The sequence below is a fragment of the Gymnodraco acuticeps genome, unplaced genomic scaffold, assembly GCF_902827175.1.
Source record: "Gymnodraco acuticeps unplaced genomic scaffold, fGymAcu1.1, whole genome shotgun sequence".
Lineage (NCBI taxonomy): Eukaryota > Metazoa > Chordata > Actinopteri > Perciformes > Bathydraconidae > Gymnodraco > Gymnodraco acuticeps.
The window spans coordinates 3,357,009-3,429,097 of NW_022990966.1; the positions used below are offsets into that span (position 1 = coordinate 3,357,009).

At 39.8% G+C, this 72,089-nt stretch overlaps 2 protein-coding genes across 3 annotated transcripts; both read left to right on the top strand.

Moving 5' to 3' along the window:
- The first annotated feature begins 1,534 nt into the window (after positions 1-1,534).
- LOC117558938 (neuroblast differentiation-associated protein AHNAK-like) lies at positions 1,535-27,312 on the top strand. The gene is made up of 7 exons (XM_034235504.1): positions 1,535-1,663; positions 9,413-9,462; positions 10,647-10,757; positions 11,612-11,725; positions 11,820-11,970; positions 12,249-12,409; positions 12,498-27,312. Exons 1-7 carry the CDS (start codon positions 1,606-1,608, stop codon positions 26,412-26,414), a joined length of 14,562 nt encoding a protein of 4,853 aa, XP_034091395.1. The 5' UTR covers positions 1,535-1,605; the 3' UTR covers positions 26,415-27,312.
- A 1,328-nt stretch (positions 27,313-28,640) lies between these two features.
- si:dkeyp-72h1.1 (uncharacterized protein LOC799956 homolog) lies at positions 28,641-36,705 on the top strand. 2 transcript variants are annotated; one of them, XM_034235248.1, is made up of 5 exons: positions 28,675-28,719; positions 28,777-28,933; positions 32,353-32,431; positions 33,362-33,536; positions 35,413-36,705. In XM_034235248.1, the coding sequence occupies exons 3-5, from the start codon at positions 32,354-32,356 to the stop codon at positions 35,472-35,474; spliced, it is 315 nt and encodes a 104-aa protein (XP_034091139.1). In that variant the 5' UTR covers positions 28,675-28,719; positions 28,777-28,933; position 32,353; the 3' UTR covers positions 35,475-36,705. The 2 variants fall into 2 exon arrangements, with proteins under 2 accessions (XP_034091138.1, XP_034091139.1); XM_034235247.1 differs by having other exon boundaries at positions 28,641-28,933.
- The last annotated feature ends 35,384 nt before the right edge of the window (positions 36,706-72,089 follow it).

The window sequence follows — 72,089 nt, forward strand, 5'->3', positions numbered from 1 at the left end:
ACGTCTGAGTAGATTTGATATTCAAACTCAGATGTGTGCTAAAATGTTAAAGGGATGTCATCCTGCACCTGGGCAGATATACACTATGCATGAGTAACCTCCTCCTGAGGGACTTGCTTTTGCTTTGGTCAGCAAGCGTGTCCTAATTGATTTTTAGAAAGCTCTTAACCTGTGTCTTCTCCTTCGTGACCATCTGGCCTTCATGATGTTACTGATGTAAGGGCTGTTTCAAGGAAAGACCGAATGAGCTTCTTGTTCCAGGATTTCAGGTCAAGAAGGCCTGTGTTAAAGGTATAATACACAGAAAAATGAACCTATGAACTGTTTTAAAATGTTGAAAAAAAACTAAGATTATGGTTATTTCTTCTTTTAGTCCAAAACCAAATGTTTTTTTAGTTTCCGATTAGTCAAATCATCACAACTGAGAGTATGACATTAAGTAATGTTTTTTCTGTCATTTTTGCCCTGACAATTTCTTAAAAGATTAACCAATTGCCAAACTAGATTACTGCCTTGTGGTTATTTGCCTTCGTCAACCAGTCAAGATCTTTCCAAAAGGTCATCACTTCATCATTTGTGGGAAATTGAAGTGATTATCAAATGAATGCTTGTGGTTTGGCCAAAATTGTGTTTTGTGAAGTCACTGTGAGCTTAATTTTTGACCGTCTAATTCTAATCAGTTCCTCCTTGACCAAGTGGACATTTGTGCCAAATTGTTATACGTTTCGTCCGGGCGTTTTTTGAGATATTCCGTTTTCTAAAAAAATTTTTTTACATATGTTTGGTGGGAGCAGACAACAACATGTATTTTTCAAACTGCATGCATTACAGTGTATGTCATTAAGCTTTCCAGGGACCAGGTTCAAGAAGTGCTTTTACATTTTTATTTCTTCTACTGTTTGTCCTGTGTGACCAAACTTTATCATCTCTGAGGCTGAACTCATGTGGCATGGGCTGTTTTAGTTTGATTACCCTACGTTTGTTCTCACACTTTCCCAGCTAAAATCTCCATCCTTTTGCCTTCCTGCCCACAATAAGGGGTTTTAAACTAAGTGTACACAGCGTCAAATTGAGTTATGTCTCCATGTCAATAAACTGTACCCCCCCCGCAAACACTGGAGCCAGAAGCTGACATCCTGATTGTCCTTGTCCGATTAGGCCGATCAATGACACTGAACAGAGGAGAGAGGGGGAAGAGGAATTTAGAGGAAGAGGAGGAGGAGAAGGAGAACTAAGGGATGTGTTTGTGTGAGTTAAGGAGGAGGCGGGGGGGGGCAGCTCCTCCCATTATTAAGTTATCGTGCTGCGCTGGAGGTCCATGTTTACGGGGCAGCAGTGGGAGTTTCCTTCACTTAGTGGACAGCACTGAGCTCGGAGAAGGCAGCGCTCTCTTTTCCTCTCTCTTCGGTTATTTCTGCAACTCATCCCTCGCTGCACAACACAGGCTGACACAGGACGACTAGAGGGGGGGGAGAAGCAGAAAGAGCAACAGAAGCAGCACCTGCATCGCCCTCCACCACCTCCACCCTCCCTCCCTCCTTCCCTTCAGCCTGCACGTCCCAGGACTTCATCTCTGCTGCCGGCGTTTCCACCACCGCTGCCATCATGTGCGACTGTTTCCACCTGGCCCTTCCTAACTGGCACGCCGCCTCTTCAGGGACGGGTGGGCATCACACACTCTCTTTTCCCCCTCTATCTCCCTTTCTATGACTTTATCTTTGCTGTTTTCCCTCTGAGAAACTCACTGATTCAGCTGCAGCAGCAGGATAGATTATGTGTGTGTTTTAGTGCAGCGGAGAGACAGTGAGTGAGTGTGAGGCGTCTGGTGCTGATGCTGAGTTGTGTTGCTGACCTGCAGTGGAGCGCTGGGTGTGTCTGCAGTGTGTGTGTGGGGGGGGGGGGGGGGGGGTGTTTGAAGATGTCATCATCGACGCTGTCAGGCTGCTCTGCTCTTCTTCTACTGTTTCCCTCATGCTGTGTGTTTTGAAGCAGAGGCTGAAAGGCAGAAAGAAAGACTGGGTTACTGTGGCAGTTCAGCAAAGCAGAAACATATTGATAGAGGGAAACTTCAAGGGGGTAAACATGAAAAAAGGCTACTGAAATGTGTCGTAAATATTCCCCCAAAAAAGCCCCAGAGATGAAAGCTTTAAAGCTGCAGCCTTCAAGAGGGAAGAGTTATTACCGGTTACCTTGCATCACTTTTAGCCCATGCTAAAAGCTCTAAAAGAAATACATTTCTCTTGATACACACCCCATTATGGATTTTTCTAGATTATAAATGCAGGGTTTACATTATGCAGTGTAGATAAACCATATCTGATCAAGAGTGTGGGCATAGTTACGTAAAACTGAATCTATTCGAGCCATAGATTAGCGATTATGCTTGCAATCATGAAATTCTGCTGGGGAAAAAATGCGTTATGATTGATCATGATGAATGTTTGAACTGCAAATCTGTGAAGAAGTGATTTTGTCACGCAATTTGCATTGCAGACATTGGTTTTTAATCATTTGGCTGGAAAAAGTGATGTATTTTTAATGTATGCTTGTTTATTGGGGGTTTTCCAATCCATGATCAATTTCTAAATAATTGATTTTTCAAACCAACTTCAAAGGCTTTGATAGGGTAGATTCTGACCTAGTATGAGTAAATACAAAAATAAAATGATCCAAAGAAATTGCTGAATCACGAACACGACATACGTATAAGATAATATATTGTCAGCACAGTTAGAAGAAAAAAAATCACTCATTGTTTTAGGGGAATTTAAAATGTGTCTTATTTAACAGCCTAGTTCAAATACTTAATATTATATTTTGATAAATAAGTTGACATCATAATTCATATTATTGTTGGATGTTGTAAAAAAGGAGGTGAATATATGCTGTCTGGTTTAATGTTGATTTGGAAATAATACTGGCTGTGATTCCATCTTCCATCTTTCCGTTTCCCACAATTATCCTCAGTTACCTCTGCTGCTGCATATAATTAAATCTGCCTGAAGAGAGGTTGGTGTTGCTGTGAAAGGCTTCAGGCGACGCTCAAGGTCAGAGAGAAGGAAGGAGAGAGAGAAGGAGGGAGAGGTTAGGAAGTGAGCCAGACAGAGAGGCTGACGATCTGCTCAGCAGTGGAGCCTGAATCAGATGATCCTGATGCATTACGAACCATCAGCCTCAGTTGGAAAATCCTGCTCTCGGATCGATATCACACCACTTGAGACCAGCTTCAGGGAAAATAGTCAATATGAGATTAGTTTTAACCTGCTAGGAGCGTCAGGTGGACGTTGCTTTATTTGTATTGCATTTTGACTTATTTACAGTGGACCATTTGAGGTTGCAGGAAGGATGTTGACACTAACACACATCTTCAATGTTTTTGTATATGATACATTTCCATCTTGATTTACTTTTTGTCAGGGAGGACCAGCAACATCTTTTAGATCATTATAAGACACTTAAACACGGACTAGAGGAACATTGTGTTACTTAGAATAAATTCTCAAAGTGAATTAAATGGAAACAAATACAGTTCATCCAGAGTCTATTTAGAACACTGTAGTGGTTGTCAGTAAACAACTTTGGCAGTAATCAGTTCAAAAATGTACATTTGATAAAAGAAGAAAATCAACGTTATATATCTGTCGAACCCTTCAAATCTACAAAATAACACACAGGAAAATATGAATACATCTGAGTCACTTGGGGCTTCAGGCATTCCAGGCTAAACAAACACATTGCAGCCCAGGTGCTGACCTGAAATAATATTGTATTATATATTATATCTGTGTTTTTGTTGTACAGTATTTGCATGTCGTATAGCAATACAGGCAGATTAAGATACAAATTCCAGAGCTGAGATTAAATTTGCTGTGAGTTTGCAGTAGATAAATAGATTGAAAGCATGCGCTTTTACAGTCTCATGTCCGTATAATCCATGAGGAAAATCTAATTTTAGTTCTTATTATAATTTGGATCCAAATAAACAGTGAAAGGACCTTGTGTCCGTCTGTTTAACAAAAAAAAGAAGAGAAGATACTGAATCCAAGAGTACAAATAATGAGCTGTAATACGTTATTATTAGTTTAGTGAAGAGAAGAGCTTCAGGGAGCCTCCAGGTGCATTCAAACAGGAAGCACGAGGTTACGTAAGAGATTAGCTGAGGACTAATACATACAGTCAGGATTCTCATTTGAATAAGAATTCTAGCATTGCAGTGTGTGGATTTGAATCGATGCCTTGGAAAGCCTGTATACGAGAGGACCACTCTCACAGCACTGAGTTAGGGAAGATGAGTCTGTCAGTGTTGTTTGCAGTCTAAGTCGTTTTAAAGCTTTATCTTCGTCACATCCGCACTGAGGGACGGACCACTCCCAGATCCAGAGCTGCAGTTGCACCCAAATATGATTCATGCAGGATCTGCACCACAAAGGACTTCAGCATCTACTGCTTGTACTTATATATCTGCAGAATGTCATCATTCAAGTCAAATTAAAAAGGCAGGCAGTGGCTTTGTATCAGAATATTTACAATGTAAAATCACTCAAATAAATAAACAGGTAAACTTTGTGATTTAATTTCGATATTTTCAGGCAGCAGTGAGGGTTGTTATCGGGCCATCTGTAGCACCCACATGACAAATATTTGAGAAAGGAGTTTCTACATGTGCACTGCCACTAGTTAGGGCAACAATACAGGGACATCCGCCTGAATTAAGTTGTCAATAGCGTAAGAAATACATCTTCCAGTCAAGCAAAGCGGGGCCTGAATGGTTCACTAAGCTCCGTGCACACAGTGACACCGTGATTAGCTACTACAGCAGATGTGAACTTAACACTTGGCACATGACAGTTTTCAGCCGCTCTGATTAATTTAATGAAACTATCTAATTCAGTTGCTGTGAATAAACAATCCAAACAGGTTGTGTTCAAATAGAAAATGTAATTTGATACTTGTGGAAAACCTTTTTTATGTGATGGTTGGACATTTGTCATCAACTTTCCTGTCTCCTACTTCCTGTTTCAGGGCTAACTTTTCTACCTGTTGGATTTGAAAGAATAGCATTTAACATATTTGCAGGTTTTGTGAACTGCTGCCTAAAGTGATATGTGTACAGTAGGCAGTGGTGAATGAAGTATTCAGATTCTTTACTTAGGTAAAAGTAGCAATACCACACCGTAAATAAAAACAACCAGTTACTAGTAAAAGTCTTGCATTCATGGTACCATTTAATTAAAATGAGTACTGACGTATATCAGGAACATGTTCTCATAAGTATTTAAAGTAAAAGTACTCAATGCTAAATGTGATGGTTACACTATTATATATAATATCATTAGATAAAATACAAATAAATAAAGGAAAAGGCAGCAAATCACTTAATTTGTTAACAAAGGTTGTTAGGTTGTTTAAAGGTTGAGGTTTCTCCCATGTTTCCCCTTAAACTGTGGGTTTTCTCTGGAAGTTTTTCCTTGTACGATGTGAGGGTCTAAGGATAGAGGGTGTCGTTTTTCTCATACTGATATTCTGAACAATCTGTGCTGTTGTATTTGCTGTAAAGTGTCTCTACTGTAGGCTATTTTTATTATATGTACAGCACTTTGGTTCGACCAAAAATCGTTTATAAATGTGCTATATAAATAAAACTTGATTTGATTTGTTAAGCTGAAACGATGAAAGAATTCTGCTTTAAATATAAATTGGTAATCGGTTAATTTGAACTTTTGTCAACTTATTGTTCTAGCTGTACTTGTACTTAAAAGTAAGTAACTATAGCTGTCATATAAGGAAATAAAGTATTAAGTGGCATAAAAAGCAAATACTTGTAGCTAAAAGGAATACTTAAGTAAAGTAGGTGAGTAAATTATTTCTAGTTACTTTCACAAGACTGACAGCAGATATATGATGATAAGACTACTAAGATACAATTCACACTTGCAAACAAAACATTTTTTTGTCTCTTAAACTCTTAATTGTTTTCATTAAGTCAACAAAGCTACTGAGATAAGATAAAGTCTGCAACTTTGCTATGCACTCTAGGCTTTACTGTGCTAAATGCTAACATCACCTTGCTAACATTCTCACTTTTAGTGCATTAAATGTCCCTTGTTTCATCACCTTTAAATCATCTTAATCTTAAGTATTATGTGTCTTTCAGTAATATAATATATTATGTTCATCGTAGGTGAACAAATACAAAAAAAGCTTTTTAAGATGTTCTTCCTCTATATTGATCATTTCAGAAAATGGTAAGGGGTTGTGGTATTAATTAGTGAGAGATTCATGTGAATGTAACTTTATTTGAAGGAATGTGTGTTGCAAAGGCTGTGAACCAAAGTCAACATGAGGCACTTCATTCACTTTAGGAGTGACACAAGTTCAGGAAAAGTATGACTGCAACCCTAAAAGTGTCCCGCCTCTTTTGTCCATCTGACACTGTACAAATCACTTTAGCCACTTTGGCAGTCACACTCTCACACAGCAAAGTTTCAGGGCAGTTTGGATGTGTCGTTACTAACACCTCGCTTTATTCCTAGGAGTTAAACAAACAAAAGCAGCAGGTAAGTGAGGTCTTTGAATCCACATAAAGGGCTCTGAAATGTAGATTGTGAGATTTTCTTTGTGTGTGTAAGATATGAATGGTGATGAGACGGATGGCACAGGCAGCTGTAAAGATGTGATTATTATATTTCACAACACGTCTAGACTGTGGCGCGTTCAGTGTTTATAGTGAGAAACTACTTTTCTTGCAGATACATTTTCTCTGTTGATATTTCTGAGCCTAATGTCAGATCTATGCTTATTAATATGTATGTAATCAGTATTAAAGCTATGATGTCGTGTTAGCTTCATGAACTCTCTTGGATTGTTAACCTTGAAGCAGCAACACACCCTGAGACAGACATGGGAGGATTCTTTATACCATCAGTCTCTTGTGGTAACTGTCTTCTAATGCACTTTCTCCAGAAGCTCTTCACATGACATTCATTAAGGCACAGGGAGGGGTGTCAAAGGGGTAGTTAGTTGAGAAACTACACGTGGTATATTGCATGGTTGTTCAATAAGTGACATTAAAAAAAAAGTCTCTGGGTTTCAAATGAGAACTTCCTACCTTTTGCATCTATAACTATAACCAGATACATGTGTGTTTCCAAATGATTAAAGTTACTTCAGTTTAGTTTCTACTTAACTCTTCTTTTGATAAAGAACATACACATTGCTTAAAAACCACTCGCACTACTCGGGGAAGAAAAAACTGATTACACTCCAAATTTACATTAGTAAATCACTCAGATAAAAAATGTTTTCAACATCAATAATCTACCAATTTCCTCAAATACATTTGGGAAAATATGGGGACCTTTTTTCAAATGTGTTAAGAGGATAACGTTTTTTCCCCCCTTTTCCATCCCTGCTAGAGAGCAGGTACTTTCGTGGGAGAAAAAGGTTCCTATGTCTGATTGGCTGGGCGGATTGCAAACCACGCCCCGTAAAACTCCCAAAAAGTTTTGTGAAGCCGCCATTTTATTATCCTCGCATTAGCATTATTAGCATTAGCATTAGTCCAGCGCACAAACGCAGAGAGACTAACTTATGGCAACACAAAAGAAAACATGGGAGCGGTGGAGATGAGGAGGTGTCGGCGTTCTGGCGATTTACTCGGAAGGCTTCAGTAGAAGCTGCTGGGACTCCCAGCAGCTTCTACTGAAGCCAGTCCCTAACTCCGGGGACTTCGGGTGGCAGTATACGCCGTGAAGTTGTTTGCGGCCTGCCAGTAAACCCAAAGCAGAAGAAGAAGAAGTGACGTCAGCGGCTTCATTTGCCTAATCCTCCCCCAGGGACTTATTCCGGTGTGAAAGCGATCTGTACTTAGTTCATGAGAACTAAAGAGTTCTGATTAACCTAAAAATTGAACTACAAATCATCCAGCATTGCATTTATGGGTACCACTTTACAATAAGACTACCCTTATAAAGGGTTTACGAATAGTTTGTAATTCATTTATTAATTAGGTTGTGAACACTTTAATCATTAATAAGCTTTTATAAGACACAAGACCGGTTGCTTGCCAAATAGTGAGCCCACATTTATCTGTACTGCTAAATCTTATATTGGCTACCTAGCTTACTTTGTCTTCTTCATCAGCTAGCATCCTTGGTATCTGTTGTTCACTGAGTTGATTCTCGCTAAGTAGCCAATATAAGGCTTAGTCCTCTTGCCAAATAGTGAGCCTGTGTTGATGTATGAAAACTATGTTAGAACTGGTTTATAAATGGTTCTTAATGATTAATAAACTGTTTACAACCTAATTCATAGCCTAATTATAAACCCTTTATGAATCCTTTATAAGGGTAGTCTTATTGTAAAGTGGTGCCCATTTATGGGAGTTGATACTGTAGGATGTTGGTGCAAGTAATACTGATCTTGGGCGACTCATTCCTTTAACTTCTTGATTTGAGTTGAGCAGTTTAGTGCGTAAGTAAGACTAACAAAGACAGCATTGTTTGTTTTAAAACCTATCACCTGTCCACCACTAGAAAAGGACTTGGCTGTAGAAAGACCAAAAACATTTTATCTGCAATGAAAATGATTGGATTCTCCATGTGTAGTGCAACCACATTTTATCCAATACTAAATTGTACCGACGACATAACATTCGCCTCCTGATGATATTAATTAATCAACCAATGAGGATCTAAAACCACAGAAAATGTGGAAGAAAGAGCAACAGCGTTTACCTACAATCATCAAGCATTGATTTATGAAAACGTTTTCATTTGGGAATTTGCTTGTTTTTTCATCGCGAACATTTGAAAGACTAACAAACCTTCTTCATCCCTAAGTAGTATCCTGATGGAATTAACCTCACATTAAATTAATGAAGGATACAGTTCAAAATGGATTTAAATCAATTAGAGATCAGGTATCAGAGCGGGTAATTATAATAATAATCTGACTAACCATTTGGAGTCAGACTTTCCCTTTTCGGCAGCCATCAGGGCTGAGCTGAGTCTTATCTGTGGATCAATGTAGCGGATCACTTAACAGACAAAGGAGGCAGCGGGTCTCTGGGGGAATTATTGCCAGGAAGAAACTCAAAATAGTCTCATCATCGGCTCCAGTGTCTCTCTCTGTCTCTGAGCCTGGAAACAATTGTTAGGAGCCACAGGCTGGAAGTCTCGGCTTACTGCTTAAAAAAAGAAATGCAGATAAACAGCAGATAATTTACATTTGCTGCAGTTCCTGTATTGCTTTCATTCATTATTTTAACACAACTCTGATTGAGATAGCTTTGACAAAGTGAATTTTACGTACCATTACAATTTAATATATTAAAATCAAGTCATTTTCTATCATGTCAGATTTATTTTTGGTATTTATGTTTTGTCTATTCTCTGTGTTTTCTTATTAACAGGTGCTGGTCGGAGGCTAAGAGCACCAGAGCCTGGTACAGAGGACGATTCAGTGAGTGACTTATAAAGAATAAGGACTTTCTGATTATTTCTTCAAATTTGTTTTAGACAAGAAAACACCAGCATGTTCAAAACTGTAGCCTTTCAAATTGGGCACACCTTACATTTCTTGTACTACTTGATGAAAAGGCCTTTGTTCAAAACCATAAGTTGATAAGCTTAAAATACTTTGATAAGAAGAGAAATAGACATCCATGTTGGTTACTTATATAATTTAGCTGATAAGATAGTATGTATTGCCTGTCTTTTCAAATTAAACAATACAAAACCAACTATATGAATGCATGGAGGGTAGAGGACTACGGGTAATATGTGCACTATTTATCATCTTAATGAAACAATGGAATATTTAAGACGTTAGCATTTTGATGTTTGCAGGTTATTTTTCGAACATCACAAATGACATTGGTAGGGCTGTACTGAATATAGTTCAAAACTTCATTTCACTGCGGTCAAAAGACTGTTCACTCCACCACTTCTCACACACAGAGGACGCATGCAATGACGAGATAAATTGATTACCTTTATTTGATCAAATGAATCACTTTATTCAAATTAAACATTTTAAAGTATTTATTTTATTACATTTTTAAGGGTGATGACGTCATTATGTCTGGCGAAAGTCTATCAAAGGGTAATTTGAAAATTGAAGTTTTGCATGTAAAAAGAAATACATTTGGTACAGCTTAGTCATTAGTTTGCAAAATATCCTGACATGACCCGTTTTACCTGTAAGTGGTGCTAAGTTAAAATTCAAAGGATAACCAAAGTCATTGGGGTTAATGCTCTGGGGAACCATAATATGTAACAAATAATATGAAAACATTTATTTTTTAGATATTTTCCTCTGGTGTTGGTATCACAGACCGGCCAACACACATTGTGACAAGTTTTAAGAGCAGAACATCCAGTCAATGCTGCCTTTGGCAGAGCAAGGTGTTATCACACTTTTCCTGATGCAGTTTGCTCAACACCTTTGTGCTGCTGCAGGCTCAGTTATATGAATGCTATTACAAATGTTACATGGTGGTTAAAGAAGAGGAGATGCTTTTAGGCAGATTAAGTAAAATCTGACTAAACTGACTCATGTCATAATATCTCTTTGAAATGATTCAACTGTTTTGGGGATAAACCATGTGACTGTTTTTCGTGCTAACTGACCTTCTGTCCACGCAGACATGTGACGAGCCATCTCAGTTCACAGAGAGAGAGCGACCACGGCCTCAAGGGTCCTCCCCCGTCGAGGAGTATCCTGAAACGGAAAAATACACCGACAGTGACAAAGAGGTACAGATCATCGACACACAACCATTTATACAGAGACAGAAACTGCAGTAACGGGGAGAAACCAGGTCAAGAGAATACATCTGAGAACCTGTTACATGCACTGTAATAATAAATAAATAATAAAATGTAAATAAACAGCTGAAATAACTGGGCTTCCTCAACTGGGGAACATTAGTTTCTTTTTGAACATGGACCTTTTAGAAATCAGATTATTACAGAGAGCACACTATAACGTGTTTACTTAAATAGGTATTAACACACTTGGTCACTCAAAAGGCTATCTTTGATTCAACAGAGTACTTTGTTTCGGCCATCTACAAATGACGTTGGAAAAATAAGCGTGTGACCAAAAGAAGCAAGCTTGTAAGGGTTATCTATCCAAAATGTGTTCTTCTGTTAGCACCTTTAAAACTAGATCTCTGATCTTCTGTTGGCACTTTACATTTTTCAAAACCTTTAAGTGTATGCAGCCTCTTAGGAAACAAAACCACCTATAGCCTCTTCGTATACAAAGCCTGCTGAGCATCAGGCGGAGCAGTATATCGATTACACAAATCAGTTAATTTAATAAATATGGATTGCACAAATCAGTTAATTTATGGAAACAATATATCAATGACACCAGTTGCAATATCACTGTTTGTGTACCGTCAAAAGAGTATGGTGTAACATTGGCTTTCTGTTTTGTTGAATGTTGCATATTGCAATAATGATCCAGACCTAGCTACTGCCATGTTGTATTTACAGTATATTACCCTTCCCTCTCAAAGCAGATATTGTGTTGCCTGATTAAAAACAGTATGTCCAGAATAATGTTTAGTTAGAATGAAATGTACTGCTTTTTCTTCTTTCAGTGTGAAGCAGAGCATGACCCATACCACAAAAGTGGGAGTGGAAAGAAAAGTAAAAAGTCTGGGCTCGGGTCGATGTTTGAAAAGCGCTCAACTCCAAAGATGAGTAAACTGAAGGTGAGACTTGTCCTCTCTGTATCTCTGTTGTAGCAGATCATTAAACAGCTAAAGGTAAAACGGTTGTATCCTCTCTGTTTTGATGTGTTAACAGGAAGACCACAGCCCTGAGTCTGGGGTGATGGTGAAAACAGCCCAAGATGGATGTTCAGAGGGTCTTGTTTACGGTGGAGGAGGGAGAGAGGGAATATTCATAAAAGAAGTGGTACCAGAGTCACCTGCCTCAAATCTGAAACTAAAAGAGGGTAACAATTATAGAGACATTCTCTTTTTCAATTACAATAAATGAGTAAAAATGTATTCATAAATATTGTATGTTGTTTATTCAATTTTGAAATGTTAACTATTATTTATATCTACTTTAAATATTGTAATCCTTAAAAATGTCATGAATTGAACTGAAGAAACTTAAAGAGCAAGTTGCAAAGTCTAATGACTGATTATTTTGAATATTTCCCAGTTTTTTTCTTATAAAACGGTTTTGACTGATTGCCTTCTGAAATATGTTTCTCTTGTTTCACAGGTGATCGAATTCTGAGTGCCACTGTTTATTTTGACAACATGTCATACGAGGACGCCATTCAGATTCTGGAGCACGCTCAGGCTTACAAAGTAAAGCTCTGCTTGAAACGCACACCAGTCATCACAGAGACGGAACCGGTCACCAAATCTGACGTCATCCCTGTAACTATTTTTAGGTTGTCAGATTCTTTGTGATAACAAACAGGTATTGGGTATAAAACTGACATGTCATATTTATATTGCTCAACAGGAAGAAGATGTCTACGCTCCAGAGATGAGAGAGAATGGAAAAACCAAAAGGCGTAGTGATGCCCGCATTTCTTGGCCTAAGTTTCCCTCCTTTGGAAAAGGAAAAAAAAAGTCTCGCTTTTCAAGGTCTCACAGCTCCTCAGAGGCTGAGGAGCAAAGAAAGCTTGAGCTTAGCCCCACTACAAGCGATACGGAGTCCCCTATAAAGTCTCAGGATGCCCTGAAGGGCAAGAAGAAGAATAAAATAAAGCTTCCTCTTTTGTCAAAGAGAGGTCGCATAAGTTCATCTGAAGACCAGGACACAGATGCACCGACAACTGCGCAGTTGGTTTCCCCTGAGACCCTTGAAAGTCCCTCAGGAGAAACACCTCAGGTCTATGTGACAGAGGAGCTAAAGGTAGTTGAAGACTTAAGATGGGAGGAAAAAGAGCCTAAAACTGTTCAACACAAGGTGGAACTCATCACTATAGATAGCACTTTGAAAACAGAAGATCTAACCTTGGCTCTAGCAGGTAAAGAAAGCTCCTCTGGTGTCAAGTCCCCTGATGGGAAGAAAAAGAAGAAAGAGTGCTCTGAATTAAAAATGAAAATTTTGGGGAAGGATAAATCACACAAGAAGGATGCAAAGGCAAAATCCTCACCAAAAAGGCTGAAAACGCTTGGGGCAAGTATTGAAACAGCAGACCAATCTGAAAATAAGAAAGGAGATCAACCAGCACTTGATGCCAATACCCAAATAATCAGCAGTGATTGCTCAAGGGTAATCCAAGCCAAATCAGAGGGAATAAATGTACCAAAGGTGGAACTTGAAGTATCTGATGTTACACTGATACAAAAATCTCCACAGAAAGTTGAAGAAAAAACTAAGACAGGCAAGGACATTAAACAGAAACAAGAAATAAAGACAGGTCCAACATTTAAAATGCCTAAAATAGGTTTTAGTGACATTGCAAAAGTTGATGTAAATGTTGGAGAATGCACAACTAAAACTGAGCAGCTTACTACTGAGGGTACAGAAGAGAAAGTAGATCCTTATGACCAACTGTCAAAACGTATTTCCAAAACAAAACTTCCAAAACGTGAAGACATTGAGATTCCAGGTATGGAGGACATGTCTATGAGAACCACAGCCAAAGGAATTAAAGTGCCTAAAGCTGTCTTTACAGGCCATTATGAAAAGATTCAAGCTGAAACTGTACAAATGTTGATTGATGTGGACAGCGTGAAAGAGGCAGTTTCTAAATTGCCTGGATTTAAGCTGCCTAAGGTTGACACAAGTGGAATGCTTATTCCAGAAGAAATTACTGTTATAGATGCAAATGCACAGAGAATATCAGTGAAAACACCGACTAAAACGAAACGTGGCGCACACTTCAGTAAGGCGGACATCACTGCCACTCATGAAATCTCCAAAACAACAATCAAACTCCCAAAGATCACACCATCTTATCTTAATTCAGAGGAACTTGTAATGGAGACCAAGGTAGATCTTAAAAAAACTGAAAAGGAATACAAAACTGAGCCTAAACAAAGTGGCGAAGCGGTAAATAAAAGAGAACATATCATAATCCCTGGAAAGGAAAGTGAACAAGAAGTGGTGAATCTTCTGACACAAGAAACACAAGACGACAAATCAAAGAACGCAAAGAAAAAGATGCCGAGCTTTGGGATTGGAAAACCAGAAATAAAAATCCCGGATGTTGGAATTCACTTTCCAAAACAAAATATCTCTGAGCAAAAAGGTGACAACGTAAAAGGCGAAAGGACTATATTCCTCCAAGAAGTACAAATATCAAAGACAAACACAAGTACGAAGATTGGAGAAGTCACATCTGATGTCAAAGTACCGGAAATTGAAGGCATTGAATACATTGATTCAGCTGATGGATCACCAGCCAGAAATGAAAGTGGCATTGGGTTTACAGGTTTTGATGTTAATCTCGATGCTGCAGGCCCAAAGGTTGAGCACACATTAAAACTGCCCAAATTTGGAGCAGCAACTCCGATCGTCAGCCAAAATGTGCCCGATGCAGACAAGGATATAAATATTGATGGGGCTGAGACAAAAATACTTGAAAATGAGGAAAAAAGTGGCAAGTTCAAAATGTCAAATGTTGGCATCTCCATGCCAAAAATGAAAGATCCTAAAATTGATTTAAGCCTATCAAAAAAAGACGTAGATGTCACACTACCAGAACCTAAAACTGAGATTAAACACCAAGACATTTCTGAGGTTGACATCAATGTAGAGGCTTCTATACAAGAGCGAAAGATGGAGGTCAAAAAACCTGAAGTGGAAATCCAACCAAGGCAGCCTGAAGGTGAACTTGATGGACAAGGAAGCAAGTTCAAGAAACCAAAGTTTGGAATCGCGACTGCAAAAGTAAAAGGACCTGAAATTCACTTTGGCTTATCAAACAAAGACCGAGATATGACACTTCCTGAAGCCAAGGCTGAAGTAAAAGTCCTTGATGCTCCTGAAATTGATTTCAGTCTTGGAAAAGCTGATGTTTCTTTTCCAACGTGGAAAACGGAAGTTCCTTCAGTAGATATGAAAACTACAGGAACTGAAGAGGACGGGAAAGGAAGCAAATTTAAAATGCCACATCTTAGTTTCTCTATGTCAAAAGTGAAAGCACCTAAAAGTGATTTAAGCTTACCAAAGACAGAAGTAGATGTTCAATTACCAGAGACAAAAGCTGATGTAAAACTTCCAGGGGTTGATGTTGGAAAAGTAGATGTTTCAATTCCAGAGGTTAAGATGGAGGTTAGAAAACATGAAACTGAAATGCAGTTATTGCCTGGTGAAGTTGAACTTGTTGGACAGAGTGAAAAGTTCAAAATGCCAAAGTTTCAAATCAAAATACCAAACGTAAAAGGGCCAGAATTTGACTTGAGCTCATCGAGGAAAGACGTTGATGTCTCATTACCCCAGTCCAAAGTTGAGGTAAAACACTCAGATGTCCCTAAAGTTGATGTCAGTTTTGAAAAAGCACACATTTTGATGCCGGATGCAAAGGCCAAAGTTAAAGAAATTGATCTTGAAATGAAAGCTTTGCAGACTGAACCTGAAGGACAAGGATATAAGTTCAAAATGCCAAAGTTTGGAATTTCCATTCCAGAGGTAAAGGGACCTGCATTTCATCTAGGCTTATCAAAGAAAGATGTAGATGTCACACTGCCAGAAGCCAAAGTTGAGTTCAACCTCCCTGAAGTAAAACCAAAACTACCTTCTGCTGAAATGCCTAGAGTCAAAGGGCCATATGTAGATTCAAGCTTATCAAAGAAAGACACAGATATTACATTTACAGGGACCAAAGCTGAAATCAAATTCCCAAAGGCCCCTAAAATGGATGTCAGTATTGAAAAAGCAGAGGTTTTCATTTCAGAGGCAAAGGTGGAAGTAAAGAAACCTGAAAAGGAAATAAAACTTTCCCAGACTGGAATTGAACTTGAAGGAAACAGAGGCAAGTTCAAAATACCAAAGTTTGGAATCACAATGCCAACATTTGAAGGACCTGAGATTGATTCAACCATCTCAAAGACAAATATAGATGTGAAAATACCAGAGGCCAAAGCTAAGGTTGAACTCCCAGAAGCTCCTAAAATTGCTGTGGAAATGAAACCACCAGAGTACGAGTCAGAAAGGGATGGGAAAGGAAGCAAGTTCAATATGCCAAAGTTTGGAATTTCAATGCCAAAAGTAAAGGGACCTCAAATTGATTTAAGCATTCCAAAGAAAGATAAAGATATGACTCTACCAGAGGCTAAAACTGAAGTTAAACTCCCAGATGTTCCTAAAATTGATGTGGATATTAAGGTGCCAGAGTGTGAAGCTGAAATGGATGTGCAAGGAAGCAAGTTCAAAATGCCTAAGTTTGGAATCACATTTCCAAAAGTAAAAGGACCTGAGATTGACTTAAGCATTTCAAAGAAAGATGTAGATGTGACTCTACCAGAGGCTAAAGCTGAAGTTGATCTCCCAGAAGCTCCTATAATTGATGTGGATATGAAAGCACCAGAGTGTGAAGCAGAAATGGATGTACAAGAAAGCAAGTTTAAAATGCCAACGTTTGGAATGAAAATGCCAAAAGTAAAAGGACCTCAAATTGATTTAAGCTTCTTAAAGAAAGACGTAGATGTGACAATACCGGAGGCTAAAGCGGAGGTTGAACTTTCAGGAGCTCCTCCAATCGCGGTGGACATGAAACTACCAGAGGGAGAAGCAGAAATGGATGGACAAGGAAGCAAGTTCAACAAGCCAAAGTTTGGAATATCAATGCCAAAAGTTAAAGGATCTGAAACTGATTTCAGCTATTTCAGTATCACAATACCAGAAAACAAACTCCCCGATGTTGAACTAAAACAACCTTCTGCTAAAGTGGAAATCAAAGCACCTGAAATTGAAGCTCAAGGAAGCAGTAAGAAAGGGTCACCTTCAAAATTTAAAATGCCCACATTTAATTTTCCTAAATTTGGGGCTGCCACTCCAAATCTCAGCGCTGAAGTACCTGATATAGAAAAAGAAATCAAAATTGATGGCGCAGACTTGCGCATAGCTGTGCCCCACACAGATGTTGATGCACCAGACGTTAAAGCAGAGGTCCGGCTGCCAGAGATTGAAGTCAAACATATTTTAGGCACTGTTGTGATAGAGCAACAGCCAGAGGTTGAGATTGATGCAAAATTGAAAAAGCGAAGGTTTTCAATGCCCAGATTCTCTTTTTCAAAAGGAAGTGTTAAGGCCCCAGAAGTTGATGCAAACGTTCAGGATGTGAATGTGGCAATTCCAGAAGGAAAAGTTGAAGTGAAAGTAGGGGAAGTTGAAACAAAACTACCAGAATGTGAAGCAGATGTTGACAGGAAGGGAAGCAAGTTTAAAATGTCGACATTTGGAATCACAATGCCAAAGGTAACAGGAACTGAGATTGATTTGAGCTTATCAAAGAAAGATGTAGACATCAAGCTCCCAGAAGCCAAAGCTGAAGTTCAACTACCAGAAATCAAAATAAAACAACCATCTGCTTCCGTGGAAATTAAAGCTCATGAGATTGACAGGAAAAAAATAGGTGATGTTGAAGGATCACTGTCAAAACCTAAAATGCCAACATTTACAGTACCCACATTTGGAGCTGCTACTTCAAAGGTCAGTGTGGACAAACCTGATCTGGATTTACACATTGACGGAGCTACAGTTGATGTCACGGCACCCAGCATTGACACTGAAGACCTATCTGTAGATATCAAAGCTAAAGAAAGTGACATTGAAAGATTGGGAAGCAAGTTCAAAATGCCAAAGTTTGGCATCTCAATGCCCAGAGTTAAAGGACCTGAGCTTGATTCAAGTTTATCAAAGAAGGATTTAGAAGTCACATTACCAAAAGCCAAAGCTGAAATCAACCTGGCCAGTGTTGAAATCACACAACCTGAAGTGGAAATCAAAGCTCCTGAGATCAAGGTTGCAACAAAGGATAAAGAAGGATCACCATCAAAATTCAAGATGCCGACGATCAAATTACCAACATTTGGTGTTAATATTCCAAGTGCCACTGTGGAAGTATCAGAAAAGGACAAAGACATCAGAATTGATGGAGCTGACATTACAATTCCTGAAGAAGTGCTTGCAGTTCATATTACAGCACCCATTGTTGACACTGAAGACCCATCCATAGTTATCAAAACTGAAGGGAAAGAAAGCAAGTTTAAACTACCAAGCCTTGGTTTTTCTGGGCCTCAAATTAAACAGCCAGACCTTGATTTAGGTTTAGAAAAGAAAGATATGCATGTGACTCTACCAGCCAAAGCTGAGGTCAACCTCCCTGATGTTGGCTTGAAAGAACCTTCGGCCCAGGTAGACATTAAAGGTCCTCAGATCAAGATGGGACAAAAGGGTACAGAAGGATCACCATCAAGATTTAAGATGCCATCATTTAAATTACCTAAATTTGGAGTTGGTACTTCAAGTGCTACTGTAGAAGTACCAGATACGGACAGAGACATTACAATTGATGGAACTAACATTACAATTTCTGGAGAAGTTCTAGCAGTTGACATTGCAGGGTCCAGTATTGAAACTAAAGTCCCATCAGTAGATAAAACAGAAACCCAACAGGAGCAAAAAGGAAGCAACTTTAAACTACCAAGTCTTGGTTTTTCCGGGCCTCAAATCAAACTGCCTGATATGGATTTAAGCTTATCACAGAAAGACATACATGTGACTCAACCAGAAGCAACAGCTGATGTCAAACTCCCTGACGTTGGACTGAAAAAACCTTCTGCTGAGGTGGAACTCAAAGGTTCTGAGATCAAAGTTGTAAAGAAAGGATCAGACGGATCGACATCAAAATTTAAGATGCCAACATTCAAACTACCCAAATTTGGAGTTAGTACTTCAAGTGCTGCCGTAGAGGTGCCGAATACAGACAAAGAAATCAAAATCGATGGAGCTGACATTAAAATTCCTGAAGAGGTGCTCGCAGTTCACATTCAAGCACCAAGCATTGACACTGAAGGCCCATCAATAGATATTAAAACGACAGGAACTGAACATGGAGAGAAAGGAAGCAAGTTTAAACTACCGAGCCTTGGTTTTTCCGGGCCTCAAATCAAACGTCCTGACATTGATTTAAGCTTTTCAAAGAAAGATGTTGATGTTACACTACCAGAGGCAAAAGCTGAAGTCAAACCCCATCAATTTGGATTAAAAGAAACTACTGCTGACATTGAAATGAAAAGTCCTGAGATTAAGGTTGAGCCAAAGGGTAAAGAAGGATCACCATCAAAATTTAAGATGCCATCATTCAAATTGCCAACATTTGGCATTGGTCTTCCGAGTGCCACTGTCGCATTGCCCGATACGGACACAGACATAAATATCGATGGATCTGACATAACAATTCCTGAAGAGGTGCTTTTAGTTCACATTACAGCTCCCAGCATTGAAAATGAAGGCCCAAAAGTCGATATTAAAACTACAGGAACTGAACATGAAGGAAAAGGAAGCAAGTTTAACATGCCAAGCTTTGGTTTTTCCGGGCCTTCAATCAAACGTCCTGAAATTGATTTAAGCTTTTCAAAGAAGGAATTCGATGTGACACTACCAGAAACAAAAGCTGAAGTCGAACTCCCTAAGGTTGGACTTAAAGAAAATCTTGCTGAAGTGGAAATTAAAAGTCCTGAGATTAAGGTTGAGCCAAAGGGTAAAGAAGGGTCACCATCAAAATTTAAGATGCCATCATTCAAATTACCAAAATTTGGCATTGGTCTTCCGAGTGCCACTGTGGCATTGCCCGATACGGACACAGACATACAAATCGATGGATCTGACATAACAATTCCTGAAGAGGTGCTTTCAGTTCACATTACAGCTCCCAGCATTGACAATGAAGGCCCAAAAGTCGATATTAAAACTACAGGAACTGAACATGAAGGAAAAGGAAGCGAGTTTAACATGCCAAGCTTTGGTTTTTCCGGGCCTTCAATCAAACGTCCTGAAATTGATTTAAGCTTTTCAAAGAAGGAATTCGATGTGACACTACCAGAGACAAAAGCTGAAGTCGAACTCCCTAAGGTTGGACTTAAAGAAAATCTTGCTGAAGTGGAAATTAAAAGTCCTGAGATTAAGGTTGAGCCAAAGGGTAAAGAAGGGTCACCATCAAAATTTAAGATGCCATCATTCAAATTACCAAAATTTGGCATTGGTCTTCCGAGTGCCACTGTGGCATTGCCCGATACGGACACAGACATAAAAATCGATGGATCTGACATAACAATTCCTGAAGAGGTGCTTTCAGTTCACATTACAGCTCCCAGCATTGACAATGAAGGCCCAAAAGTCGATATTAAAACTACAGGAACTGAACATGAAGGAAAAGGAAGCGAGTTTAACATGCCAAGCTTTGGTTTTTCTGGGCCTTCAATCAAACGTCCTGAAATTGATTTAAGCTTTTCAAAGAAGGAATTCGATGTGACACTACCAGAAACAAAAGCTGAAGTCGAACTCCCTAAGGTTGGATTTAAAGAAAATCTTGCTGAAGTGGAAATTAAAAGTCCTGAGATTAAGGTTGAGCCAAAGGGTAAAGAAGGGTCACCATCAAAATTTAAGATGCCATCATTCAAATTACCAAAATTTGGCATTGGTCTTCCGAGTGCCACTGTGGCATTGCCCGATACGGACACAGACATAAAAATCGATGGATCTGACATAACAATTCCTGAAGAGGTGCTTTCAGGTCACATTACAGCTCCCAGCATTGACAATGAAGGCCCAAAAGTCGATATTAAAACTACAGGAACTGAACATGAAGGAAAAGGAAGCAAGTTTAACATGCCAAGCTTTGGTTTTTCCGGGCCTTCAATCAAACGTCCTGAAATTGATTTAAGCTTTTCAAAGAAGGAATTCGATGTGACACTACCAGAAACAAAAGCTGAAGTCGAACTCCCTAAGGTTGGACTTAAAGAAAATCTTGCTGAAGTGGAAATTAAAAGTCCTGAGATTAAGGTTGAGCCAAAGGGTAAAGAAGGGTCACCATCAAAATTTAAGATGCCATCATTCAAATTACCAAAATTTGGCATTGGTCTTCCGAGTGCCACTGTGGCATTGCCCGATACGGACACAGACATAAAAATCGATGGATCTGACATAACAATTCCTGAAGAGGTGCTTTCAGTTCACATTACAGCTCCCAGCATTGACAATGAAGGCCCAAAAGTCGATATTAAAACTACAGGAACTGAACATGAAGGAAAAGGAAGCGAGTTTAACATGCCAAGCTTTGGTTTTTCCGGGCCTTCAATCAAACGTCCTGAAATTGATTTAAGCTTTTCAAAGAAGGAATTCGATGTGACACTACCAGAAACAAAAGCTGAAGTCGAACTCCCTAAGGTTGGACTTAAAGAAAATCTTGCTGAAGTGGAAATTAAAAGTCCTGAGATTAAGGTTGAGCCAAAGGGTAAAGAAGGGTCACCATCAAAATTTAAGATGCCATCATTCAAATTACCAAAATTTGGCATTGGTCTTCCGAGTGCCACTGTGGCATTGCCCGATACGGACACAGACATAAAAATCGATGGATCTGACATAACAATTCCTGAAGAGGTGCTTTCAGTTCACATTACAGCTCCCAGCATTGAAAATGAAGGCCCAAAAGTCGATATTAAAACTACAGGAACTGAACATGAAGGAAAAGGAAGCAAGTTTAACATGCCAAGCTTTGGTTTTTCCGGGCCTTCAATCAAACGTCCTGAAATTGATTTAAGCTTTTCAAAGAAGGAATTCGATGTGACACTACCAGAAACAAAAGCTGAAGTCGAACTCCCTAAGGTTGGACTTAAAGAAAATCTTGCTGAAGTGGAAATTAAAAGTCCTGAGATTAAGGTTGAGCCAAAGGGTAAAGAAGGGTCACCATCAAAATTTAAGATGCCATCATTCAAATTACCAAAATTTGGCATTGGTCTTCCGAGTGCCACTGTGGCATTGCCCGATACGGACACAGACATAAAAATCGATGGATCTGACATAACAATTCCCGAAGAGGTGCTTTCAGTTCACATTACAGCTCCCAGCATTGAAAATGAAGGCCCAAAAGTCGATATTAAAACTACAGGAACTGAACATGAAGGAAAAGGAAGCAAGTTTAACATGCCAAGCTTTGGTTTTTCCGGGCCTCAAATCAAACGTCCTGACATAGATTTAAGCTTTTCAAAGAAGGAAGTCGATGTAACACTACCAGAAACAAAAGCTGAAGTCAAACTCCCTGTAGTCAAACTTAAAAAAACATCTGCTGAAGTGGAAATTAAAGCTCCAGAGATTAAGATTGCGACAAAGGGAAAAGAAGGATCACCATCAAAATATAAGATGCCAACATTCAAATTACCAACATTTGGAGTTGGTACTCCGAGTGCTACCATACAAGTGCAAGACAGAGACATCAAAATCAATGGAGCAGACGTTACAATTCCTGAAGAGGTTCTTTCAGTTCACATTGCAGCACCCAACATTGAAACTGAAGGCCCATCAATAGATATTAAAACAAAAGGAACTGAACCTGAAGGAAAAGGAAACAAGTTTAAAATGCCAAGCCTTGGTTTTTCTGGACCTCAAATTAAACGGCCGGACATTGATATAAGCTTATCAAAGAAGGCCGTAGATGTGACTCTACCAGAAGCCAAAACTGAAGTCAACCTCCCCCAAGTTGAAATAAAAGAAGAATCAAAAGCTGAAGTCAAACGTCCTGATGTTGAAACAATAGAGGGTGATGCCAAGTTGAAAAAGTCAAGTTGGACAATGCCAAGATTTTCCTTTTCAACGGCAAGCGTTAAGGCACCTGAGGCTGATGTTAACGCTGATGCCCCAAAGGCTGACGTTACACTACCAGAGGTCAAAACAGACGTACATATCCCAGATATTGATATCAAAGAAACCTCAGGTATTTCAATGGAGGGGGCACATTCCACAGATATAGATGCCAAAATGAAGAAGACAAGGTTCTCATTACCCAGATTTTCATTTTCAAAGCAAGGTTCTAAAGAGTCTAAAGTTGATGTCAGTGTCCCAAACGTTGATGTTTCTCTTCCAGAAGGGAATGTGGAAGGTAAACACCCTGCTGTTGAAGTGAAGCCACAAAAAGGTGATGTAGAATTACAGGGGCAGGAAAGCAAGTTTAAAATGCCAAAGTTTGGCATCTCAATGCCCAAAGTAAAAGGACCTGAATTTGATTCAAGTGTATCAAAGAAAGATTTCGAAGTGACATTACCTGAAACTAAAGCTGAAATTAACCTGCCCAATGTTGAAGTCAAAGGACCTGAAGTTGAAATACAAGCTGCAACAATGAATACTGAAGGATCACCATCAAAATTTAAGATGCCTACATTCAATTTACCAACATTTGGAGTCGGTATTCCAAGTGCCTCGGTTGAAGTGCCCGATACAGACAAAGTCATCAGAATTGATGGAACTGATATAACAATTCCTGAAAAGGTTCTTGCAGTTCACATCACATCACCCAGCCTTGACACTGAAGGCCAATCAATAGAACATGAAGTAAAAGGCAGCAAGTTTAAACTGCCAAGTCTTGGCTTTTCTGGGCCTCAAACCAAACGGCCTGGCATTGATTTAAGCTCATCAAAAAAAGACGTAAATGTGACTCTACCAGGAGCCAAGGCTAAAGTCAAACTTCCTGAAGCCCGACTGAAAGATCCTTCCACTGAAGTGGAAATGAAAGGTCCTGAGATCAAGATTGCAACACAGGGTACAGAAGGATCACCATCAAAATATAAAATGCCAACATTCAAGTTACCAAAGTTTGGAGTTGGTACTCCAAGTGCTACCGTGAAAGTGCCTGAGACTGACTTCAAACTTGATGGAGCTGACATTCCTGAAGAGGATCTTGCAGTTCACATTGCAAAAGCCAGCCTTGACAATGAAGGCCCATCAATAGATATTAAGACCACAGGAACTAAACATGAAGGAAAAGAAAGCAAGTTTAAACTACCAAGTCTCAGCTTTTCTGGGCCTCAAAACAAATGTCTTGACATTGATTTAAGCTTATCAAAGGTTGATGGAGATGTTACTTTACCAGAAGCCAAAGCTGGAGTCAAACTCCCTCATGTTGAACTCAAGGAATCTTCTGCTAAAGTGGAAATTAAAGCTCCTAAAATTGATGTCCAGACAAGTAATGTTGAAGGATCACCATCTAAATATAAGATGCCCACATTCAAATTACCGAAATTCGGAGTTAGTACTCCAAGTGCCACAGTAGAAGGGCCCAATACAGACATTAACATTCCCGAAGAGGTGCTTTCAGTTCACATCACAGCACCAAGTATTGACACTGAAGGCCCATCAATCAATATTAAAACTACAGGAACTGAACATGAAGGAGAGGGAAGCAAGTTTAAACTACCAAGTTTCGGTTTTTCTGGGCCTCAAGTCAAGCAGCCTGACATTGATATAAGTTTATCAAAGAAAGATGTAGATGTAATTTTACCTGAAACTAAAGCTGAAGCCAAAGAAACTGAAGGTGTCATTTCAGTGCCAGATGCACCGACAGTTGACATTGATACCAAAAAACAAGCAACATGGGCATTTCCAAGATTTTCATTTTCAAGGTCAGCTGGTAAAGCCTCTGACGATGAACCTGAAACACCCAAAGTGGATGTCACATTACCAAAGGCAGAAGCAGAAGTCCAAGGAGGACTATCAGGGGCCGTTTCAATAGAAGAGCCTCCTGCTGCAGAACTTGATCCAAACTTGAAAAAAAGACAGTTTTCCCTACCCAGATTTTCTTTTTCGAGGTCAAGTGTTAAAGAACCCGCGGTAAGTGCTGAGCTACCACATGTTGATGTTTCTCTTTCGGAAGGAGAAGTGATAGTCAAGCAACCTGAAATGAAAATAAAAGCTCCTGAGCTTGAAGCTGAACATGATGGACAAGGAAGCACATTTCAATTACCAAAGTTTGGCATTGCTCTACCAAAGGTAAAAGGATCCGAAGATATCAATGCATCACAGAAAAACGTAGATATCACTGTGGCGGATGTAAAAGCCAAAGTCACACTTCCAGATATTGAAGCCAAAGAATATTCAGCCAGTGTGGAAATGAAAGATTCTGAGATTGAAGCTCAGTCAAAAGGTGTTGGAGGATTGTCATTAAAATTGAAAATGCCAACATTGAAAATGCCGAAATTCGAAGTTGCTACCCATGATGTCACTGTAAAAGCACCGGATTCAGACAAAGTAGATGAAACGGATGGGGCTAAACATAAGGAGGACATTACTCTCATCATCAAAGGTCCAAGTGTTGATATTAAAACGGATGAGACTGGCAGCGTGGATCTTGGATCTCCAAGTAAATTTAAATTACCATCATTTAAACTGCCAAAGCTGAGCTTTTCAATACCCAACGCTGAAGGTGATGTTCCAGTTGACACTGAATCCAAAGAAGATCAGCTGAAAATTGAAGTTGATCCAAAAGGAGAGAGTAAATCACAAAAAGTGACTTTGACATCATTTGGTGAGATCATCAAGAATTTTGATGTTGAAATTGATGCTGCAAAACCTGAAGAACAACTTGAAACTTTAAAAGAAGTTCAAGAAACAGTGGAACCAAATGGAAAGCAGCCAGAGGCAAAGGAAAAAGAAACAAAGCAAGATACTACTAAAAGTCCTGAGAGGACAAGTTGGCTTAAATTCCCCAGGTTTGGACTGTCTTCCCCATCAGAGCCTGCCAAGACCGTTGAAAAAGAGGAGCAGAAGGATGAAAAGAGCCCAGTAGGGGAAACATCGGATGAGGAAATAAGTCCCACGTCTTCAGTCCAGTCATCAGACGCCTTTGCTGATATTAGCTCTGCAATGACTAGTGAGCATCTTGGCCTGTCCTTATCATCTCCAACAAAGGTGGTCACAGTCAAATTCTCTGATCCCAACGTTGCTTCAGGTCTTGGTGAGATGCATAGTAACATTATTACTTCTACCACAAGGACTGAGATTATCTCGGTTGAGCCGAAATTGCCTGAGAAAATCACCATTTTGTCGTCTGGAGCTTCTTCTTCATCGGAAGACACGCTCAGACTGGATTCAGGAAAATTACATGTCTTCACATCAAATATACAAGCGACACCAGAATCACAGTATGCCAAACTGCTAACTGATTTCCAAATCCAATCAGCAGGAGGCCTTCCCCTAGAACCAGAGGCTTACAAAGCTGCATCCTGGACTGTCGAAGACCCGGAAAGCGGAAAGAGAACGGTATACGAGAGGCATTTAGTTAAGGAAACATCAAGTGAAAGCAAAGAAACAATTGTTATAACTCAACAAATCACACGTACGTTTGACTCTTCTGAGACAGCTTCATCCATTCAACGACTGAAAGACTCTATGCACTCCGATAAAATGAGGTTCTTTGATGGAGCCGATGAGTGAAATTACTTTATGTAAATTATGTCAGAAGATACAAACCCTTATTATCCCGCCTCAGTGGCTGGGGGGCTTTTGAATATCACTGTGACAGAAAGCGAGATAGAAAACAGGTTTGGCAACTGCAAAAGACTGTTGGCAAATGTAACTTACCAATCATAGGAAATGATCAGTGTTCAGGTGTTAACTTCAATCTCTGGTAGCATGTTGTTGACCTATAAAGAGATGGATTAATTAAATGTACTGACAATGAGATTTAGTTGTTAATAAGCTCTATAATTCAGTGCTTTTACTTCAATTTATGAAAGGACTTCACCAAATATCCTTGCTTATTGTGGTACAAAACTAAAGTAAGCCATGTGTTTTGCTTCTCAAAACGTATAATATATTTGTGGTTTCATAGTTTTAAATGTACAACAACTGTTTCAAAGTACTTGTGCGCTTCTTATCGGATGATAATCAACGATGCATTTGATTTAAAAACTGTTTATCTGAACAAAATTGATGTTACTGACATTCCAAAATGTTTACAATAATTTCTCTGTAATGTTGACAGTTAAAAACACCTACAATATTATAGGGCAGTAGGCAATATGACAAAAAAATGATGTACATTTATCTGCAGGATATTCTTGTTGCTGTGGCTAAAACGTAAAGAGACAACAGCATTGCAAAGCTTAAATGAAACGCTTATGATCAAAAACACCAAGTGTACTGCTACAAACTATATTTTGTATTAATATTTTGCTTACAACCTAATTTGCTACAGTACAAATATATCCAGAGTTTGGTATCTTTCAATATCACTGTACAACGTGGGAATCTTAAACTAGCAGTGTAAATAGCTTTTAATGAATCCATGAATTCTGATGTAACATGTTTGCAAAGTTATACACAATAAATAAATATTATTATATATATACACCTGATGGCTGACGCTTGTTAGTTATATTCCTGTTTATTCTGTTTCGTGTGATCTACTAAAATAGGTCACATTTTATTTATACTGAACACCACCAACGAAATGTAAAATTAACATATACTTTTGAACAGTAATTGTGGAAGGTAACTAAGGATCTACTCAAATGCTGTAAGTAACATGATTTTGTCTTGGGGAGGTTATAATGTAATATTATGACGATTTTACTCAACGTTTCGTCACAACTACAGGCATATTCATATGAAGTATTATACACATATATTCGCTCACTAGAGGGAGACACACCTCACAGCTATACCATCACTAGCACTCTTTTCTTGGGATAAACTAAAACGGGAATTAGCTCCATCTTAGCTTGTTTTATTGACGTTAACGCTGGCACAAAGAGCATATCAATGCTAACATTTGCTTTGTTGCCGTTTGATATCTAATATGACAGCACGTTTTATTAACTTACCTATATGTTATATCAATAAACAGGCTCTTAGAAAAAAGAGAGGTTATTAGGTCTCTCTGTGAGTTCAGGTTTTAGCGTATACAATGTGTAAAATTACCTGACAAGTTCAGCTAACTGCTGCTAACAACGTTAGACATTTCAAAATCAACGGGCAGCTGTGCTCGGTCAAAACCTCTAAACCAGTTCAAACTCTGATAACGTGCTGCCTTAAATGCTCCTCGTAAATCTTAAACTTCAACGATAACTGTGACTTGAATTAATCCTCTTCCTCGGGGAAATAAAGTTGACGCTGCAACAACTTTTCTGAAGGCTTGTCAGAAATGGCTTTCATCAAGCAACGAGATGAATGAATAAAATAAGCTTATCGCTCACCAATTAAAGATTCAGAACTTAACTTGGGTATTTATATTTATTATGCTACCTAAAACTTCTACTTCACTTCACTACATGTATTTGATAGCTTTATCCGGGCTTACTTCTTCTAGTTAGGATTAATTACAGTAAAATAAATATAAAAATAAATATTATAATAATGAAATATGTAATATAATATTAACGTATGCTATATGTTTATATTAAACTAATGCAAATTAGAAGTCCATGTTTAAAATACAATGATTAATGTATATGATTATATAGCTCTAAAATAAATATGTCAAAGCATAATTATCATAGTCCAATTATATAATATAAATGATTTGGAAATTGACCATTCTGCCAAATTACTGTTAGTTAATTTTTTTACTGTAGTAAAATATCTGAGCATTTCTTCCACCACTGATAATAAAGCTTAAATCCCAACATTTCAAAACAGTCCTTGAACGCAGCACCGTTGCAGCTCCACTGCGCACACTCACTCAGAACACTTCGACACTAAAGGCAACTTAACCGGGAGCCCCGCCACCTGTCGCCCACATCATCATCATCATCATCATCATCATCATCATCATCATCATCATCATCATCATCATCATCATCATCATCATCATCATCATCATCATCATCATCATCATCATCATCATCATCATCATCATCATCATCATCATCATCAGTATCATCATCAGTGTGATGAAGCAGCGGAGGACGGAGACCTTCCTGCTCTGAGACACTGGATCAGCCTGCACACAGGTACGGAGCTTTAATTCAAAAATATTTGCAAACACTAAAACACAATGCTTTTATTCATTTGTATTAAACTAAAATGACCAATGAGTTTGATAATTATGAATGCACCTTTGATGTGTAGGAAATGTATTTAACCTGCTTCACCTTGTGAGTTGTTATACTTGTGTGTGTGGGATTGCATAAGTCTGGTGTAGAAGAAGCTGTGTTTTACATTTAAATCTATAATTAGTATCTCATACCTGCAACGAAGTGGTTACCTGTTGTGTATACCATGCAGGTAAATGTGCTTTCCAAACCTGAACAGTGTACTACATTTTTTTTCCAGATATATTTGTATAGATATATGCGATTCACAAAGTTTCTGTGCCATTAATAGAACAGGAAATGTAAATTAGGGCAACAAACACAGAATAAATTAAACAAAAACAGAGCAGTGGAAAATGTCATGAGGCTGTATGGTGAGAGAAAGAGAGTATCACTATATTTGGACATGGATTACATTTCATTTCATGTCCTTGGGCTATGAAACTTACTGGATTCATCGGAGGAAGCTGTATTTCAGGGAGGTGGTGTTGCGGCTGGCTCTGATTTAACAGTAGAAATACAATATCAAATCACAAGTGCAGCTGTGGCATTACGAGGAGAAGGTAGTGGTCATTTTATCAATATCCTGTCTACAAATATAGAAATAGTTGGATTAAAAGTGATTGTTGGACAGTATTAAAGGATGCAAATTTGGTGAACCCGCTGCTCCTTTAACTGGACCGTTTCCACCATGATGAATCTCGTGATGGATAGAAGAAGAGGAAGAATTGTAATCTGTGAGGTCACACCAGATGCACATCTTTCATCCGAAAAGCAAACAGTGAAATGGAAATGAGACAGTGGCTGCTAGAGGAAATGTTTTTTGTTTTTTTTTAGATTTTGTTGTGCAAGTACCTGGCTTCAAACTCAAGAGTAGTGGGATGCTGCAGAACATCAGGGCTCCTGTGGGGCTTTTGGCTTTCACCGGTTTTTGTTTTTTCTCAGCTATAACAGTTTTCATTATGAACTGGTCTATACAATCAGAACACAGTGAACCTGCAGGTTAAACATCTCTTAAAACCAAAACATCTCTTAAAACCAAAGTGTCTTCAATTACACAGTTTTGCATCAGTAGTAATATTTCAAATATAAAATATACTGTAATTGATGCTTAAAGGAACCCTCTGAAGGTTTTCACTCTAGTGGTTCTGTTAGTTGGTGCTTGAACTCTTTTCTGATATTATGAAGTTTCACATTTAAGAGAAATAACTGAGAAATTAGAGTCACATATTTACAAGAAAATAAACCAGGAGAGATGTGTTTTTTCTTTGTCAATGATTCCTTCAATAATTTAAAAATATATTCCCTAAAAGGCTTTGCAAATAAGAAACACCATGACTTTGGGTGGAAAACAAATGTAATCGTAGCTTTAGTTAAGAAACCACATCATTGCAGTGCCAAGTCTCGAAATCTGTGTGTTTTATGGGTTCATTATCAATTTCAGCTGTCACATAGAAAAATATTGATCCACAGACAAAGAGCAAGAAATCTTAAATTAGGTGGTATTTACTTTGACTCAAAAAAATCCTAAAGTTCACCCTGGGATTAAACTCTAGACCTATAATATACATCACAGACTTTAACATGCAAGATGCCAAATTTGCTAATAATTTACATCTCATTTTCTCTGTTCAGGCAGAGGTAGAGCCGCTTCCTGCATATATTTTTAACACACGGATAACCCTGTTCAGACCTAATAGCTCAAATAATTAATAACATTATTATTATTATTCAGCTGAAGAGAGAGAATAAAAAACAAAAAGCATGACAGAAGAGTCAATGTCTAAATTCTCGTGTCTGTTACGCGTCAATGAACGCCCCCCTCAGAGGTCGGACTGGCCTTTTCTCCAGTTTCTATCTCATCCGGAGTAAACCGGAGAGGCCACGCAGATTTCCCATTCGGAGGAACAATACTCTCCTCTGATGAGGAATAAAAGGCTGTATTGTCTCATGATGAATGGGCAGAAGCAATTCCAGGTTTCACGGAGAAGTCTCACAACAACAAGGACCCCAGTCCTGATGGAGGTAATTGCTGCGTAACGGCTCACATGAATACCCCCAAATCAGCCGTCGGCCTTGCTTGTGCGCTCAGGCAAAGTGCACTACTCAGACAATCAGAGGCACACATCGTCCCCATGGCAACAGCAGCTGCCAGTCTGATTGTATGTAAAGTGGTGTTTTTGACAGCTTGTCACATGTAAAGGTCTGGTGAGCAAAATACTACTGCTTAAGGCTGTTTTATAAGGAAACAGGGGCTTAGTGAACATGCAAACTAATATCCCACTATAATTGTGCATATGATAATATTACACAGTTTCTACAGGCCACAATCCTAGTAGCAGGACTGGTTGACTGCAAAAATCCACGGTACACTACCTGCATCGTAGCACAGAGCAACATGACACAGTTGAAGACGGGTTGGTGATGAGAGTCAAGCATTTAGAAGCTAACGAGATATTTACTACCCTCAGGAGTTGTTGGAGACCAAAGACAAAGCAAAAAAAGGATAGAATATTGGACCTACATTTATCAGATGGATACAAAGGTGATGATATATCAGTGTTGTGTTAAACTCCTTTCTGCTACCCCCAAGTGGCCCAAAAAATCAGTTATGTTATATATGTGAACAGGTGGATATCATAATGTTTTGTACCGAACAAAATGTGTCCGTAACATCAAGTATCTGAAGTTGGCATCAATAGATGAGACTCTCCTTCAATAGTCATTTATATTCCTTTGATGAGATTTTTCCGTTTCCTACGTTGAAAGAGTTTTGTTGGCTGACTATGAAGTGATACCTTCATAGAGCGAGTACGCTGCAAGAAATAAGGGACAATATCCTATTTCGCAGCTCTGGAAAAAAATAAGACACCTCTCTAAAATGATCAGTTTCTCTGTTTTAACTGTTTACAGGTATATGTGGTTTATTGACATTTTCATTTTTTTCATTTTATTCTTCTGACAACATTTATCCCAAATCTAAACACATTTTTGTACAATTAGGTCATTTATGTGCAGAAAATGACAATCAGTCTAAATAACAAAGAAGAAAAAATATGTTTAAATCAATTTTCCAACAACACAATCCCAATGTTTTAACTTAGGAAGAGTTGAGGCATCAATATTTGGTTGAATAACTCTTCTGATTTCCAATCACAACCTTCATGCGTGTTATGAATGAATCTGTAAAGCTCTGAACTAAATGAGTTAGTTAGTTTGATGTATTCAATTAGGGCAATATTGTATAATTGTTGTATTTTTAGATCTACAGGTAGCTTGATGCCAGTATTGATGAGCAATTAGAAAATATGACCGTATTGATTTGTGATTCCCTCCAGGATGACTGAGGTGATGAACTCTCTTGAGCCCGGCACAGAGGACTTCAGCGGGGGAGGAGCGGCAGCAGATCAGAGCGCAGTATCCTTCCAGATGTGTGTGTGTGTGTGTGTGTGTGTGTGTGTGTGTGTGTGTGTGTGTGTGTGTGTGTGTGTGTGTGTGTTTAAATGACTTCAGACCAGTCCTGTTTTATTTGAGTAGAAAGGCACAGAGTGGTGAGTCACAGGAGTGATGAGTAAAATGTGGGTAGACGAGGTCATGAGTCGGACTCTGTCCTGCTGTGTGAGTAAATGGTTTCTGTCTTATCCAGCTGAGTGATTTATCATCTACTACTGTAACATTTATTTTGTTCCATCATTTAGTTTAAAGACTGATTACCTTTACCGCATTTTATGGTGCCAGGCAGTAGTTTATAGAAGGAAAAATGCATCAAAGTTCCTGAATTTGGAGTCATTACTTTTTTTCACATTGGAATATAGTTATTTAAATTATTTGAAGAAAATGGATATAAGAAACTATACAAAACAGCTTTTTAGAGAACATTTATATGATTATTTAGCTATTAATAATGGGGCTCAAGAAACGATATGGTCAAAATTCATAATTCTTTCTCTCCTTAGAAAGAGGGATAAAAACACTTTTCATATTTTGGAGATATGAGAGGATAAGTGGAGGACTAGTCATGTTTGAAAGCCTGAAAACAACACTCTCTGCCATATTTGCATAATAAAATACTTAGGTAATACATTATGAAAATAGTTACTGGTTTCATAAATACTTGTTTTTATCATGGATCATTTCAGATACAATGTAGTTATAAAGAGAAGATACTATCACAAGCACTTCAAGTGAATGATAAAATTAACAAGTCAGTGAAGTCTAGTCACACATCTTTTCACAAAGTCTTCCTAATCCAATTTGTACCGCATTGTTCTTCTTCCACTGTGTGCGGCTGGGTAATTCTTCAAGTATGATAACCCTCCAGTTAAACCTTACATAAGCTTCTAACAGATCTTCCCAGATACCCATGAAAGGTATCCGAAGCTTTCCAAGAGACTTCCCTCCATCGTGGTGGAGCCGACAGATGGAGCCGAGGTGGAGAGCGGCGAGCTGCGCTGGCCTCCGGACGAACCCAGCTCTCCGGACGGCAAAACTGAGAGGAAGAGAGCAGAGAAACAAACTGCAGGTGAGGAAGAGGAAGAGGAGGAGGAGGAGGAGGAGGAGGAGGAGGAGGAGGAGGAGGAGGAGGAGGAGGAGGAGGAGGAGGAGGAGGAGGAGGAGGAGGAGGAGGAGGAGGAGGAGGAGGAGGAGGAGGAGGAGGAGGTCACTTTGAATCCACAGAATCCCCTTTTGTTTTTGGCACATTTATGTTTAATTTAAACATAACTAATCCAACATAATTTAGAAAAAATCAACAAAAATATGAATGACAAGAAATACACAGCAAAGCAACATTTAAAAAATCTAGCAATTTGTTTTAATGGAAACGAATAAATACATCGCAAAAAAACAGGGAAAAAGAAGAATACAAATATATATATTTATCTACAGAAATAATCAGACATTATGAATAAAAAAGTAACTGGTTTTACGTCCATATATTTGTAATTTATTTGATTTTATAAGCTTATCATATGATCTTTTATTTTTAAATCGTTGTCTATAAAGTAACTAGTAACTTTAGCCATCAACTTAAGTTTGAAGTATCGAAAAATTCTATCTATGTACGGTACTTTAGTAAACATATTTAGTAACTCTCCACAGTCCGTTCACACAGTCAAACAAACAGCTGTCCGCTGAGGGTCTCTTTAAACACGAAGAGCTGCTGCTTCACTAACTATCATCCGTCTCTGTTCGCCCATAAATGGTTATTTCCTGTTTTCACTTCCTGTATTTCTTTTATGCTAATGACACACCATGCAGTCATTCTCACCTTGAAGTAGAGAGATATATGTAACACGGAGTAGTAAAATTAAGTTTGTGTCAGTCTCATCCTTCCTGCAGGAGTCAAAGAACTAAGGATTAATGCTACTCTCCATTTAGGGTGGATCATACAGGGAACACATTTTCACCTCAGTTTATAGATCTGCATCTTGTCCTTTCCTTTGACTTTATCAGTATTCACGCTGCCTCTGAGTTCCACTTGACGCTGTGAAATTCAGCTGCATTCACCACATATTATATACGAATTTAGTTTATTTCCCAATAAAGGTTTAACGGAATATTAGACCGATTGAGTTCAGGCATTTGCTATTGATGTTGAAATTCTATCTAGATTTGTTTTACCTGCTGAATTTGATCCATATCAGGAGCTTGTGCTTTCGCAACATTAGATGTTTTATAGATATATAAATATTGTCAAATGAGTTACAGCAGAAAGGAAATAGCAATGACGATTGTATTTACACATACCAAAACAGTAATTGTAAAAACAGAAGAAGAAAGAAAATGTCCATTCATCCATCGTCAACCACTAAGGAAACAGGAGGAAGCATTTCAATACTAATTTCTAATATAGTTTAGACTTTACTTCTAGATTTTGCAAATGTAAGCATTGTAGTGGCCTTTTATACAAGTAAAACAGTTGGGAATAAACACATACAAAAGGATCTGCCAAGGTGCCATTTGAATCTGTAAACATCCGTGCTGTACACACTCAATTAACTAAATTACTCACCATTCGTTGTCTCCTACGCCTGAGGATGAAGAAGCCCTTTAGGAGATACTGTATATCTCTACAATATAAAGCGATAGGCAATTAAAAATGTCTTTAAAAAAAAGATGCACACTCTTATATTTGTACCTGTACCTGTACCTAAGCATGTTAGCATTGTCATAGTGAGTATGTAAGCATCCTGATGTTAGCATTTAGCTCATAGCCTCACATAACCTCTAGCATAGCTGTAGATTATTGTATTGATTAAATAATACAAAACCTACCTGCGTGAGTTAGATTCAGCATTATCTCTCCCTTCCTTTTTTTGTAGATAAATGAAAGTAAACTGTAATTTGAAAGGTGAGGGACTCATCAAGCCTCTGCATGTTTGTTTTTTGTTTTCCAGATGAATACCAGTCGAATGTCGACGTGGACGAAGAGGCTTCAGCTGCGGAGATGCAGGACTGAACAAACTCTCCTCCTGCGTGACGCACTGTTTCTGTGAGTGAGTCCAGACTTGGATTGATGAAATGTCCAATAAAGGTCAACGTTGCATTGATAGAAAGATCATGGAGACGGATTAGACACGGTAGAAAAACAGATTCCCAAACCCCAGCTCACAGGCTTGGAGCCAGAGTCATGCTGCCACCTTAAATTAATTCACAGAGGTGTTTGTTTTTATTGTTTTGGGTGCGCTTCTTCCTTGGATGAAACTGGTTTTGACACATGTAAGGAAATAAAGAAGATTGGAAGTTGATATATTTTCCCTAATTTGCCTTTTTACGAGAAGTGAATGAAGAAATAATCTTTTGGCAGCAGCGGTTTTTTTTTGTCAGTATTTAAACACTTTATTTCAAGTTTACGTATGTGAAGGTGGTTTTGAAAAATGTAAGGTTATATAGAAGATTGAAGGGATTAAGTTGCTATATTGCTTTTTGTTAGGAAAATATCATTCGTCACCACACTTTTTCCCCTAGTTGGCCTTTTGGCTTTTCAAGAGAAGTGGATGAACGAATAAACTTCAGTAGTGATTTTAATGTCAGAATTTATTTTATATTTTCCAGTTTACTTACAGTATATGAGGGTTTCCTTGTTTAATATGACTGTTTTCCAGCATTCCCAGCTTTCTATATCACATTAAATACAATTATTTCTCTCTGGCTCCAAGCCTTCACCACCCAGAGTCCCATCGGATCTGGACAGATGTTTATAAATACTGTGTGAGTATCTAGCTCAAGTGTGCCATATTAATACTACTAATAATAATGGTAACTACTGAATTTTGTGCACAGTTTTTACATTAAGTATAGATGTCATTTACATCTCTGGATGTTAAGTGCTGACTGCTGTAGTTTTGGTGATGGTTGATCTGAATTCACTTTTAAAAATAGCTACGATGTTAAAGGACAGTATTTGAGTTAGAAAAAGCCTTCATCACTTTATTCGATGTTATCGCAACACATTCTTTGATATATTATAAAATGTCGTCTTCATACAGTGGGTGTTTAAAAGGAATGTAATCGTATTCTGTTTTACTTATTGGAGCAATATGTTCACAGGAGTTTAAAAGGCAGTCCATTTTGTAACAGAAGTAGAAATATCCGGTGTATTTTAGACGTGTGTCGCTTGTCACAGACATGATATTTTTTAAAATACTGGAAGTATTGCACAAGTAATAAACCTTTTAAAAATTCTTAAACCGTTCTCTCCTTTCTTGTCCATGTGATGTTTAAAGTGTCAAATTCTACTCTGATTTTTTTAGGCTTTTTGTCTACTATAATACAAATATAGTCTCTGACTGCAGTGACATTTCAACACACAGCAAGGTCAAAAAACACATGCAAATACACAAAATACAACCAAATACAGAAACGTATTGCAAGTAGCTCCACACAACAATGAGGACTTTGTCAAAAACACAAAAAAAGGTCATTCACTTGGCTGGGACACAATCTTTGTTTCATTGGTTTGTGACTCATAATGTTTTTAAGTCGGGTATCCATGCAAAATTTGCTAAAATAAGTTTGGGTGGGACAATAAGTGTATCTGTGTTTCTTTATTTGGTCGATTTGTATCTAAATAGATGTCTGTAAAGTCACTATCCACATACAATCAAAGATGCCACACTGATAAATATGTACACTACAATCTATTAGAAAAGTTTAAATTATGCTGAATAATATATTAAATGTGTTAAATGTAGGAATAGTATAAATAAGATTATTAACGGAATTTACAGAAAAGCCACTGTTTTTTCATTTAATCGTTTATTTGAACAGGGACAATGTACATTAATGAACACTTAAAGGACACCTATCATGCTATATTTGAACAATATATTGTAGGGCCATACCTATATAAAGTATATAAATATAGTTATTTTTTCAAAATACCAAACAGATCATGCATTTTAGCCATGCCTCATTTCGCTCTATTTGCTCTTTCCAGCCCTGTTTTTGCAGGGGCTGATTCTGTGACTAGCTTTAATGCAAATTAGCTGCAGCTGACCACGCCCCCCTGCAGGAGAGGGGAGTGTGCTTTGAGATCAGCTGCTGGGCTGTCAGAAGAGGGGGAGAAAAAGAGATCTCCGTCCTCCGTGTTTTATTCTTATATGATTATATAGAGTCAGTATTCATTTGTTTTAAAGCTCAATAAATAACAAAGAAGACCTTTGACTGGCACTTTTCTAATTTTTTCCGGAAGATTTAAACTTTAACGGACATGTTGACCGGCGGAAAAAAATCTAACTGAAACTCTGCCGCACTGTCCCCTCGTTCCTTGGAAGAGGCGGAGAGGTGGGTGTTTGTCATCTGCTGGTGGACTAACCGGAGAGAATTACAGCGAGGGAGGGATTGCATTGAATTACAGCAGCAGGAGCAAAAGCTTGCCTCTGGGAGGGAGAAAAAGAGCCACAGCGGAGAATAAACAGAAGGGCAACCATGGCAACCATGCGCGGGAAGTCTTCTTCGCTGCTTTTGTGGCAGACTACAGCGCCACTGGCATATGTACTACAGCGTCTCCAGCGCTTTTGAGCGGCAATGGCCGGCCGTGGCCCAACCTCTCATTCCCCTGATAGGTGAAGAGTTGCCCATATAGGCGGGGCACCCCTTTTCTGACATCAGAGCATTTTCAAATCTGTATCAGTCTGTATCAGATGCGTTGCAGCCCCGTTTTTAGAGATTTGGGTATGGAGGAAAAGAGAGAGGGTTGTGTTTTCTGACACTTGGTGAGTTCCCTGACACACCGGGGACACATATTCATGTATAAAAGACGTACAAAAGTGCATTTTGCATGATAGGTCCCCTTTAAGACAAATAATGCTTCAAGTGTAAATATGCCGGATTTGAGCTTTGAGCTAATTTCCATCCGCAGTCCCCTCACATACAACATATAAGAACATGACATTTATATACATAGCAAAAGATAAATACATGATATGCAAAAAGAGCAAGAGCAGCATACACAAGTATTTATGACATGGCAGTACAATATAGCAGCAACGACATATAAAGTGCAAGAGATGATACAAGAGCAGGAGGATATACCCCTGTGTTAAAGTGCATTTAGCGGTGATTGCACGTCTGTTTGTTTCTCAACCATTCTTTGAGTTGATCTTTGAAGCTATTGAGAGTGGTGTTACGCCCAGGCCTAGGGAAACCTAGGCGCAACACAAAGTGTGCACTCTCTCCTCTTTTCCCACTCCCAAGAACATAGACAATGAGACAGTGAATGCCGTTTGGTACATTTAATTACCAAAGTTTTCTTTGTAACAAATAAGTGCAACAACCCACAAAACAAACAAATCTCTGAACACAAAAATCTTGCCTAACAAATAAGAAAATAAACATACAAGACTCTCTACACACAATACACATAACGACCAGGGTCGTAACAGTGGGGCAATCCCGTATCTCAGGGAGGCTATTCCAGAGTGAGCTGCCTTTAATGGAGAGTACATTTTGACCAAAAGTGGTCCGTCTAAGATGGACTTCACAGTTTATGTCAGACTATTGAATAGTTCTAGTTTCACAAGATTATTGTACTCACGCATTGCACAGTTAAATTAAAACATTTGAAAGAAATTCATTTGCAATTAAGACAACAGGTTGACTACACAAAATATAAGAGCAAGACTTGCTCAAAGTTGCTTTTTGAACATTTGACATTTGAAAACTATTATTATATAGTGACAACTGAGACAAGTAAAATAGTTTTTACCATTCATTTACCCAGTGATGACAAAGTACTCATGTACTGTAAAATGATCAATACCACCGTGTAGAAGTCCTTCCTTCAAAATCTTACAGAAGTAAAAGTTGGATCATCAAGTTGCTTCTGAGATGTAGTGGAGCATTGAAATATTTAAGTTAAGTACAAGTAGGCAACCTCAACATTTTACTTAAGTTTATCACTTGAGTAAATAAATGGACTTAGTTACTGTCCACCATTGATTTGAGCAAATGCAACTTGTTGAAATAACATTTTAAGAAGACAAGTAGTTGCAGGATGACATTATGAAGATGTCTCTTCCCTTTTCATCTGCCTTGTATAAAGACACTCAGTCAACTATACTTCATGCGTGGCGCCCCCACGTACTCTTTGTTAGCTTGTTGCGGCCGATGCTCTGTGAAATGTCAGCCGAGAGACTTGATCCAGACGGAGAGATTGATGGCGGGGATCTCCCATCTTATATCTTTCATGCCTCGTCAGCTCTCTGAATCTGACCTTTTGCAATGACAACCGTGAAGAGCACTTCATCGGAGCAAGCGGGTCACTGCTGGGAACTTGAAGGACTGCGGGGAGCAAGGCTTCAAGGGGGGTGTCAATTATTTCTGAAATGTCACAAGCTGCTTTTCAAAGGAAGAAAGATCTCACACTTGTCTTTTCTCTATAGAGCAACTCGCTGTCTCGCTCTCATATTTTGCACATTTCTCTCACAGAGGTGGAGGCATTTAACATGTGTTGCTGCAGCGCTGCATTCAGTGAAACATCATCACAATATGCTGAAATTGAATACAAACCTATTATTCCGAGTAAACGTTTCTGAGTGAGATATCTCAACAACAGAGGATGAATCGCATTGACTTTGATGGCCCCCCTATAAATGTTTCCTGTATCAAATGGATAGTGTACTGGAGGTCGTATTTGTATTACGATTTTTATGTAGGCCTACGCTAGACATCTCTCCTCAGCTATCTTTGAGGTTTTTTTTCCATCTTTACCAAATAATTGGGACTTTTTATCAATTGTGAAACAAATGTGTACTTTGTCATATTGGCCTGTGTACATAAGATTCCATGGATTGATTGACTGATTTCTCATCTAGCGGCACCATAAGGTCAAGTTTTCCTCATATCTTCTGAAATATGTCAACATTGTTGACAAATGATACAGACATTCATGTTCCCCAGAGGATATATCTTATTGACTTCATCTGATCCTCTTACCTCTTCCCCCATCAAAAATAAAAATGTACAGTTCTATTTAATTGAATACTGTAGTTACTGACCAAATACCTGCAATCCTATTAAACTTCTATCAGCCTTAGCTGTTAGCATGCTAGCACACTAAGCTAAGTTGTTGAACATGCTGAATACTGATGGGTTATAAGCATTTAAGCATGTCCTCTCTGCATCAGAAGTGGAAGATAACAAACATTGACTTATTTTTTGTTTACATGTACCTTATTGCTTCAGTTTTATTTAACTTTTTTCAAAAATACCAACCCAGTCTCATAAAAAAACGTGTAATAACTACGTTGGTCCACAACGTAGGACGTAGTATTTCTACAAAAACGCCTCTGAAATTGTAAGATCCCTACGTTTTTTTTCACCATTCATTCCAATAGCTGGCGTCTATGTCACGTGATCTTCACATTTCTCCCTGCAGAAAAAAAAAACATGGCCGACATTCGTTTTATTCTCGGTGGAAAATGCCTATTTTAAGGTTAGTTTGGCCATTAAAATGCGTTTTGATGTCATTTGATGCGAGAAATATGAGTTGTTATTTCAGATTATGTGTTCAGTGGATGTACATGATCTTTAGTTTGCTAGTTATTACGAAGATTACTTCAGGAAATTGTGTCTATACAACGTTTTCATTGTTACCAAGGTGGTTGCTAGGGACACTGCTATCGATATTATTTCTGTAATGTTGTGTAAAATGGTGTTATCTTTATTGCTACCCCCTTCCCCGTCAAAGTATAGTGTTGGTTCACAGCACAAACGTATTAGTTTAACAAAATCCGCATCTAAAATTGTGGCATAGTGTGGTGCTGAGAGATGGGAGTCGGAGGCTGGGTATCAAAGGTACAAGCTAGACTTTTATTTAGCATCTCAAAACACATGTAAACAGCTTCGACCGGGAAGCGAAGACCGGCGGAGACAGGAAGTCCGGCTCACTAAAATGTCCGTGCAGAACAATACCCTAACCCAGTGCTTCTCAAAGTGTGGTCCGCGGACCACTGGTGGCCCGTGAGCGCCCCCTAGTGGTCCGTGAGTATATTGGTAACATTTGAAATAAATAAGTTTTCCGCACTCTCGCGGGAATATCTCTGCAATGGAGCGAGCTTAAGTTTCACTTTCGATTGCATAATATAGCCCAGCGCAACACCTTCGTCACACATGTTGCCAACTGTTTGTACAATTTCCAGGTGATTTGTAATCTGTTCTAGAAAAACGATGTGTTTTTGGATATTTGTGGAGTTAGGTGGTCCGCGAGTGTTTTTTTATTGGTTAAGTGGTCCTTGGTATGAAAAGGTTTGAGAAACACTGCCCTAACCCATAGATCCGTGGGTGAATAATGTCAATCACCACAATAGATACGTTATTTTCCCCTGTGCAATTCTCCATTTACTCAACAATAACACATAATTATCCTTGTGTTTATTTATTTGTTTGATCAATAAACACAAGTTGGAGTCCGTCAGGACCGAGGGTCGGAGCAGCTCATTTGCTTTACAGAATATTACACCCGGAAGTAAGTATTCTCTCCGCTTCGCTTGACAAACCCCGCGTCGAACAGCACTTGAAATGGGATGGAACCACGGCAGACTGTCCAAAACTGGGTTTGAACGGGTCCACCGCGTCCCCCCCTCCCCCACCCCGTCCCCAGAACTACACATGCTGGCTATTGTGTTTAGCAACATGTTCTCTATCTATGGCACGTCTCTACTGGGAGTTGTAGTTTTAAAAGACGTTTTCATATTTCCCATAATAAGAAGTTGCCTGTATTAAACTGTGTACATCCCTGGAGGTTTAGGGGATAGGAAACACTCAAATTTAAAACATAATTAATAAATGGGTGAAAATTGCTTGTGCCCATATTGGGCAGCATTAATATATACCCACACGACAGCTAAGGTCAGAAGAGCTTTATTTAACAGCTGGTCTTATGTCTGTGACATTGATAAGCCTGAAACATGCACTTGTTAAGGTTCAGAGACACATTTAGCAAATCTGGCAGTAGCCATCGATCATCTTAAGATAAGATATACTTTATTGATCCCAAGTTGGAAACATTTGCGTTACATCAGCATGTGTAACAGTTGTAAATATGCAGTGGTGTTTATTTGTAAATCATTTAGTATAATCACACAAATTCTGTGTTTTATATTTAATAATTCTGTGTTCTTTATTTATTGATTGTTCAATACCTGACAAGGCCGGAGATGAAAAACTTGGGTCGCAGGTTCCTCAACAGTGCATTACAAGACATCTTTCAATATTTGTGTACCTCCACCATTAAATTGTCATATTCTGCACATTTATTATACTATCTACATACATCTTATAAGAGTATAATACATATGTATAATATCAGTTAAAATAAGTGCTTCAACATAGTTAACATTGCTGGAGGTATACACAAAGTTTTACATTCATTGCATAACTACACCGTTTGTGAATATGTCAATAAACCTTAGAAAATCTTGAAAGGGATGTGCAAAATAGTCATATACAGTATTTAATTAACTATTAGTAGAGAATAACGAGTAATGAACATACTTTATAGGGATTCTATTAATATCTAATAATAAAAATAATGAAATTCAATAACATGCTTTAACCACTAGGTGTCCCTTTATATCAGGTGTGCACGTTTATGGTGTAAATAAATACAGCCTATCTACCAATTGGATCAAATATAAAAGTCAGCCGAATTAGTGTTGATACTGCAAGGAGACGTATTGTGTGAAAAGAAATGTAAGATGTTGTTTAATTACTGATATATTTATGATCCACGTCACGTTTCCAGTGTTGGCGGCAGTTCCTCATGTTTGTCTAGAAGTCTTCTCATCAAGGCTCTATAAATAGAGAACTACAGCAGATATGTAATATTTAATGCAGCCGAACCGTGTATTACAATGCCGTTATGTGATGACTTTCAAAGAGAAAAGCAAGAACACTCGGAATAAAGTGTTTTCGGTCTGTTTCCGGTATTTGTTAATGACGATGTGATGTGAGATGTGAGACTGGAATTGCACAGGGAAAATAACGTTTCTATGCCACCATTTTAGATGCGGATTTTGTTAAACTAATACGTTTGCGCTGTGGACCAACACTATACTTTGACGGGGAATGGGGTAGCAATAAAGATAACACCATTAAACAGTTACACAACATAACAGAAATAATATCGATAGCAGCGTCCCTAGCAACCACCTTGGTAACAATGAAAACGTTGTATAGACACAATTTCCTGAAGTAATCTTCGTAATAACTAGCAAACTAAAGATCATGTACATCCACTGCACACATAATCTGAAATAACAACTCATATTTCTCGCATCAAATGACATCAAAACGCATTTTAATGGCCAAACTAACCTTAAAATAGGCATTTTCCACCGAGAATAAAACGAAGTTCGGCCATGTTTTTTTTTTCTGCAGGGAGAAATGTGAAGATCACGTGACATAGACGCCAGCCATTGGAATGAATGGTGAAACAAAACGTAGGGATCTTACAATTTCAGAGGCGTTTTTGTAGAAATACTACGTCCTACGTTGTGGACCAACGTAGTTATTACACGTTTTTTTGTGAGATGGGTTGAAAATACACCTAACATGATTTTCTTTATTTCTTCCTTCTTTCTTCGAATATTTTTTGGGTTGGGAGCGTTTTTTTTTACCTTTTATTTAACTGTCTGTAGCCCTACCTCAAAATGTTTCCTTGTATACATGAACTAACTCAATTTCAAAAAATAACCTTCATTTTGCCAGGCTGTACCTCCCGCGGCTGCTTTCCTCTTTCATTGTGTAGAATTCATGAATTCGATTCAGAACAAAGACCACCACACCACGCCAGCGGCCACTTGTAAATGTGTGTATTTAAAAGTACCTTTTAACACAGCCATTAGAGCCACTGAGTGTTGTGAGGGAGTCGTGTTTTGATGATGTCAAAGTGTGCTGTGCCAGGACTTTCATCTCCCACTCCTGCCGGCTTCAAACAGGTCTTTGAAATGTGGCCGAGGTAACGCAGAGCAGCCGTCCTCCATCACCTCCATCACCTCCCAAAGGCTGGATCACAAGGCTATTACTCTGGCTGTAATGTCATGGACACAACAAGATGCTCAAAATATTTGCTAACATTAAGATAAATATATGATTCTCCCTTCTGTGACGAATCAGAATCAGGTTTATTGCCATGAGGGTTTTACATTTCAACCATTTTCCTTGCTGTTCTAAGATATTATAACAAATATGTCTATTCTACTGTGAAAGAAAGTTTTTGGATCTGCTGAAACACTCGAACGTGCACGGTTAAATTAAAGAGCAGTGAGATGCAGCGTGTGTGTGTGATTGTATGAGGAGCAGCTTCGTCTCGAGCTGGACGCCCACACGATGTGAAAAACACCTCCATGTTGTGCTCATGATGCTGAGCACGCCCCTGCAACTGGAAACTATTAGCTTCAAGCCAACGTAAACATGAATCCGCCAACTTGTAGCTGCTGTTGTAATTGTCTGAGTGACTTCAAGTGGAAAAACCTCAAGTGATTTCAAACAGGGAACATGCAGCTCTGTGTAGAAGCACAATCATGAGAAAGTATCTTTGTCTTTCATAATATTGATGTGGCATCTTCTTATTAAGGAGGTAATATTTGTCATTATGTCATTTTTATTTCTATAACCTTTTCTACAAAGGGATAACATGACAATTGACCCACAAGGATTTGCAGTAAGATGTGTCCTGTTGTTTTCAATTGTGTTGTCTTTCTAACTTTAAAATAAGTTAAAGTTCTTTCTCAAATCTGAGCTGATTTGTATTACTTTATATACTACTGCATGTGAATTCCTTCCCATATATGTCTAATAATGTCATCATTTATTGATTACATTTTGTATTATTGATCTGAATCTGGAAAGTGACTTAAGACATGCAACACATTTTATATTAAAAAAAAAGCTTAAAATGGAATAACTCCAGAACATTTGATAGATTTATTCTGCTTTTTTCACGGCTATGAATTACTTTTCAGCACTAATAATTCACAGGCAACAAAAAGGCATCAATGTTATTGCTAATTTATAAAATGATTAGCCTTTTTCTTTAGAGACTCATTCCATTTAATCAGAAAAACGTGTGAAAACCTTTGATCATCTTCAACCTAAAGTAAATAGAGGAAAAACCTAGTTACAATTCTGTATTATTTTTTATCTCTGTATTTTCTTTCCAGAGTGGGAGAAAGAAATCCCGATCTCACCCAGATACCCCTCAGTCAGATATGCATATTATTCATAATTACACAACCGGTTTGTCATTCAGCTCTGGTCCACAGCTCAGTGAAGTGCGCCTCTTCATTTGTTTGGGAATAATGTTCCACTCCAACATGCGGCACAGCACAGGGTTACTCTCTAGTAACCTTTCCTATGAATAGTAAATGTCACCGTAATCAATTTTAGATGGCGGCTCCACAGGTGGAGCCTGGAGCCGGTTGGGAGGAGGAGGAGAGGAATAAGGTTGATGGTTTTTATAAAGGCTTCGTGATGTAAACGAGGCTGAAAGAGCACACATATCTGAAGAGATGGGTACAGTTTGTATATGTCTGTCACACACCAAATATGTTTTCCTAATGTTTTTCCATGGTGAACAAATAACTTATTTGTATGAGAGTAGCGATACCAAAGTGTAAAAGTCATGCACTCCAAATGTTGTGAAAGTACAAGCATCAATTTAAAGTTAAAAGTACCAAAAGCACACATTCATTACTTTATACTGTTGGGTAGTTTGTAAATGAACATTTAGCTTTAAAAGGGATAGATCAATCTAATCTTTATCTATAATGTTTCATCATCATTTATTTGTTCATTATTATAAATTGGAATCTGTGAAGTACCTAATAAAGTTCACAAACGCATGTAGCAGAGTGAAAGTATAATGTTTGTCTCTGAATTGAATTAAAGTCAAATGGTAGTATAAGAAGAAGAAAGCCATCTCCTAAAGCAAAACCCAGTTTATCGACTTTTTCACACTTAATAGGACCATCGTTTATAAAACAAACATCTTGATGTATTAAAGTATACTTCATTCTAGTGATTTAAATCATATACTCATAAGAAAAATGTTTACAGTGTAAATAAATTAAGTGATACGTTTTCTCATAGACTTCTATAGATTCTTAGGTTTTAGCCTCCTCCGCATTGACTGCACTTCTAAATTCGTTACATTACATTACATGTCACTTGTTAGACGCTTTTACCCAAAACGACTCATACTGTGGACAATCCCCACAGGACGAATTTGGGGTGAAGTGTCTTGCCTAAGGACGCAATGACATGCTGACTGCAGTGGGGATTGAACCAGCGCTTCCCTTATCAGAAAATCAGCACCTAACCACTGAGCCACATCCTCCCTACATATTCCACTCAGTCATCAGTCAGCCATCTTCTCTCTCAAATCTGAAGAAGATTATTTGAAATGTAATTTATTAATTTGAAACGGAATCCCAATTAACTTGGGAGGCATGTGGCGTAGTGGTGTAGTGCATTGGTGTTGGGATCAGGGGGGGTTCAAACCCCACTGCAGTCAGCATGTCGTTGTGTCCCTGGGCAAGACACTTCACCCCAAATTGCTCCTGTGGGGATTGCCCACAGTGTTGAGTATGTAAGTCACTTTGGATAAAAGCGTCTAACAAGTAACATGTAATGAAATGTAATTTGAAACTAAATACAAATTACGAAACCTCATGATAGTTTCTGATCAGCTGCAGATCCCCAGATTCACCCGTCAATATTACATGATTGGATGGCCCAAAGCTGAGACCCACAGAGTTTTGGGAGCAACACATTAACACATTCCATCATTTACACTTCCACCAATGGGGGGATATAACACTATGGAGTCACACTATTATGTACTGGTTATCGTGGTGAGAAAGGGTAGCAACAGAAACATTTCTTCATAAGTAAAGTTGTTGGGTTTTGGAATAATATAATTGTTTTCAGCACTTCTGATACTCAGTCTTTCAACAAATGAATTAAAATTGAAATGTGCCATTTGGATGTTGTCCCTTTGGCTCAGTGGAGGATGTTGGCTCATGCCTGTGATGAGGGGTGAAAACTCGACTCACAAAACACGTTTTCCCATCTCTTTATATTCCCATCTTTTCTGTCTGTCTGTGTCTGCTGCCTGCTGCATTATACAGTCTAATAAAGCAGCAACAATACCAGCAACTTCACATGAACAGCAAACACAATAACACAGACAACATTGGGAGTGTAATCAAGAAGCAGGCTGTATTATTTTCCTCTTTTGGGAGTCGCAGCAAGCCACGAAACAAAACAAACTCCAGCAGACGGAGCTTCTCTTCTTGCTGATCTGCCTGAGGATGCCCCAGTTTAAAAGGAAGACACAGGTGAATAGGGTGATCATTTTAACTATATCCCCATGAAACCTCCCCAGTTGATTGCTATGATTAAAACTATATGCATTTGCATTACAAGTTTTCTAAAATGTAATGTTAAATAAAAAAAATGGGGCATTGTATTATCAGGAAAGGTGCTAATTTGCATATATTTACCAGAACAGTAATCTGAACAATGATAAAGCCAGACCTGTTGTTTCATTCTGTATACATGCTGCGTTAGAGTCAAAGGTATTTACAGATTTGGATATCTTTTTTTTATCACCCCATATATCAGAAAAAACTGTCAATGGCTGAGTTGTGGCAATGAATGATAATGATCAAACCCCTCAGAATATAATGAAAAGGGAAAGTGTGGGCTACTGAAGTGGAGATTTCTAGCTCGGAGTATAAGGAATACACTAATTGCTGTAAGAGCCCTTGTGTATTGTAAAACGTCATATGTTTTGCCCTTAAGATGAATAAGGTAAAAATGTTTATTATGCTGCATCTCAGAAACTACAGTATCTTACACTTTGGCAGTAGTAACAGGATGTCATGGCTGATTCAAATACATCTTTGGAGTAAGCTATGAGCACTTATTGTCCCTTTAGCTAGCGAGTTAAGCTAACGACAGCTTTTTTCCTCTTCAATACGTTTTTGCTGAAGAAAATGATGTGCAATCAGGAACAATATGTGACAGAAAACACAAAAAAGGGACATTTGAGAGAAGCTATTCATCCAGAAATGTGGAGATGGAAACGTTGCAAAAATAAATGCAGCTTACTAAGAGTAAACAATTTTACAATTTTAGGCCTATAAAGTTAGCCTCGTACTTACCAACCCCCTACTTCTGTTGATTTTTACCTACAGCATAAAGTCATAAAGAGAAGATGCAGGCAAAGGGTAAAAGACATTTATAACTCTCATCTCTTGATGCGGTGTATAATATTTGCTGTGAAGTTAATACCACTTGATTGAAATGGAACTGTTCCTCATTTTGCTCGTTGACCCGCTCAAAGCCATGGAGATGGTTCAGGTCACGTCGGGCCTCGGGGCGTCTCAGGCTGAGTCTCTGCATCTCTGACACAGAGCTGAGGATGCCGCATGCATTATTTAAAGTCCATCCAACTCCCAGAGTCATAGCATTTTAATCTGCAGCCTCACGTAACCCTCATTTCTGCAAGGCTCATGTTACAGTTCCCTGGTGGTGCTGACAGAGACACGATGGACATGTATTTTTAAAAACTATGATGTTGCCCATGCTGTTAAGATTCTTTTTGACTCAAGATGATTTGGTGGAAAAAACTGTGTAAAATGTATTAGTTACACTTTATTTTTTATTTCTCCAACGTATTTTGTGAACATATAGATGTAATGTCATGATGTAATGATGAGACAAACTTATTTTGAGTACTGTTTTGTAATGAGTCCCCTTTAGACTCCATTTACACAATGTAATTAACCATTTATGAATGGAAACTTTGGTCAAAATGTGTAATGAAATGTGTGGTGAATTATGCATGCCTGCTCTGCTGTCCTTAAATTAGCATTGGTTATTTTCAGTGTTCGGGCAACAGTTATTCAAGCGAAGAAGTGGAAGGAGGTTCTGCAATATCATTCTTGTTTTCATCAGCATTGGTTGCATTTTTCTCTTGATTAAAACTTGTTTCGCATTATTATGGTTTCTTTTTATTTGTTGCTTTGCTGCTGTTTATTTATTTTTTATGTTCGCCCAAAATGTAAAAATGTGTAATACAACATCTAGAGAGAGTATTTGAGGTGGAAAATAGGCTGCAACCATATCATGTCATGACTATTAGGGTCAGTGTCGTAACAAGGTTGTGATTGGCCCCGGTGCAAATATTGTTTTGCGGCCCCCCCCCCATCGCCCCAAACATAAGCGCACGCTGATGCGCTCACACACGCACGGACATACGCAACCACTCAGAAGCGCCACATGTATAGACTATCAACAACAGCCTGCCTTGACCTCAAACCACCACAGCCTGACAACAGCACAGCAAACTAAGAAGAGGATTACACCTGTTTCCTTGATGTTTGTCTCTGGGGAATGGGCCGGTAGGCCTACATGGACCGGTTGCTATAATATAGCTTTTGATCTTGGCGTCGGGGGTCTCAATAGCGCCATAGAGTCCCCTATCGGTTGGGGCCCTTGGGGGAACTGTTGGACCACCGCAGGGCACAGCCAAATCCAGCCTCTCCTCCTGGCTGGCTGGAGAAGAAGGTTGCACAGCCACGGCCACGGATACAGCTTCACTTGTAGAGCTAGATGGCAATGATGGTGGTGAGGCAGGTGAGCTATCGTTAGCCTCCGGCTCCCGCTGCACGTCAACATTGCTAACGTTAGCGCTTGATTTCGAGGACGATGTATGACCAAATTGTTTTATCTAATTTCGTCAGTTTAGCTGTTACATCTCCTTGTTCTCTCTTGTCCTTTCTCTTTTGAGCGCTGCTCTTGTGCTTTAGTTTGCTGTATATCATAAATTCAAGCTATTACATTTTGTATAATGCTGCTGAACTTGCTGCTGCTAGCTACAGTACAGTACAGGTTAATTAAACGTTTCACTCGTCAAGCAAGGTATCACATGGCATGAAAGGGAGCAAGGTCATTGGACAGACAAATTACAAATTAATTTAGATTGCTTGGTTACTTTGAAGACTGCGTGAACCGGTCAGTGCCATTGGGGCCCATGCAAAAAAAAAGGGGAAAAAAAGAATATATTTATTTATTTTTGGGGCCCCAATGGCACTGGTTCACTGGCCGGCTCTGGGCTCCGGTGTGTTGCACCGGCTGCACCGTCAATAGTTACGCCACTGATTAGGGTGTGTATTGACGTGGACGTGCATTTTAAGACTAGGCGCAGCTACGACCGTGACTAGTCAGGCTTGTTGCACTCAGTGTAAATTCGAATCACTAAGTCGGACGTAGCTAAGCCCGACATTAGAGTTAAGACCTACTTTTTTACGCCCAGCTGGTGCACTCCACTCCCGGAGACTTCAAATCTCTGCCAAGGCCTTTCCTGTGTATCTTAGTGTTTCAAATTGGCTCTGATATTTAATGTATTTTCCTTGGCTCATACTCTTCCAAGTTTCAGTTAAATAAGGCCAGAATAATTCTGCTGACAAACAAACCAAACCAGAGCATAGCCTCATTTACAGAGGTAATAATTTAACACCATAATGTTGACAAGAGATTTAGCACACTCTGCTCTTTTAAACCTTGTTATTGAAATTTAGCTCATATCTTTAGTCTGTGTAAATAAAGGGCAGTAGAGATCATGTGTTACTACCTGTGATAACCCCCCGTGGCGGCTTACATTTCCTCCCCTGTTGGCGTCATATGCTGGCAGAGTCGTGCAGGCGCGTCATGGAGCTGCAGCAGCACCTGGAGCAGCAGCAAACACAGCAGGCCGAGCGTGACTTTCACCGTTCATACAGCTCCGGGTCACGAGATATGATGTTTTATTTATATTTGACTCTCATATTTTTAGCTTACAGCCATCCATTTTCCAAACATATAACCTTTACTTTTACACTGCTCTTAAATGTATTTATAACTCTGCTGTCAGTAAAGGGAAGTGGATATAGAGTGGTGCGGGATGACATATTTTTGTAGAATGACCATAAACGCAAGGGCTCCCTCCAAAAAAAAACGAAAGGATTTCTCTATTTTTAGTCACTTGTTAGCAACCGCTGTTTTATTTTTATTTTCAGAAACTCTCCAGTGGGGTATTTACTGACAGACTACATGTCATATGACAACACACCAACATCTCTTAAGATTGTGTTAACAAAATACCTAACTTACGTCGTCTTACCAAAACCGATTAAAAAAAGCACTGACTTTGAGACAAGCAAACAAAAAACTAATTTCCCGTTTTAGGACTCATTCCTGCACCACTCTATTTTAATGGCTAACCATGGTTTATAAAGCAGTGTCCTGGTCCTGCATAGTATAGTGTAAGGACTTATCTATCTCTAACAATTGCATAAGGAAAACCATAAGTGTGATCAATTTTAACTTGACATTTACAACATATTTTCTCTTTTCACTTTTTGTATTTGTTCTTGTACATGGTGACTTGTCATCTTTCTGTTTTTGATACTTACCTAGGGACTATGGATTTTAACATATAGTATTTTATACTGATGCTCATTACCATGCATTTTCCACATCAAATAAATAAATAACCTCATATAATAAAGTACATCTTATCTTATACCTAAAAGCTCTGCTCGATGGATGGTCTGAACCTCAGCTTATAAAGTATAAGCATTTTTGTCTCACGTTTTCCTACATCTTCTACTACAATCCACTCCAACCACTCTTTCTTTATAACCTGCGGCAAACTCGATATTCGTGTTTGAACTCCTTTCCATTTTGATTTTATTCAATATTTCTGCTCAGCTAATTCCTCCGATTATCTCAGACTCAGCTCCCCGCCGCTCTCACCAAACGTCCTTTCCTCTAACATCAAAGCCCAGTTTTAACCTTATTGCATCAGATAAGCTGCAAAAAAAAGGAGAATAAAGGTAGAATTCTTGCGCTTCACTTAAATTTTACTTTGGTGTCTTGAAAAATCATTCCTTGTCTGCAAACTGGAAAATAACAAAGTCTCATCCAGACAAAAATTGACAGGGTTTAAATATTTCATGTTCTGTCTCGTCTTCTCGACTCCGCCGGAGATGCAATAAGCCGCCGTTTCCATCAATACTCTTCAGCAACGTCCGTTCCCTTAGAAATAAGGTGGAGGAGCTACGCCTCAACTCTAGGATCTTAAACGAATACCGTGAGTCGTGCATGATGATTTTCACTGAGACCTGGCTTCAGGAAGACTTCCCAGACTCATTGGTTCAGGTACAGGGCTCGGGGAAAGTGAGGGGGGGAGGCATTTGCGCTTATATAAAGGACTCTTGGTGCAGCAATTACACAACAAAAGACACTGTGTGTACTCCCGATATCGAACTCTTATGCCTAAGTCTGAGACTATTTTACCTACCTAGAGACTACGGGAACATTTTTATCTGTGCTGTTTACATCCCACCCAATGGTAACGCATCAAAGGCTGCCTCACGTGTAGCGGACTGCGTGCACGAGCAGTTAAAGAACAAACCTGATGCACCTATATTTTGTTATTGGAGATTTGAATCACTGTAAACTAGAACCAGCACTTCCGGGATTCCAGCAATACGTAAAAAATGGCACCCGGAAAAATAACATACTGGACAAATGTTATGGCAACATCAAAGATGCGTATCCTGCTCGGATTAGACCCCCCCTTTCAAATTCGGACCATAACACCGTCCAGCTAATCCCCACCTTTATGGCTGCCATCAAGAGAAGTAAACCTGTCTCTAAAACTGTCAGTCTATGGCAGGATGAGCATAAAGAAAAGCTAAGTGGCTGCTTCCTGGCCACAGATTGGGAAGTATTCTACCAGGACAATGACACCGATACCATCGCTGAGACCATCACAGACTACATTCATTTTTGTGTCGATACTGTTGTGCCAAAAAAGACCATTAGGATCTATCCAAACAATAAAGACTACATCTCATCGGATATTAAACAGTGTATCCGACGAAGAAATATCGCTTTTCAAAAGAACGATGCAATACAACTGAGATCAGCTCAAAGAGAACTAAAGGGGAAACTTAAAGAAGCCCAAGAGCAACATAGTCTGAGTGTCCGAGAGGCTTTCTCAACCAAGAACTCGAAAGAACTGTGGGACTCTGTTAAAGAAATTACAAATCTGAACTCCGGCAAGAGGGAGATGCATGTTCTGGATGAGCTTAACAAAGCAAATGAACTTAACAACTTCTACAAACGTTTTGATATTAATTCTGCTTCTAACATTGACGCATGTAATAACTTGTCAACCTCTTTAACCTGTGACCCAATACACAATAGAAGAATAATAATTGATGATAGTGCTGTGGCCAGGGTTTTCAAACAACTGCATACTAAGAAGGCCAGTGGGCCAGACGGTATTTCGGCACTCCTGCTGAAAACGTTTGCAGATGAGCTCACCCCTGCCTGGAGTCCATTATTCGAGCTCTCTGCTGACTCGGGAAGCATCCCTCAAATATGGAAGAAAGCTGTCATCATACCAGTTACAAAAAAACCATGCCCACATGACAACAACGACTTCAGACCAGTGGCTTTGACCTCAATAGTTATGAAGTCATTAGAACGGATTATTGTAGGGAACTTGCAAACTGAGATGCAACACCTCTTGGACCCCTACCAGTTTGCGTATAGCGATGGTAGAGGTACAGATGATGCTCTGACCTCTGCAACTCACTTTATTCTAAAACACCTGGAAAATCCTTTAGCTTATGCTAGATTAATGTTCATGGACTTTTGCTCAGCTTTTAATACTATTCTTCCCCAAATTATGTAAAAAAAAAAGCTCAAACAGATGGATGTGAATCCTTACTTAATCAGATGGTATCACTCCTTCCTAACTGAAAGACAGCAGCAGGTGAAAGTAAACTCGACCCTCTCTGACACACAGGTCATAAACACAGGGGCACCACAAGGCTGCGTTAGCTCTCCTCTTCTCTTCACACTCTACACCAGGGGTGGCCAACCAGTCAGAGGTTAAGAGCCACATTTTTTCTATGTTACTGCAAAGAGCCACATCAAACACACAGTCACTGATACCGCTTGTTTCAGTTTTTTGTTTTCTGGAGACAAGATTTCAACCACGTCACTGATGCATCTTTGTGGCATTGGGATATATATTTTTTAAATCCTCTGGAGCAGAGAGAGGAGCTGTGGATTATTGTTATTGATTAATGCATCAGTGTTTCTTAGGGTCAAAAACACTAAACTCACAACTTAAAATGAAAGCGTTTAGTTTATTTAATAAAAGAGCACATGTTCAATGTGAAAAGTGACAGTAGAAATGAAGCTTAGCGCAAGTTCAAGAAAGAAGACCATACCCCCTGGTGTTACACGTCACTGCAAGCTCTTCTCCCATTAAGTAATCAGGGGCGGTACTCCCCAGCTAGCAATCATTGCACCTGCTAAACCCTTTAAATCTGCTCTTCCCTCTCTGTCAGTTGTCATTTCAGGTGTCAACGCACAAGTGTACGCGTCACGGTGTTCATGGTTAAGCCAAGCAGCAGCAGGGCTTTGTCCCAGCTGAGGGCTTCGTTCCAGCTCCAGGCATTTATTCATCAGCTCCGCAGTATCGCGGATTAAGCTACAGGCGGCGTTCCCCAGTCGGGTAGCGGGTCAGCCGGCCGGACGCGGGAGGAAAAGACAAGGAAATCAGGCTCCATGGAAGTTCCTCCGGCCTAATGGGAATGGCTACTTCACGCAAACAACTGACGTACGCTTCAGTCTCTTGAGAAGGCATCACTGGCATCAGGGCCGCCTAATGCGGCGCTTCCGGCTTCACGTGGAACGGGCCCTCATCACATGCGGAGTTTTACTCATTCTGGCTTCAACTACAACCCCTCCTGCAGGCAGGCAGGGCTTAAGCTATCCCATTGAAGCTATTCCTCCTGCGCTCACTTCAACAGGCGTCAGGGTAACGTTGGCAAAGGCAGTTGCAACAAATTCACGAGATGTTTCGTATATTGTTACGACATTTGGGTCATGCAGAGTGAGATCGCTACCCTTAAGAGAGGGGTGTGGCGTGCATGTGTGCATGGGCATGGTATGAGCGAGCGGGATACATGTTTTCTAGAAATAAACGTGGCAGCAGAAAAAAGGAAGGTCTGTGATCTTGCGAAATCTATCTTGCGAAACAGGAGAGCTAAATAATGCAACGACCTCCCAAGTAGAGCTCGCCTCTCTCCTGTCTTTCCGATAAAATGAGTTATTGAACCAGAAGCGTGTTGCTTCTGCCCTGGGAGAGGACAGAGAGTCACCCCCCCCCCCCCCCGTTTCCTCGACTACGGTCTGGGAGCCGACAGGAAGTTCAACACTATGCATTGCTACCTCTAGTCAGGGTTAAGGTGAGCTTCAGGCAGTATTGGGGGTAACGTGCTACAGTATGGAGTTTCAGTAACGTATTACTTGCATTACTAATGCAGTCGGGTAATTACTCATTACAATGCTCAGTAACTAAACGCAGGTTCAAGCTTCAACACAGCGTTTCCTGAAATGAATGGCGTTTCGTAGGGCTTCTTTTCCTCAATGAACAAGTCGCTGCACATTATCCTGTTTATGACCAGATACTAAATAAATTAGGAATTCACTCCCAATATTAATTTAATGATTATTGACTAAATGATCGGTTTTCTCTTTTTCTTCTCCACTAAGAATATTCCGTTTCTTGGTGCACCAACGGCTAGATCTGCGACAACAACATCTCCTTGGCAGCAAGTTTATTTATATAGCACTTTCAATACAAGGCAATTCAAATTGCTTTAAAAAATGAAAGACATTAAGAAATGGCATTTAAAATCAGTCATTTAAAAGGAAGCTAATAAAATAAACATTAAAAGAAAAAGTTGTAATATATGAATAGTTCAATTAAAAGCAGCGACAAAAGAAAAGTCTTCAGCCTGGATGTAAAAGTAGTCAGAGTTGCAGCGACTAAGGGTGCAACGACTAATCGATCAAATCGATTACCGAATTAGTTGCAACTAATTCAGTCGTCGATTCATTGTGACGTCAGCAGTGTGTTTACGTGCGTAAGCTCCAACGTTATTGGTCTTTTTATCAGTACCGGAGACATTTATAAATATATGTCATGTTTATTGACGTCAGATGTTATGTATGCTAGCAGCAACACACAGAGTAACCGTGGGGTAGGGACGGGTGGCGCAGTGGTCTGTGCATCCGATCATCAGATCAAGGGGGAGTGCTGGGGAACTCCAGTTCGAAACCCGCTCCTGCCGCCACTGCGTCAGGCCGTTGTGTCCTTGGGCAAGACACTTCACCCGGATTTGCTCCTGTGGGTATCGTTCACAGTACATGTATAATACCAATGTGTACTTGTAAAAGCGCCTCGATGACCTCGAGGCGTGAAGATGGACGGTGTGGCGCAGTGCGCTGTGCAATGATCATCAGATCAAGGGGTGAAACCCGCCGCTGCTGCGTCTGTAAAGCCGGCGTGTCCTTGGGCAAGACACTTCACCTGAACTTGCTCCTGTGGGTATTGTCCACAGTATCTGACCATTGCATGTATGATATATGTGTAATGTCGCGATATGTAAAGCGCTTTGAGTCATTGAAAAAGCGCTATAATAAATGTAAGGAATTATTAACTACATTATACAAACTCGGTTAATGATTAACTGAGTATTTATTAGTTTCAATTTCAGCTTTTCTGTTTACAGCCTGTCGACAGATTATTTAATACAATTCGGTAAATGCTCAGGTGACAATCTCGATGACAAGGTCAATGTTCCCCCCTTTCTACGCACGGAGATAATGTAATCTAATAGCGTGCAGGCCAAGGCTGGCTCTTCAAAGCAGATATTACGACGGGCTTTAATGGTCCCATCATCGTTCAGCGGAACTCTTTCAGCCTTAAGTCAAGTAGGAGAAACTATGCGTGCACCGGCTATTCGGGTAATAATATTAATAGCGTCTCTCCCCAGTTCAAATCACCCACTGCTCAGGGAGATCTCCTAATGCGTTGCCTTCACGCATCTAGCGTTCAAATACAACATTACTAAACTACAACTCCGCTCAACTGGGAAAAGAGAAGAAGAAACAGAAGAGACTCCTCCAGGAGCACAGCGTTCCTAATCATGAGGAACTACAGGCCCAGTCTCACACCAGAGTTCCTAGCCATCACATCAAGCTCATGGTATTATCGTTCCTCTAACCAACTGCGTGCATCCACATAAACGTCTTCAACGACAGTTGCTCTTCCTCACCGGGCAACCGTACTTTGCATGCGGATTCTTCGGCACGCATCATCTCCCGTTTCCTGGACGTGGCATCCGCCGGCCTCACGACGACCGTGTTTTCCCCGACTTAAGGACGTGCACTGCACATCCTCCGTTTTGGGGGGGATATCTGCATGAGATCATTCCGATTTCCACTATTTCTACACATTCTTATCACACTTGCTGGATCTAACACTAGCGTCCCTCCATCATCCTCACTTCAGATGATAGAAGACAGTCTTAATCACTCAATCAGCTCATCAGCATCTATGACTCATCCCGGCACACTTAACGCTAATTAAGATATACTATATCATGGGTCATGTCTCAGTATTTAACCAAGTGTACGTCTTTTCTGCGTGCATCCGGCACTTCATTCATATTCTCGGGTTCATGCTCACTTGGCTCGTGGTAAACCAGGTTACGATATTCATGCATCACCGTACTCAAGCTAACAGCTCTCGGGCATTATATCGTCTACATCTCCCTCTTCACCGGACATCGGCTCGTGCCGCCAATCAAGATCTCTTCAGTTTACCTATGGTAAATATGCATATAACTGGTGGTGGCGTCTAATAGCATATCAGGGCTTTCGTTCAGACAGGTGCAGCCATTCAAGGCATATCTCCCTCCTCCCTGCCAACTCGGACGGTGGTTCTCCTCCGCCTTCACATCCTACATTCGCCCGGACATCAGTGCCGTGCTGGCCATCCAAAGGTCCCTCCAACACTAACGGTACTTATATATACAACTGGTGGTGGTTTAGCAAGTCAGCACATTTACGTGTCACCGTGTTCACGTTTAAACACTTCATACCGCATCGTTGCGACCTTCGGGTCCGCGTATTGAATCCTGCCGCGCAGGTTGCGGCCAGTGGGTCGCATTATGTTTAAACCCTGTACGTACAGGGCGAATAGGTCATCGTCATGTTTAACCCTGTGTGTACAGGTTGCGGCCTATGGGTCAGCATTTGTTTAACCCTGCGTGTGCAGGTTGCGGCCTATGGGTCAGCATTTTGTTTAACCCTGCGTGTGCAGGTTGCGGCCTATGGGTCAGCATTTTGTTTAACCCTGTGTGTACAGGTTGCGGCCTATGGGTCAGCATTTTGTTTAACCCTGCGTGTGCAGGTTGCGGCCTATGGGTCAGCATTTTGTTTAACCCTGCGTGGGCAGGTTGCGGCCTATGGGTCAGCATTTTGTTTAACCCTGTGTGTACAGGTTGCGGCCTATGGGTCAGCTTTTGTTTAACCCTGTGTGTACAGGTTGCGGCCAGCGGGTCAGCGTCATGTTTAACCCTGCGCGTGCAGGTTGCGGCCGATGGGACAGCGTCATGTTTAACCCTGCGCGTGCAGGTTGCGGCCTATGGGTCAGCATCGTCTAATCCAACATGCAGGCGCTAAGCATGGTTGGCGTTCACATTAACCCTACAGTTATTCCGACAATCTCATCATGTCCCTGTGTTATCTCATTTCATCCACAGATCTCCTCAATCAGCCAGCAAGGTAAGAAATGCTTCACATCTCAGCACTTCTTACTTCTCTTCTCTTTGGGGGTTCATCGGAGCGGTTTTCCCCTCCTGAATGATATCCTACAAACCGGGGCCTAATCTCCAAACATCAGTTGATTCATTGTTGTAATCTGTCAATCATAATTTTCTATACCACGTGTCCGGTATTAAACATGTATTTCATACATCACGTCTCTCATGATTGAAATAGATTAGTTGCAATTTGGTGTTATATATTTAAAAAAAAAATTATATATATATTTTTTAAACACCTTGAATTTCAGGGGGGACGCGGGGCTCCGTTGGCGGGGCGCAGCGCCCCTCCAAGACAATGGTAGGGGAAACACTGGATAATGTTTAATCAACGATAGGTTTCCCCCCCCCCCTCAAAGGTGATTGGTTCACTGCATCGCAGGTATTATTGTGATTGGCTCTTGGGCCACATCAAAATTATACGCGCTGTCATCCTCTCATACTGACACACAACATACATAACACGGGACGAAAGTAACGGAGCGATTTTATCCGAGCCCAAACAACTTTGACCGGCCAAATTACGTCAGAATTATCAGCATTCAATACTTAACAGACCTACTAAATATCAGGTTTAACTGTCAGGAGTAGCTAGTGTTGTCACGATACCAACATTTTGGTTTTGATACCAAGTCAAGAATTGCGATTTCGATTCTTTTTCGATATTTTCTTAAAAAAAGGGAAACTGTCTTAAATGTAATTATTGTGCTTTATTTCACACCAGAACCATAACACAAACTTTTAAACAATGAGAACAATAAATAAAATAAATGACAAGAATTCGTATTAAATAAAATTAATACATTTCTTACAGACGGGCCTCGTGGTGTCCATGGCTTGCCCTCACTGTCAGAGATATAGCTCAAATACTTCCAAATTTCGCTTCTGGCGTCTTTTGTCAACAAGCCGAGGCGCAGCGGCAGTTGCACTCCCACTTGCAGCCATGCTTCTCGTTTTCTCACATGCTCTGGGAGCTAGCGTGTGCACGAGAGAGGGGAGGCACTTAGAGCGTGCTTGAGAGGGGAGGGACTTAGAGCGTGCTTGAAAGGGGCGGGACTGCAGGCACGGCTGCAGTGCAGGGAGTGGAAGCAGAGCGCTGAACACACACGGCTCTTATTAAAACGGCGCTTTCTCACCGGAGTACTTTTCCCCGTCATTCTTAAAGTACCGATACTAATGAAACGGAGGAATCGTATCGTTTTTAACGGCAGGGTATCGCGGTACCTTTCAAGTATCGGTACACCGTGCAACACTAGTCAGGAGTCAGTGTCTCTCCCCCAAACTCACACATAAAATTCGATATGAACTGAAGAGCCGCATGAAACTAGGCAAAGAGCCGCATGCGGCTCGAGAGCCGCGGGTTGGCCACCCCTGCTCTACACAAATGAGTGTAGGAGTCAGCACACACACAACCACATTATAAAGTTTTCTGATGACACAGCCATACTTAGTCTACTGACTAGAGACTCAGACATTTATATTTATAAAATTGAGATTGAAGAGGTCGTGAAGTGGTGTGAGGTGCACAACCTGGTGTTAAATGTTAAAAAAACAAAGGAAATTATCTTTGACCCCAAGTCAGTAGGTGATCACAGCCCCGTCCTTATCAACAGGGAGAGAGTTGAGCAGGTTACACGTTTTAAATATTTGGGGATTTATTTTGATGCTCAGTTAGTGGATTAGCCCATCAGGTGGATCAGGTATGCTCAAAGATAAGCCAGCGCCTGCATTTTCTGCGTAGGCTCAGGGTTCATGGAGTGGATAAATGTATCATGTTAATGTTCTACAGGGCAGCAATTGAGTCTATTATTCGTTATGGCATCACAACATGGTTTGGTAACTTGTCAGTTAAATCTAAATCACAACTCCAGAGCTTGATAAAAAGGGCTGTTATAAGTTTTCCTTTGTTCCGCTGTCAATCAAGCTGCTGAACAGTCAGAAACAATTGTGATTATGCTGTGTTAGGAGTTGTTGGGAGGTGCAATGTTTACAGTGTAGTTTGTGCAATCGAGAAGGTTAAATAGGGAAAATTCAATATGTGTAAATAGGTATGGACACAATAGGAATATGTGCAATTTGACGGACACTATGCATAGGTGCAATAGGGAAAGTGCAATATTGATTTGTGTATGAATGCAATAGGGAAAGTGCAATTTGATTATGTATGTGCAATAGGGAAAGTGCTGTTCCTGTATGTTTCCTGTTTGTTTCTTTGCCATGTGATATGTAATCTCTGTTCTGTATCTATGAATGATTGACCTGAATGTTTTATGTGTATTATCTCGATGCCCAAGACAAATTTCTCCTAAGGGAGACAATAAAGCTTTATCTTATCTTATCTTATCTTCTGTTTGTTGGGACTGAACAAAGGAGCTCGAAATCTCTCACAGGAACTCAGCGGCTCATTTTGTATTCTGCATGCAATCATGCTGCCATTTTCATCTGAGCAAGACAGGAGGAGTATTGTGTGTTTACATAAAACAGACAGAGAGACAGACAGATAAATGATGGAGTATAATGGCTGCATAATTTCATGCATTTTATTTGTGTCTTCCCTCCCAAAATTCATAAAATTGGGATGGCTGCTGTAAGAGAATATTTTAATCTGATCTTGATTATAGAGTTTCTTATTGTTTCTTAGAATCTGTGATACTGCAAACATCTGATTGTAAGTATCAGTCAAAAACTCCTCTGTAAGTTGAGGTCAGAGGTCAAACGCTTCTCCTATATCCGTGGGGGAAGGGTCCAGGCCTGTCTGCATTTCCTTAAGACAAGTAGATTATTGTCTCCCATCTGCTATTGATTAGGTAAACGCGGGCTTCTGTGAGCCCGCCTCTCCTCATGTTGAGGGGTGTTGGGGCTATTCCGGGGCAGAGATGGCTTGGTGGGTGCACAGGACGTGTGAAACCGAGTGACCTCCCCGGCTGTATTAATGTACTGTGTTCAATAAACTCTCAGTGCTTTGGTTAACGACGTTCCAGACTCCTTCATTCTACCTCAACATTGCAACAACAGAAGTTTATCTTCACAGCTGCTATAGACTTTAAGAAGGTCGGTTGGTTTGAACAGTTTGTGATGATTAGTGCAGTAATGCATATGTTAATGTATTTTTTTATTACATTTTTTTTAACTTATTTGACTATTTCAACAATTAGTCAGTTTATACATCCAAAAAACAAACACAAGTAGTAGAAGTGGGAGAGCAGAAAGCATATATCTTATACAGAGGTAGCCCTCCCGTTAGTCTGCAGTTGCAGGATACAGAAAAAAAAGATAATTCCGTAATTAAATACGCACACAGATAAACAATATTCTATATATACATATACATACGCATACATACATACATATACATACACATTTCCAGGGTGAAAATAAAATAATAAAGTAAAACAAATATATATATATATTCCTACAAGTCCATGTTCAGATAACAAGACAGTTTCATTTCTCATCCTATTTTTATATGAACTATGAGAATTTATATAATTATGTATAAATAAAATAGACATTATAATTATTATAGTATTTATAATTATAATTCATTATAGTGTTTGATGTTTGCATCACCGAGCAACAAGATAGTTCAACATTTGAACTGAAAATGGGTCTTTGAAAGAGGATCAAACGCCACCTTGATTTAATGCATTTGGCTGTTTGTGAAGGCCGTAGGTGAAGGTGGTGAAGTGCAATGAAGTTTGACCAACAGAACTTCTTACATTTCAATACAAATTGACCAAATTAGTGACTGAATAATGGATATCAACCTCTAAAAATGTTATTCAAACTTAAACTAAATCGAATCCCTTTTATCTTGTCATACAAATATCCTGCAATTACGTAGAATTGTTTGAACAACCCAGAAAGTAATTTGTGAGTTTCGTCCCCTGGTCATAGTGTTTTCCATGTATATGTAGCGTAGATACATTGACTTGTTTGTTAGCAGCATAATAGGATACCACAGTAAAAGATGAAGCATGTTATTGTATTGCTTTCTCTGCATAATAGTTATGGAGGCAGTGTTTGTGTGTCAGAGAGAGAGGGACTCTGACAGTCCGTCTCACAGCTGGGAGACTCGTTCCTCAGGAGTGGGGCGATCAAACCAACGGGGCCGCAGGTTATTTTTGAAACCACTGAGGAGGAAGTGCTTATTTTTGCCGCCATCCAACCCCCAACAACCCCCTCCTCCCCCAGCTTTACGCCGTCTAACAGCTCCCTCTGCTAATTTGCACAACCTCAATTAGCCTTCAGCGGGGAAAATAAAGGAAGTGGTCAAACAAAATCCTTTAAAAGGGTCTATTCACCAAAGACAAGGGGATTGTGTGTGTGTGGGGAGGGCTGAGGGTCTAAAAATACATCTGAGATTGAAGGTGTGTTTGATGTTTGCACCACGAAGCAGGGAGGCGGTTAAACCTCTCAACTGGGAATCTTTGAAAGCAGACGTATGATGTCAAATGCCACTTTCATCGAAAAACCGTAATCGGACTACATTTTACGACAATGTACTGATTGCTTGTAGATAAGAAGCTTTTTCAATGGAATAGATTTAACGGCTGGAAAAGCCAGAGTCCCCTGCTGATTTCCCCTATTATGAAAGTGTCGGGAAGCCATGTTAAATCTTAAAGATTTTCATTATCGCAGCTGTGACATATAGATTGTGCAAATTGGGGTGAGATGAAGCATGAACATGGTGTGACATTTCTGACATTACCTGAGAAGTTCAGTATCTTAGATTGGTTTGTCTCTTTTCTACTGAACGTGACAGATATCAGGAGTTTCATTTCTGATAGAAAAAGGTGCCTAAATAAGCTGCTTCACATTATTTATAGCCTGTTATATGCTGATTTTGAAGAAGCTAGAAGTCCTTTAAAGATAACAGTATAAAGCTGGCAACCTCCTACATATCATCAATCAATCAATCAATCAATCAATCAATGTTTATTTATATAGCCCAATATCACAAATGTTACATTTGTCTCAGTGGACTTCAGTTTGTACAGAATATCAGTGTGACAATACGACACCCTCTGTCCTTACCCCTAGTTTCCACTGGGTCCGTCTGCGTCGCGTAACGGCTGCGCCGCGGTTTTGGTCCGGCCTCCTCCGGCGTCATACCCTACCGGGCGCGTTTCAGAAGCATTTCAGAAGCGGAGCGTCTTGCCTGCCGGCTCGCAGTTTCAGTTGATTTGAGCATATTTCCTGGACAGACTACTTTGTACAGACAAAGTTAATAATAATTGTAATATCCCAGTTATAAACGACATGAATCAAAGATGTGTTGCTGTATTCATCATAATTATTCTATATATATAATTTACACAGTGCCTGTAAACCGGAGGAGAACGCTGGCATTTCTACTTGAACGACTACGGAGGGATAGGGTCTGCAAAATGAGTTTGTGTGTGTGTATATATATATATATATATATGCTATATATGCTCTGAACATTTCACTTCCTGCCTGCCCGACATTACCTTACCCCCAGTTTCCACCGGGTCCGTCTGCGCCGTGTTACGGCTGCTCCGCGGCGGTCGTAAGGGTCGCGGCCAGTCTAGTCAATGGGTGCTTTTCCACCACACGTGCCGCGTTACAGCTCAGACCCGTCCCAGAAGCGGCTCGGCACAGCGCTTCTCTAAAATTAGGATGAATCCTATATTTGCCGCGGCGCAGCCGTAACCTAAGGTTGGGCAGGCAGCCCCCCCTCGCAGGAAGTGGAAAGGTGAGCATCCGGGCCAGGCCCATCCCCCACATATACTCATTTAGCAGACCCCCCTCCTTCATCACAACACCTCCACTACGATACGCACAATGGACGACGAGGTTTTCATCATGGAAGTGGAAAAACACACTATTTTATATGATGTAACAAATGCTTACTACAAGGACAACATCAGAAAGGACAAGGCCTGGTTTTTAGTCGCTGCAGTTTGTGGAGTGGAAGGTAACAACTACATATTAACGTTTTAAAGTTAATTAATACTTGTAGGTACAGTACAGAGCCATTCAATAAACACAATTTAAACAGACACAAAAATAAAACATTTAACTACGTAGCCTACTTACTTTCTTGTAGAAGTACAAATGTCCAGGATGCCCGAATCAATAACAAAACTGCGAGCTTGGAACCCTGAAACGCTTCTGGGACGCGTCCGGTGGTGGCGCTAGAGGAGGTCGGACCAAAACCGCGGCGCAGCCGTGACGCGGCGCAGCGCGGCGCAGACGGACCCAGTTGAAACTGGGGGTTACCGCTGCGTCGCGTCGAAAAATAGACTTCAATCCTATTTCGAGCGGAGCCCAGCGGCGAGACGCTTCTGGGACGCTTCTGAGCCGTAACGCGGCGCGTCTGGTGGAATAGCACCCATTGACTAGAGTGGCCGCGATCCTTGCGCAACGCGGCCGTAACGCGCCGCAGACGGACCCGGTGGAAACTAGGGGTTACCCCAAGCGGCAAACTGTGGGGTAGAGCCGGGAAGCCAATACGGAAGTGCCACACACTGCAGTTCATATATTGGCCGATAAGCGATGTCTGCAGAAAGGAGCAATTTCCATAGACCCCCATGTTAAAATGCCCGATTTTACAGCAGAAAAAAACATGTTTCTACCCCTGGCTCCATACATTTTATTATCGATATAGTTAGATTCCACCTTCATGATTATGGATCTGTGAGTGAATTGTTTTCTAACGCGACCCTTTATATTTATATTAGGTCTTAAAGTTTGTGCATACATTAGGGCGTGGTCACTTTGATTGACAAATACGTGCCTCACTGTCAGCTAACAGCAACTTGTCCAATCTGCTAGGCTACAACCATAGAGGCTACAACGTTAGTTAGCTGTAGTTACTGTACTTGATCCTTTAGCTGTGTTCGTGGTGATCGTGCCTGTTAGGGAATATTGTTACAAATACCAGATAATTAAAATGTCGTGCTGTGCGCTTGAATGTACTAACAGATCTTCCAAGAAGTCTACTTTCAGCTTTTTTCGGTGAGTAAAATGATAATATTATACATGTTAACCCCGTTAGCAGGTGTTTGTGTGCTTGTTAGCTTAGCCTGTTATGTAGCTTATTAGCCAGCTAAGGACGTAACCCTTTATACATATATACAGTTTAGTTTATGATTCAGCCTTGGGTAAGACTTTTATACTATATGGCTATGACGCCCATAATGCTAAACGGGAGCAAATGTTAAAAGGGGTGGGCCGCTGGAGTCCACGCCGCCGAAGCTAACGGGGCTGCAGGGTGCTAGCTCGCTAGCGCGTCCCGGCGGCCGTAGCTAGCACCCTGGGGCTCCGTTAGCTTCGGCCAGCGGCGGAGTCCGGCGTTATAACTGGAGATCAAGGAATGCATCGTAACGCGGACTTGGTTCGCCTGCAGCCCGCTGTAGTATTAGCTAAATAAATGATGTTGAGCAAGGCTTATTAAGCTGAACACCGCCACAATTATTCTGCTATGTATCGGTACTTATTTTTATTTTATTAACGTGTGAATGACAAGCATTAAGAATAATACCAAATAGCTAATTATCTTGCAGATTGTCTCGTTTGATTATGAATGTAACGTTTATATAGTGGAACTACACTGTTTTATCAAAACCAAAGTGCCACGCAGTGACTTGGTATGCATGTATTTCAGCAGGAAATGTGCAACCTAGATGACATTTACCAACACAGACTATATAGAAATATTTGTAAAAGTTGTTCATGCGTTACTAAGTGAATATGGCATTAACCCTCCTGTTGTCTTCGGGTCAAATCTGACCGATTTACTACTTTCATCAATCATGTTTTACATTCGATTGATACTGAGAGCATGTTAGCTTAGCTTCTTAGCCTGAGCTAGGACTCGAACGTCACGCTCGTTGGCAGCAGGTCCCGCCCTGTCCCGCCTCTTTGCCCTTATGGAGAGGCGAAGTCACGCCCATCTACTTCCGGACCATGGGACCCCGGAAGCGAAAAATTTACATTGAATTCAATGGAGAGAGAACACGTATCTTTTGATCCCGTTTGAATTGTGCCACGAACTACACATATGATGTTTGTCAATCTTAAACAATCATTTCCATGTCAAAAAAGTCACATTTTGTCGTAAAACTGCTGAAATATAAGACTATGAAAAATACGCTACTACAAAGACTACAAATCCCAAATCCCATTCTGGGTCGCGTAAGTGATGTCACAGGCATGCTCGGTGATTTATAATAAGACTCGTAATTAAAGCGAAGAAGAAGAAGATCTCATAACTGATTTATTCCTTCCAATAAATTATAGATCGCTAAAAATAAATTCTCTTTTACAAGATGCCTGTGTGCTTTGTACCAGGTTGTAGTCATAAAAGTGATCATACCACTTGCTCCTTCTATCGATTCCCGTCTGATGAAAGGACCAGGAGTCGCTGGATCAGACATATCAGGTAATATCATAGGTAATATACATGTTGTGCATGGAACATAGTCAAGTTAGCTACCTAGCTAGTAGCGACGAGTAGCGAGCACGTTAGTTAGCATTACATTACTTAGCCTTGTCATTTTTAGTAGCCTTACCATGAAGTTATTATTTTATTACATGAAGTAAACCAAAATGTTAAACAGTAACCAAACATGATGGTAAGTATTTCGTGAAACTTTTGAAGAGTAGCCTACTGCGCCCTCCACCGGGTGCTAAGGAAGCAGTTCAGGGAGAGTCGAAGGCAGGCATGGAGCTTTGCATGACATTCTTCTGGACGTGTTTCATTGTGATGACAATCTGTTTGTTGGAAAGACAGTCGTTGTGTGCTTATTGAGAGAAAATTGTTAGAAGAGATAATTATTCAAAGTGTTGTTACTTTAAAGTGTTGTTACTGACCTTTTTCTCTTTTATTTTCTTTACCTCACCTGTAACTGCTGAGACGTTGAGGAACATGCACACTGACCTGCTCTGGCAACCTGATTTCCACTGTACGTAATAGTATTTGGTTATGATATATTATTTATATACATCAAAGGCACAATGCACCCCCCAGAGACACACATGTATTGAGTGTGATATTTTGCATAGGTCATGTGAAATCATCTTTACATACTAAAAAACTGTAGGAGCGGCAACTTGTTTTGAAATTGAATTTTTAATATCCGATAATAAAGTTGATCTGTTTTCTTTATTCTTCTCTCTTCCCAGCTCCATCACCATTCTCTGTTCCTGCAGGTCCTGCTTGCTAATCAATGCTCATATTTTTTTACACAATTACAAATAAAGTCATTGTATTGTATGACATGAAGTTGTGCTTCATTCAGAGTCAATAATAAATTCATTCTGCCTTCAACTGCGCAATGATTGTGGACTGCACCGACATCCATGTAGCTGCCCCCCAGTAAGATGAACCAAGCAAAGAGGGTCCCCATCATGCCCAAGGACATCCAGCTGGCCCGCCGCATCCGCGGAGAGAGGGCTTAGACTGACCTGAGACCAGCACACCCAAACACAACAGCTCTTTTAAGAGCCACATACATTTTCAAAGAGTTGCAATCCTACGTTATTATAATGATTAAACTGGTTCATGTATCACTTAGTTTACTGAACCGTGATGAATGAAAGAAATTAGTGAGGTAGTGGTTTACTGAAGTTACAAAGACATTAATATATGAGTAACAGGTCAGTGTAAACACAAGCTTCTGTCAATTATGGATCATTCAAATTATTTATATAAAAATATGTAATAAAGTTCTAAAACAAGTATTCGGTATATTCCTTGATAGCTTTTGGAGAAGGTTGTTTTTAAGTTTACTAAAATCTATCGTTTCAACTGTTTCACTTTATAAAAAGGGAACAGGTGAGTAAAGCATCATTGAGTTTCTTATTCTGTCAGTAAATTATCCAAATGAATGTTTTTCATTATTTTAGTCAACCCTAAACAAATTGATTGTACCTTTTAATGATGGTCGGCAAAGTTAAATTAACTTCAGAAAATTAAATCTGTTCTGAGAAAAAACTAATAAATGTTTAAAGATAGGAACTTGCCATCCCACTGAAAAACAGTCCGTAGAGATTTAAAGGCGTAGTTGTAGTTCAGTCCAACGTTTCATTTGGATTCATTTGACAACAGTCAACTATTTTCATAAAGAATATATATATTTTTCAAAGTCAACTTTATTGTCAATCTTACTCAGTTTGAGAGATCAAAAAGACGTTTAAATACAATTATACAATTTACAGATATGTATACAAATATATATATCCTATATACACCATCATGTATAATGATGGTGTATGATGTAGAAGGAAGTGTGGTAGATAACAAGTAAATATAGTTACATACAGATCCATGTTACAGCAAAAGATGGAATAACTAAGAAGCACGCAGTATAATAATAATTACATGCAACAATTAAATAACTGCTCAGCATCTCCACCACAATCCCAATCTGCTGTGTCCTGTTTTCCTCCCCTCTGCATAACACCCCATCACACATACGAAACACAACGCAGAGTCCGAGGGTGTTAAGAGTATGTTTATTGAAATGTCCTCCTCTCTACTGGCCAACACAGGGAGCATATGCTGGGTGTAGAATTGTTCCAGGAGGAGGAGATTTCCATGCCATGCAGGGTCTTTGGGGATGGGGATGATGATCGCCTCCTTCGTGGTCCACACAACAAAGTAGCAGAGACTCCGGTCTGTGATGTGCAGCTGCCCTTGGACCTGGTGCCAGTATGGGTGATTCTCCTTGAGAATATATGACCCACCCTCCTCACAGAGACAGAAGGATGGTAACTGGACTGCCTCCGTGATGGTCATGTTCCTCTGGCTGTGTGGACACTTCACCTCCAGCAGGGCAGATGGCTGCACAAGTCCATCGGGTGATGCTCCCAGAACACCCGACTCACTCACAAAGAGACCAGACTCGATTCGAACACTGTCACTTGATAGGCCTCCACAAAAGCCTTCACCCCTTCGGCCTCGTTTACAACCCCCCAGTTGACAGTTGGCGATGTCTCTGGCCAGTGGGTTGTATGTCTCCTCTCGCTGTTGGTAAAGTTGAGACACCGGCTGGACTACTTTGGAAGTGCCAGGCTTCCTCCACTGGCACTCAACATCTGTGGAGCTGATCTGCCACATGGCAAATATTGCCAATGCTGCAGCGTGGCTGCATTTGTACATCTCCTGTGCACAATCACAGACAGCGCTCTGCATCGCGCCATCGTCTCCCATGCAGATCTGTAAAAATAAAGTAAGTACCATTTGTTAGCATGCTATAATAGATTGAATGAGCAATAATACAAGGATGGTCCGGATCTGGGGGTGGGAGGGTTTATTTTTCCATAGTTTTGTCCTCTTGTCTGTTGTTATTGTTTGTTTTTCTGTATTTTTTGTAATTTGTGTTGTATTGGTTGTGATTGTACATTGTATTTTTCTAAATGTGTATGAATACGTTTTTGAAAAACATTTGATCAACAATAAAAAAGGATTTGGTCAGGATCTAGACTCAGTGTGTAGTTTATTAATTAATCAATGCTCTCTACATTAGGAAAACACATACCGGTGTACCAGAGGGAGTCACACACAGCTGTGACTAGATAACCAAAATCCTTGAATCGACACACAGCAAATAAACTCAAATGACACAACGAGAAAAAGGAGATCACACATACAGTATAGTCGATATAAAACTGGCCGCTTCAATCTGAAGAGCAACTAAAACAAAACACGGGAGTGTACCTTGTTCTTGTGAACACTAATGTTATCCACAGCATACACAGAGACCACGAAGTTCTTAAGGAGAAAACTAGTTGCTAAAACAAAACACGTTAGTGTACCTTGTTAGCTAATGTTAGCTAGCTGACATTAACGTTACACATTGCACTCATATTACTCACCGAAACCTTGTAAAGCCGGTCCCGCATGCTGGCTCTTACAGAACCGACTAACTCCCCTTTCATATAGGTACAGCTCTCAACGTGCCCAGACTTGTAGTGATTTTCACCTCGTAAAATACTTTTATTCTCATTCTGAAAGAATGTGGTGAAATGTGCTAACGTGACGGCCATCTTTATGTTGGTGACGCGTATTGTGCGAGACGAGAGACCTGTAGTTCACTGAGCGGTTTCACACGAAAAAATGTGTAACTTCACAGTTTTACGACACATTTTTATTTTTTTGACTTGCAAAATGTTCTTTTAAATTGACAAACATCATATGTGTCATTCGTGGCACAATTCAAACGGGATCAAAAGATAACCTTTCTCTCTCCATTGACTTCAATGTATAATTTTCCGCTTCCGGGGTCCCATGGAGGCTTTCGGAAGGGGAGGGACTTCGCCTCTCTATTTGGAGAAGGCGGGAGAAGGCGGGAGTTAGACTCTGACGACACCGTCGAGCCGTTAGTGGCCGACTCCGCCTACTAAGGGCTTCACGGCAACTCTGCAGAATCCTATGGGTGACGTCACGGACCCTACGTCCATTTATATATACAGTCTATGGGTAACCCCCAAAACACACCAGGAGCGTCTGCGCCGCGTTACGTTGCGGCTGCGCCACGCTGCGACCTCCTCCTGCGACAACACACACCAGACGCGTTTCAAAACGTTGCGGAGGCGGAGCGTCGTGTGTGCAGCCTCGCAGTTGTTGTTGATTTTGGAATATTTCCTGGACATTTGTACTTCTACAAGTAAGTAGGCTATACGTAGTTAAATGGTTTATGTTTGTGTCTGTTTAAATCGTGTTTATTGTTGTTATTTCCTATTTTGTTGTGTTGTAGACTACAGACACAGTTAATAATAATTGTAATATTCCAGTTATAAACGACATGAATCAAAGATGTGTTGCTGTATTTTAGTGGTAAAAAAATATG

Excerpts from the sequence above, each read along its gene's own strand:
- si:dkeyp-72h1.1 (XM_034235247.1), top strand. The coding sequence starts at position 32,354 with ATGACTGAGGTGATGAACTCTCTTGAGCCCGGCACAGAGGACTTCAGC. Across the intron at positions 32,432-33,361 it reads CGGCAGCAGATCAGAGCGCA|ATCTTCCCAGATACCCATGA; the intron begins GTATCCTTCCAG and ends AGCTTCTAACAG. Across the intron at positions 33,537-35,412 it reads AGCAGAGAAACAAACTGCAG|ATGAATACCAGTCGAATGTC; the intron begins GTGAGGAAGAGG and ends TTTGTTTTCCAG.
- LOC117558938 (XM_034235504.1), top strand. The coding sequence starts at position 1,606 with ATGTGCGACTGTTTCCACCTGGCCCTTCCTAACTGGCACGCCGCCTCT. Across the intron at positions 10,758-11,611 it reads ACACCGACAGTGACAAAGAG|TGTGAAGCAGAGCATGACCC; the intron begins GTACAGATCATC and ends TTCTTCTTTCAG. Across the intron at positions 11,971-12,248 it reads AAATCTGAAACTAAAAGAGG|GTGATCGAATTCTGAGTGCC; the intron begins GTAACAATTATA and ends CTTGTTTCACAG.